Source organism: Leptodactylus fuscus, chromosome 5 (genome assembly GCF_031893055.1).
Source record: "Leptodactylus fuscus isolate aLepFus1 chromosome 5, aLepFus1.hap2, whole genome shotgun sequence".
NCBI lineage: Eukaryota > Metazoa > Chordata > Amphibia > Anura > Leptodactylidae > Leptodactylus > Leptodactylus fuscus.
In genome coordinates this window covers 146,345,623-146,417,711 of record NC_134269.1, presented here as the reverse complement: position 1 = coordinate 146,417,711, position 72,089 = coordinate 146,345,623, and the positions used below count along the sequence as shown (strand labels likewise).

Genomic DNA, 72,089 nt, shown 5'->3' with positions numbered 1-72,089 from the left:
CCCAGTCCCCAGACCTGAATATCATTGAACATCTGTGGGATGATTTGAAGCTGGCTGTCCATGCTCGGCGACCATCAAACTGAACTGAACTTGAATTGTTTTGTAAAGAGGAATGGTCCAAAATACCTTCATCCAGGATCCAGGAACTGATTAAAAGCTACAGGAAGCGACTAGAGGCAAAAGGAGGATCTACTAAATATTAATGTCACTTTTCTGTTGAGGTGCCCATACTTTTGCACCGGTCAAATTTTGGTTTAATGCATATTGCACATTTTCTGTTAGTACAATAAACCTCATTTCAATCCGGAAATATTACTATGTCCATCAGTTATTAGATATATCAAACTGAAATGGCTGTTGCAAACACCAAAATATTTAGAACTAAAAATGATTAAGATTAATAGGGGTGCCCAAACTTTTTCATAGGACTGTATATAGTGGCCCCACAGAATATAATGTCCATTGGGTGGCCCTACACACAGTCTAATGTCCCGTAAGTGGCTTCACTCAGTTTAATGTTCTGTAAGTAGCCCCACTCAGTATAATGTCCCCTCGGTGGAACCCACATAATAAAATGTCTTCTCAGTGTCACATGCATATGATAATGTACGCTCTGTGGACCCTTAATAAAAAGAAAATATGATACTATATAGACATCGAGTGGTATATGTCATCAATTGGCTTGACATTTGAGGGTTTTTTTACTTACTATAAAAAGTAGGGTACATTTGATAGGCTTTTACTCTTCAAGATGATTGGTTATTGGGGCCCCTGCAGTGTGATTGAGAAGATGGGGCTCGGCAAGAAAGAATACTGGTTAGTCTGACTGCACTTTCATATCATCGAAGTCGTTCAATGTGTCTACAGTATAGAAAAATAAACCGGGGAGTCTCTCAAATAATCTACCGAAATTGCGTACTAGATTAAACAGATGCTGGTTCAGATGCTGCATGATGAGGATCTGTATGAAGTACAATGAGTGTAATTTGCCATGCCAGGGTGTGCTGGGGGCCCAACTGGCTCAGGGGATCCACCTGTTCACTTCTGTCCGAACCGGCTCATTTGTAATGTGTTGAGACAACAAACAGATATTACTCTGTGTTTGAGGCCAGTAATGGTATAGCTCTGTAGTGCAGTATATAAAGGTAGTTTGATAGTATAGCATAAATTTATACACATACACTATGATATAACTATAGTATCAATCTCAATATTTAGAATATAATTTCATATTTATTCCTAGTAGAGTACATTTATATTTTGTATAGTAAATTAATTGTTTGCAAGTTCCCACCATTTTATACTTGGTCTTGTTTACACCAGAAATCAACGCCATAATGGACTTTTTAAGTTCAGAAATATGTTGAGTAGTTAGACAGTCCTAAGCCAAACCCAATGGTGCACAAATCTGAAAAGTGTCTAGCCAGTCTTACATTTCTGTTCTTTATGATGCACCTTATTCATAAATATGCTGCATTTGACATGTGGCATAAATTTTGGTGCCAAAAAACACCACAGAAAAGTATTGTCCTATATTTGATAAATATGCCCCATAGACTCCAGCAAAAATGAGTTTAATAATTCTCTTCCTGATAAATGTCCCCCACTTAGTATAATAAATACCACTTGCCTATATGTCCTTACGCTGTCTGATTATTACAGATAATAGTTTTAAAATAGTCAATTCCAATTGACCTACAATTATTCTATCTATAACAAAAGCTTTTCAGTAAAAAAGTTGCATTATTAATTTATGGTATGCTTATTTTCTCAGTTGTTAACCTTCCGTATGAAAATATCAGATTATTTGTTTGCAGGGCGCTCATGTCTTATAGTACTGGTGCTGATATGATCATGGTGGTTAAATATATTTGATGCTGGTTTTCAACTTAACTTGATCTGTTCTGTTTACAGACCCGGGGAAAGCTATTTTTGGCTGCAGATTAATAAACAACAGTTGACATTTCTACTGAAGAATTCTGGTCAGAGATTTGACAGTCTGCCACGCTCGTGTGTCAGCTTGCCTGAATGTTACTGAATATGTAACTCCATTTCATACCTGGAAGCACTTTATCAAGTGGAGATAAGTCCAACTTCTTGAAAAAAAAAAAAAAAGACTAAAGTCAAAGTACATTTCACAAAGCATAAAAGCAAATACAAGAACATATTAGCTGTAGCCGTAATATCATGCTGCCATCATGTCAATATTGTGTTAAATACAATAACCTGAGCTTATTAATTTACCTTTAATAAAGGGGGTTGACCTGTTGTGACCTCTTTTAAACTGTTTTCCCCCTACGCCCAAACAGCAGCACAAGATGGGGTATTCCTGCCCCTGTGTACTGTTAGGACAGGTGGAACTTTTAATAAACTAACTAGTTACCCTCCCATAAAAGGTCCAGGAGACCTCCCCCTCCCTGTGTTTTTTTCTGTCCTGTTACCAGGACAGGTGGAGGGAGAGGTCTCCTCCTCTCCCACACATTCCTTTCTTTTTTGTGGAGGAAATCTCCCTTTTCTGGCCCCCCCCCTCCCCCCATCTTGTGCTGCTGCTGTCGGGTCTTACCTGGGGTTTGGGGCTTTCTTTGTTTTCCAGACGGCGCCTCCTCCCTTCCCTGGTCTAGCGCGGCCCCCGGGGGGAAGGGGGGGGAGGTGGTGAGAGGCAGCATCTCTGTTCTCGGCGCTGCGGCGCCACACGCTCCCGGCTTCCCCGCTGCCTGAGGAGGTTTTTTCCGGCGGCCGGGGGAGGAACTGTATGTGCAGTTCCTTGTTTCGCCGCGGGCACTACTAGCGGTGCTCCGCGGACTTCCGCTCTTCCCGCGCATGCGCGGGAATCCGGTTCGCGCATGCGCGGACCGTCCTCCCCGCTCGGCCGGACTTTGGGAGCGCTTGAGCAGCGTTCCCACCCCGCTTTTGGGCTAAATTTAAGGGGATAGTGTTCCCCCTTCTCTCCTTCCTCCTAGCCAGCTTAGGCTAGGAGTAGAATGGTGCCCCCTATCCTGGCTCTGGCCGAGGGGATGGAAGGGGCGGAGCTAAGGTCCGCCCCGCCCCCGTTTTTTCCCTATTTAATCCTGGTCTGCCCAGAGTGGGTTGCCTGTCTGCTTAGCTTGCAGGTTCCTACTCTCCCTGGGCAACCAGAAGGTAGAAGAAATTTTCCTGACACTACAGGTGCTCTGAATTCCTTCAAAGATGTCATCCTCCTCTTCAGTGGCGGATAACCCTAAAAGGAAGGCTTCCAGTAAGCGTCGCCACCTTGCCTGCGCCAAATGCGAAGTCCCCTTACCTGATGGCTACGCTTATCAATGTTGTCGCGGGTGTCGGGGTCCCCCCTCAGAAGACACTTCGGTCCGTGACGTGGTCGGTTGGGTAAGGGAATTCGTCGAGGAGTCGATGAAAGAGATGAAACTCTCAATCTCTCAATTGTCCAAGAGACCACGCCTGGATTCGCCTCCTTCTCTCCCACCGATGGGTCAACCTGGACCCATCTAAGCCGGTATTCTCGGTGGATAGGATGCCCAAACTGCTAAGAGTGGTTCGGGCTAAGGAGTTGGAGGAGGCGGCTGAGGAGGCTCCATCTACCTCTCTCAGAGCCTTCAGGGCGGACCCAGACTTGGTAAGAAGGCTGGAGGCTGAATGGCGGTTCCCTGAACGCCCATTCATTGCGTCTAGACGCTTTAGGTCTCTTTTTCCCCTATCCGAGGCACAATCCAGCTCCTGGGGCCCTCCGCCCAAGGTTGACATAGCCGTCTCCAAACTGTCAAAGCGCACGGTAGTACCAGCGGAGGATGGCTCTAACCTCCAAGATGTGATGGATCGCAGGGCGGAGGGGTCCCTGAGGCGTATATACGCCTCTTCCTCGGCACAGGCCTCAGTGGGCATTGCGGCTAGCGAGGTAGTCGCTAAACTGCGGTCAGACATCTCTAAGCTGGAGAGAGATATTGACTCCGGGGTCCATCGGGACGACTTGCTGTCGGCCATGACAAATATTTCCCTCATGTCTGACTATCTCTCGGAGGCGGCCTTCTACCAGGTCAAGCTGGCCGCAAGATCCATGGCATTGTCCACCACAGCAAGGCGCCCCCTTTGGCTTAAGCCCTGGAGGGCAGATAATGCCTCCAAGTTTAATCTATGCGCCTTACCATTCGAGCCCGGCAGGCTATTTGGCAGCGAACTCGACCGGATAATGGAGGGTCTGGCCGATTCAAAGGGTAAGAACCTGCCCCAGTCCACAGGATCCAGGCAACGATCCTTTCGGGGCTACGCCCCCTCCAGAGGCATGTCTAGAGGCCAGTTCCGTAGGCGCCCCTCGGGCCCAAGAGGCGGTCGAGGTTCCTCCCGTGGTGGTGAGAAGAGATCCACCTTCTGACTGTCACGATCCCCTTGCCTGCAGGGCCAAGGTGGGGGGTCGTCTCTCCTTACATTTAACCGCCTGGCACCATCATATCCAGGATTCTTGGGTTCTCCAACTTATACGGGAAGGCTACAAGATAAGCTTCCTTTCTCTTCCTCCAGACAGATGCAGGAGGACCCGCCCTCTTCAGGGCACCAGACAACTTCATCTGCAAAGATCTGTGTTGGAGTATATCGACAAGGCTGCATTGGAACCCGTCCCTCTAAACGAACAAGGGCAAGGCGTTTACTCACCCGTGTTTCTAGTGCCAAAATCGACCGGAGGGTGGCGCATGATTATCGACCTAAGGTATGTAAATCAATTTATCCGCAAGGTCCGGTTCCGGATGGAGACCATAAGGTCGGTTCTCCCTTTCCTGCAGCCAGGAGATCTATTCGTCACCTTGGATTTGAGGGATGCATACCTCCATATTCCTATCTATCCTCCACACAGAAAATATTTACGGATTGCCACATATCTAAATGGAAGATTACATCACTTCCAGTTTACAGCTCTCCCGTTCGGTATAACTTCAGCCCCCCACACCTTTACAAAGGTAGTGGCCCCGGTCATAGCCGCCCTGCGCCTCCAGGGGATATTTATTGTCCCATATCTAGACGATTGGCTAATAAAAGCTCAGTCAAGGGAGCTCCTTGCCACGCAGTTGAGCATCACAGTGGCATTTATAAGCGAACTGGGCTGGCTAGTAAACTGGCAAAAGTCAGTAGTGGTTCCATCTACCCGGATTCAATTCCTAGGGTTCAACCTGGATTCTCTCAGTATGATGATCTCCCTGCCCTCTCCTCGAAAGGAGAAGATTGGTCGAGCGGTTCACTACCTATCCCGAACCAGGAAGGTTACAATCAGGACAGCGATGAAGGTCCTAGGTCTCATGTCCGCGACCATCGAGGCAGTTCCCTGGGCTCTATGGCATATGCGCCCGTTACAACTCGAGATCCTGAGAGTATGGAACCACAGTCCCATGGGACTTCAGAAGCCTATCCAGCTTTCCATCAGTGCCCGTCGATCACTACAATGGTGGTCCCAACTCAAAGACGGGAGGTCCACGGTCCAGACCTCCTGGACCCTGTTGACCACAGATGCCTCCCTAACAGGCTGGGGAGCGCATCTGGGGGAGACCCTAATACGGGGAACATGGAACCCGCAGGAGAGAACTCGCTCCTCCAATTGGCGAGAACTTATGGCAGTTTTTCTGGCACTACGGACTCTAACTCCCCATCTCCAAAGGAAGGCTGTCAGAGTAAGAACAGACAATTCTACAGCCGTCCAATATATCAACAAACAAGGGGGCACCAGGTCCCCCTCCTTGATGCGGGTGACCGACCTGATATTTTCATGGGCGGAGAAGAATTTGTCCCGGCTGTCAGCGGTACATATCAAAGGCCACCTCAACGTCCTGGCAGATCAACTAAGCAGGGGACTAGTGACAACAGCCGAATGGTCCCTGTCCCCGGAAATTTTCCAACAGCTTACCAGGATATGGGGTCTCCCCGAGGTGGATCTGATGGCCACCCAACACAACGCCAAGGTGGGACGGTTTTGCTCCCTGTACCGGGACGGCAATCCCTTGGCGATCGATGCCCTGTCAATACCCTGGAGCTTCAAACTAGTATACGTTTTTCCTCCCATTCCAATGATTCCCAGGGTGTTGGCAAAACTCAGGCAGGACCAGACATCGGCCATTGTCATCATGCCGTTCTGGCCGAAAAGGGCATGGTTTACCCACCTCATGTTAATGAGTCGAGGGACCTACTGGAGGCTTCCGTGTGTCCAAAACCTGGTAACTCTAAACAGTCAACTCTGCCAGGATCTGGACAGGTTCAACCTCACTGCCTGGAGGTTGACCGCACCGTACGTGGAGACAGAGGATTGTCCCAGGCCGTTTTAAGAACACTGGCCCACTCTAGAGCGGACTCAACCAATCGTAGTTACCAGAGGATCGCCCAAGTATTTAACGATTGGGGAGCCAGGAGGCAGTGCGATACAACATCCATCGAATCAGTCCTGGAGTTTTTACAAGAAGGGTTGGACAAGGGATTGTCCCCAGCCACCTTGAGAGTACATGTCTCGGCGTTATCCGCTCTATTGGGGACTAGACTGTCTCAGAATCCTCTTATAAGGCAATTCCAGAAAGGGGCCTTCAGGCTCCGACCCCCGGTTCGGCCCCCGGCTCCCCAATGGGACTTAGCTGCGGTCCTGCAAGGGCTATGTGGCCCTCCATTTGAACCTTTAGCTGAAGTGGACTTCAAGTACCTCTCTTGGAAGGTGACCTTTTTGCTGGCAATCACATCTGCCAAGCGAGTGGGTGAGCTCCAGGCCTTGGCGGCATCAGAGCCATACACAGTCTTTTTTCCAGACAGAGTCCAGCTTAGGGTTGTTCAAGGTTTTCTGCCCAAGGTTCCGTCAGTGGAAAATATAAACCAGACTATAACCTTGCCCACCTTTTTCCCCTCTCCTTCCTCGGAGTGGGAGGAGAAGATGCACAGTCTGGATCTTGTGCGAACATTGCAAATATACCTGGACCGAACAGGCCCATTCCGTAAGTCAGAAAACCTGCTCATCAATTTTTTTGGTCACAACAGAGGGGTTAAGGCGTCCAAACCTACTCTGTCAAGGTGGATCAGAGAAGCCATCTCAGTGGCCTTGCAGACACAAGGGCTGCAGGTTCCGGAATTTTTGCGAGCCCACGCTACCAGGTCGGTGGCTGCATCATGGGCAGAGAGGCAGTCCCTCTCAGTAGACCAAATCTGTGCGGCTGCATCTTGGTCTTCCCACTTGACGTTCGCCAGACACTATAGGTTAGACTGGCATGTTTCCAAGGCAAAATCTTTTGGTTATTCTATCCTGACCTCTGCTTGTCAGGATCGCCCTCCCTAGAAGGGGTATTACTTGTTAAATCCCCATCTTGTGCTGCTGTTTGGGCGTAGGGGGAATGGAAGATTATGTAGATAATCTGTTTTCCCTTAGCCCAAACAGCAGCACAAAGCTCCCTCCCTTTCTTGTTAAAGGATAAATTATTATAGTCGGTATGGTACTTGGAGACTAACACAGGGAGGGGGAGGTCTCCTGGACCTTTTATGGGAGGGTAACTAGTTAGTTTATTAAAAGTTCCACCTGTCCTAACAGTACACAGGGGCAGGAATACCCCATCTTGTGCTGCTGTTTGGGCTAAGGGAAAACAGATTATCTACATAATCTTCCATTCATTCTGTGCCCCTTCACATTTATTGCTCTTGGCGCGTGCTATAAACAAACACATAGTTTCCTGTTATACTGAAGGAGGCCAAAATTACGCTCTTTTGGCCTCCATCAGTTGGTCAGAGAAAAACATTTGAGATCTGTGTTGGGAAAACATCCTGACGGAAATCTTGGTTGTGAAAAGAAGAATAAAAAAAGCCTAAAAATGAAAAATAAAGAAAAGCTGTAATTTTGCCACAATTTGTGAGCAATGTGGGTCACATTTCTAATAACTGTTTCACAGACCTTTATTATTTTAATTGCCAGTAATGCCTTTAAGAAAACCCTCTTAGGCTAAGGCCCCACACAGCGACTTACTGCCAAAAAGACGCTCCAGAAAAGAGCATGACGGGAACGCATTGCGTTTTTTCTGCAAAGTTTTCCTCTGCGGACCTTCTGCCTATTTATATTAAACAGGAGGTAGAAGTATAAGGACTTCCTATATATTTCCCATTCCTTTTATAGCCATTCTTGACTTTGGTCAAGCAGTCTCCTCCTTTTTCCTTCACCCCTTGGGGGACCTGTGCAATTCACATCATGTTCCCTAGAGGCTGAAGGGGAAGTGGAAAAGACTGCTGTGAGCAGGAAAGGGGATTGGTAAGTTAATAGTGTCCATTACCAGCTGGAGTAATCAAGCAGTGGGGACCGGTAGGGCACTGTTGGTACGGAGCCCAGCTAGGGATTCACTGGTACCCTAGGGGGCAAGTCTGAGCCTGCTGATGCCCTACCTATCTATTGTCTTTAGTATCTAATAGGTGGGGGTCTCAGCGGTGGACCTTGCACCAATCAGCCATCCTGGCTACCTCTGGGCCCTGGAAGCTACTGATGTGAATGAGGTCAGAAGCAGCGCTACTACTATTTATGTATTAGGCACAAAGCTGCAATATCTCAACACAACTGCTATAGAATGGACAAGGTTGTAGCTCTGTGCCTATTACTTTAATAGAAACAGAGCTGCTTCTGGCCCCATCTACAATATGCAGCCAGAGGCAGCGGAACAACTGATCTGTGTGGGTCTAGGTATTGGCCTCCTGCCAATCAGATAATGATAACCTATTGGGCCCACTGATGAACATCAGTGGGGTCCAGGAAGCCTCTTTAAATGTACAGTTCTGTCTTAGCTGTAATATTAAGTAATGTCTGATTCCATTTCATCACACGTTAGTTGATCTATTCTTGGCTGTGAGTTTGTATATTCGAGGTCTGAAGCGATAGACCTGAGGAACTAAGTGACAAATGAACCTAACACTCAGCCATCTCAAATCAAGGCAATTACATGCATTGTGATGGAGGGTTCTCATATACGGAAGGTAGAGCAATGGAAGCATAATTACTTTATAACATATTTGCAGTAAAATCAAAGCAGTCTTTTCCCCGATTCTGAACAGTGTTCACACAGCAATATTCTAGATTAGTTGGCAACTTTCTCTAGGAGTGAAAAGTATAGTGATTGCTCTACATTTTTATGTACAGCTAAGAATAACATTTCATACCGACAGACAACTAGAGAGAAGAAATCCTGCTAATTTATATGTATTACTCTTTTTTCTTACATCTGATATCCTCTTTAAATTGGTATTATATCTTTGCCAACAGCTAGAAGAAAAGATTAATTACTGGAGCCGGACACTTAATCATTTTATCAGCTCCAGTTATGGCCATCATGAACTGGAGATAACAGAAATGTAAATTATTGGCCATGAAACTCCAAGATTCCCATTGTAATGATTTCTTTTCACATGCACATTTTTAGATGAGTTTAAGGCACTGAAGTTTAATTAAAACTGGGGGATGACTATTAACTATTATAATTTTAATAACCATCACAAACACAATTACATAGAATAGTGTTTTATGTTATGGAAATTTTGTGTTTCTTTTGGACTTGACTGACTATAAATTTAGGTAAAATTGCAAATATGAATGTATTGTAGCCTATCAGAAGTTTATCAGCAATTCACCTATGAGAACATTTTTATTTAAGGAGATATATTTGTCAAATATAAGATCAATGAAACTGTATATGGTAAAAAAAAAAACAACAACATGTGGACAGTTGACCATCACACCATTATCAGCTTGTATCCCCTTTTGTGTTTATAACATTTTGGTGTATCTGTGCGAATATTTGCCCATTTGTGACATCAGACACAGATGTCAAAGTTCATCCCAAAGTCTTTGATGGGGTTAAGGTCATGGCTCTGGCAAGTTCTTCCACACCACACTCACTGAACCATGCCTTTACGGACCTTGCTTTGTTTACTGGTGCACAATCATACTGGAAGAGAAACGCATCTTCCCCAAATTGTTGTCTTACGGTTGGAAGCATACAGTTGTCTTAAATGTTTTTGTATGCTGTAGCCTAAACATTAGGACATAAAGGTCAAAGCTTGAAATATAGCATCACGTCTCTTCTCCAGTAAAATTTACAGTAGACACTATGGATTCAGGTAGGTAGCGTTCTCTCAGCATGTGTCAAACCTCGATTCATCCATCAGACTGACACATAGTGAAACGTGATTTATCACTCCAGAGAACACGTTTACATTGCTCCAGTGGAGTCTAGAGGTAAGGTGCTTTACATGATTCTAGCCAACGCTTGACATTGCACATTGTGATCTTAGGCTGCTAGCTCATGAAATACAATTTCTATGAAGTGTCCGGCGTACAGTTCTTGTGTTCCTGTGTGGTCCACTTCTCTGGACCACTGTAAAAGCCAGACTGGAGAGCTGCCGGAAATGAGTTTTGTATTATTTAATTGCCCATTCATTTGAATATGTTCTGTGTAATTATTTTGCCCTAAATTGCTTTAAGGCTAGGGCCCTACATAGCAGGCCGCAGCAAAAAACCCTGTGGGAAAACCTGAAGCAGCAACCCATTGTCATTTTTCCCGCAGCACTTTTCACAGAAAGTCCACAGAGTCTTCCTTTGCAGACTTTCTGCTTCCATTATACCTATAGGGAAACAATCAGTGTTTCCGTACATATAATTGACATGCTAGAAATTCCAAAACCGCATCAGTTTTGGAAATCGCAGCATATCTGCTGCATGTATTTTTCCGCAATATGTGGATGGGATTTGCTGTGGATGGCATCTACTTTGCAAAGACTGTAAAACACCACAGTGTTTACGCTACATGGGGCCCTAGCCTAACTTGCAGAAATCATTTCACTCCTGGATGCAGTTATGAAACCAAAGTCAGTATGTATCTGTATCCAACGTGTATAATAGCTGTCTTGTCGTACATGGGGAGCTTGTTCAGCAAATATGAAAATCAATGCAAGTGACCAGCATCTAAAATCAGACATATAAGATGTGTTATCATTTGCTTCAGTGTGCCTTCACCTTACAAGATTGACATAATATGTAAGTTGTTACTTTACATTATAGAATAACAGGGTTTACGGTATTTGCATATAGAAATTGACAATTTATCAAATTAGGTTAGCATAGATTTATACCATGTTTTATACAGACATAATATGACTGTGTAGGAGCCATATTCTGCACCAAAAATGAGATGCATCAAAACAAAGCAGAGAAACTTCTCATGAACAACCCACTGGGAAAAACCTTTTGGACAAACTCCAATTTTAATGGGGCAGATTTATTAAAACTGGAATTTTGTACAGACTTAATAAAGGACCAACAAACACAAGAGGTGCTGGCCTTTTAAAAAAAACAGGTGTGGTTAGGGTAATCTGTGGGTCTCCTTGGCTTATGGGCCAGATGGAAGCTGCAATCTCAATAATGATACCAGAGTTTGTGGGCCCCCTAATACTCCTGAGCCCCGATGTTTTTTGGTTTTGTGTGCAAAAAAACACGCGTTTTTTTACCGCACGGTTTTCGCTTCCCATTCACTTCTATGCATTTCTTCAGGCGTTTTCCGCCTGAAGAAAGGTCATGTCGCTTCTTTTTTCCACTAGCGGTGATAAACCGCTAGGAGGAAAAAAAAAGCTAGCGGTCTACATAGACCACCATGTTAAAGGGGCGGTTTTTGAAGCGAATTCCGCTGTCAAAATCTGCCCCTTTGCCCACGTGTGAACTAGCCCTAAAGTCCTGTGTATACCTACCAATCCATTCACAGCAGCTGCGTTACAATGGAGACCATTTTAAAGGGGCTCTATCAGCAAAATCATGCTGATAGAGCCCCACATATGCGTGAATAGCCTTTAAAAAGGCTATTCAGGCACCGTAAATGTTATATTAAACTACCCCCCCCCCCCCGTTTTAAAATAATAATCTAAAAAAGAATGTGCTCTACTTACGGAACGTGCACCCTGGGCGGGCATTCTGGGTGTGTCTTCATCTTCTTCCCCGCCTCTTCTTCCTCCGATGTCTTCGGGTCCCGTCCTCCTCCGGCGCTCGCTTGCGGACACTGATAAAAAAAAATAGCCTGGGCGCATTGCAATAGCTGTAGTAGAAGCCACGTGCTACTGCGCATGCGCCCAAGCTATTTTTTTTTATCAGTGTCCGCGAGCAAGCGCCGGAGGAGGACGGGACCCGAGGACATCGGAGGAAGAAGAGGCGGGGAAGAAGATGAAGACACACCCTGAATGCCCGCCCAGGGTGCACGATCCGTAAGTAGAGCACATTCTTTTTTAGGTTATTATTTTAAAACGGGGGGGGTAGTGTAATATAACATTTACGGTGCCTGAATAGCCTTTTTAAAGGCTATTCACGCATATGTGGGGCTCTATCAGCATGATTTTGCTGATAGAGCCCCTTTAAAGTTTAGTCCCAGTGGTTAGACATGCATATGTCATGCTTTTATGGAATATGCTGTAGATATGCCATAAATGTCTAAGAGGGGAACAAACCTTCAATTTACTAAAACACACAAAAGACATGTTTTAAAATTGGAAAAAAAATTGTCATGCCGTAAAGACTTATTATAACCCTGAGTAAAGAAATGTATATCTGGATGTGAAAAAATACTATAATTAACCTATTGTGAGATTCCATTAAAATCTAAAGAAAGAAATATCCTTTTATGTTTCTAAATGAATCATCTGATGGCTGAGAGTTTACTGGACATGCTGCTAGCCTGAGTACCAATATTAAAATTTCTGTGTAGTTATATAAATGTGGTTTCAATTATTTTCCCCATTGTCCACCTCTGATTTCTATAAAGCATGCTTTTAACTACTGCATTTTTCTGCATCCTATATAAAACAATAAGAATATACCATACATTTATACAATTCTGTCAGATTAAATAAAGCCATCTACAATCTAAAAATAAAACAAGGCAAAACTGTCATGTTGATGAATTCTAAGCACTGAAAAGTAGAGTACTGAAGATGGCAATGACAGGAACTGAGTACAATTATTTCAGGCAACTGTAGTAGAAACTAAAAAGGGGTCAGTAAACTTTCATATAAGCACTTTTGTCAATTCATGGTATCACTAGAATCCCAGGCTAGCAATACAATTTGGCATCAGTGCCCAGAATTCATTTTTTTTTTGTTGTTGTTGTATTTTGAAACCTTGTAAATATATATTTTGTACCTACACCAAATTACAGTCTGTGTTAGGTTTTCTTTACACATTTCCGTAACACATCCTATATTATATTGTTTTTTTGTCACATTTTTGACATGTTTATTTCTTATAAAGAATTCCATGGTGAGAAACCTGAAAAAATGCCATACTAGAGCATAGAGCAAAAATCACCATGGACCCGCAAAATGCACCAAAGGAGAGAAAAATTTCACATAAAAATGCACACTAAGGCTAAGGCCGCACGTTGCGGGTAGTATTTTTGCTGTGCTTTTTTTTTGCCACGTTTAATAGCTGCATTTCACTATGTGTGGCTTAATGCTAAGACCATACATTGCAGAAACATGCACCACACATTTTGAAAAAATGTCAATTTTAGCTGCAGAAATATATCGATATAATAAAGGGTATAAAGAGAAAAGAGAGAAAAGCACAGTAAGGCTGAGGCCCAATGTTGCGGAAACGCAGCTTCTTTTGTTGCAGATTTTGCTGCGTTTTTTTCAGCCAAACCTAGGAGTGGTTACAAAATGAATGGGAAATATATAGGAAGCTGTTATACCTCTACCTTCTGCTCAACCCACTCCTGATTTTGGCTCAAAAAACCGCAACAAAATCTACAACAAAAAAAGCAATGTGGGGCTTCAGCCTAAGGCCGGGGCCCTACGGGACATAAACGCAGCGATTTACTCGCGGCGGAAACGCTGCAGGAAAAATCGTGGTGTTTTACAGTGCAAGCGAAGGGGATGGGATTCATGCGAATCCCATGCCCACTTTGCGGAAAAAAACGCAGCCCAGACATGCTGCAATTTTCAAAACCGTTGCGGTTTTGAAAATCGCAGCATGTCAATTATATCTACAGAAATGCCGACTGCTTTCCCATAGATATAATTGTAACAGAAAGTCCACGGAGGGAAACTCAGCGAATAGAGATGAGCGAACATTCTTCGGATCAGCCGTTCCAAACAGCACGCACCCATAGAAATGAATGGAAACACCTGTGACGCCGGCCGGCCGCCGGCAAAGTCAGTGCCACAGGTGCTTCCATTCATTTCTATGGGTGCGTGCTGTGTTCGCTCATCTCTATCAGCGAACTTTCTGTTGAAAGTGCTGCGGAAAGAACCACAGTGCGTTCACGCAGCGATTTAGTGCCGCGGATACGGCCCGTGGGGCCTTAGCCTAAAAAGGTTTTTTTTCTGCAGCATTTTTTATGTAAACATGTAAACTAAATGGACTATATTCATCAATCTGGGAGATAAATACAGTCATGTAACACAGACATGGGTTCATGTACATATCAAGATGTAATAAAGCAAGTGATCATTTAAAGAGGACTATAGATGAGCGAATAGTTTTCGAAACTCTAGTTTCGAATACCTCACTCCTCAGGAATGAATGGAAGCAGCCGGCGCTTAACCCCTTGGTGTTCGGCCGCTTCCATTCATTCCTATGGGAGCAAGGTATTCGAAACTAGAGTTTTGAATACTATTCGCTCATCTCTAAAGAGGACCTTTCATGACCTCAGGCACATGCGGTTTTATGTACCAGTAGAAAGCCGACAGTGCACTGAATTCAGCGCACTGCTGGCTTTCCCGTTATGTGCCCCAGGGATGGAGGTATCAGTACTGTTACTGATCTCTGGCCACTGTCATAAGGGCGTCCCTGATAGTCTAGCTGGTCTGTGAGGAGTGCCTCCCCTGACAGATGGTTACAGGGGGGGGGGTTTCCTCACAGCATAGCATCATTGTTGGTTGATAAGCAACGCCCCCTATGACAGTACAGGGCTATGGACGAGTATTGTTAGGGGGGGGCGTTCCTCACAGCCTAGCTAGACTGTCAGAAACGCCCTTCTGACAGTAGGCAGACATCAGTGCTGGCACTGATATCTCCAGCCCCGGGGCACATAACGGGAAAGGAAACAGTGCACTGACGGCCTTCTAGCGGTATATAAAACCGCATGTGCCTGAGGAAATGAAAGGTCATCTTTAAATGATCACTTGCTGCTGGTTTACATAGAGCAGAAGGAAGCTGGAATAACAAGAACTGAATAGTCCATTTAGTTTACATGTTCCTATTTCTGAGAACGTGTTACCAAGGCTGAATAAAATCCCAGTAGAAAGAAACTGGCATAATACTCAATAGGGCTAGGAACTGCAGGTCTCTATGGATTACAGCTGCAAATGCTCCTGTGCTCTATACTGTACGAGGATAAAGAAATTTTAGATTTCTCTAAAGCACAAAAGGTCTTATATTAAACAGGACACATACAAGAGTACTTAAATATCCCACATATACAAAGCTGATGTTTTTTTTCTAGATTCTGTGTCTTTGGAAAACACATTATATAATTGTATTATAAATCTATTATAATCTATTTGATCAGGGCCTTTATTGCAGCTGTAGCCTTTACACTCACTCCTACACAAGCTGACCCTTATAGGGTGGCTATACACAAAAGTATATTGACATCAATCAAAATGATCATTCATCAGATGGTATTTACCAACAAGAAGTCCGGAAATAAGTCATTTCCTTCAAATAGTCACAAGCAGGGCCGCCATCAGGAATTTTGGGGCCCCATACAGCCTAAGTGTCTGGGCCCCCCCCCCCCCCACATGTCAGGTTTTTCTGTCTGCTTGAAAAGTCGGACATCTTTGAGAATGGACATTTAAGCACGGGCACGGAGTGTAAAACAATGCACCCGTGCGCCATTGAAATGAATGCAGAATGTCACGGACACAGCTAGTGTCCGCTGCTAGTGTCTGTGCATGATTTTTCATGGACACTAGCATTGGACACTACATGTCGGACATTGACGGTAGTGTGAACGCCCCCTTAATCAGATTCTATTTGCACGTAAAATCTGCTACGTGTGAAAGCACCTATAGAGAACCAACACCATTTAAAAGAGCCCTCTTAATAAATCCTCAGGGCTTTTTTCACATTGCGTTTTTGGCCTCAATTGCCGGGATATTATCCCTGCATGAAGAACTGGCCATTAAAAAAAAAGGGGGGGCCTGCAGTTCTCCGTGCAGGGATAAGTGGGTAGCTGATTGGGTTAAAGTCCCTTCTCTAAATATGTCTTACACAGAACAGGACAAGCCAAAACAACACAGAAGAGGAGTCAGCAAACCAAGGTCAAACCAGAGAGGCAAAACAGTACCAAATCACAATCCAAAAGAGTAGTCAAAAAGCCAAGAAGCAGAGGTCAGTAAATACAAAACAAGAGCAAGGACAAAGCAAGGTCAGATACAATATCCAGCAAACATTTGTGGCCTGATGGCTACTTAATGAAGCCCAGAACCCGTCTCAGGCTTGATTGGCAGATAAGCTTTCAAACACAACACAAACACCCCTAAGGGTGCATTCACATGGAGGAAAATGGCGCTGAATTTGGTGTGGAATCCATGACAGATTCAGCGCTGAAAAAAAAGCCTCCCATTGACTTCAATGGGTTCCTTTTTCTGCAAAGCAACCCAGCGAAGTCAATGGGAGGCTTTTTTTTTCAGCGCTGAATCTAATGCAGATTCCACACCAAATTCACCGGTATTTTCCTCTGTGTGAATGCACCCTAACAATAACAACACAATAACAAGAGACCGGGAGCAGGTAATCATAAGCAGACAGGCCTCCTGCACTGTACAATGCAGCAAGAGAATGGTGCAGGAGTTCGAACGGGTGAGGACGTAACATGAGTATATTTTTTTTTTATTATGCTATTTTTTCTCTTTCAGGTTATGATGATCCATTGGATTATGTTGGATTCCATCGATGATCATCATTTTTGTTTTATTTTTTTAAAATTCTTTAATAAAATGGTCAACGATATGTCTATTTCAATAAAAACAAATTTCTTTCATGTCTCGAGTTTTTATAAATACTTTCTTACCCCTTAGTAATGGCGACTGGTAGACAGCATCCATTACTAAGGTGTGGCTTAGTATTAGTGGTGAATATTCTAGCGTTAACCCTCCAATTATTACCCCGATACCTAATGCTGAGAATTGGTTATCATCCAATACCCGGCTGTTTAATAGAGACTGCTGAGGATTGGGGCAGTCGCAGGCTGGAATTAATAGGGTCAGTGCACACTGAATTTTTTGGTGCTGATTTTGGCGCTAAATCCGCCTCAAAATCAGCCTCCAAAAAAAACCTCCGAATAGAACTCAAAATGAGCACCAAAAAACTCAGTGTGCACTGACCCTTAGGCTGGAAAAGGCCGAAAACAACAGGCTGGTATTATGAGGCTGGGAAGGGCCAAAAACCATGCCATTTCCACCCTTGTAATGTCAGGATACTGTTTGTCATATCTGTCTGGCTCAGAAATATTGGGGGGACCCTATGTTGCATCATAATTAGAAAAGAAAAAATGACATAGGGTCCCCCCAATTTTTCATAACCAGCCAGATATAACAAGCAGCAGCAGCCTGACATTTCAAGGGTGGCAAGAGCCATGGTTTTTGGCCCTTCCCAGCCTTATAATACCAGCCTGCGACCACCCCAATCCCCAGCAGTCTCTTTAGACAGCTGGGTATTGGACGATACCCAGCTCTTTCCGGCACCCCTGATGGTGTTGGGTACCGGGGTAATAATTGGAGGGTTAGTGCTAGACTATTCACCAGCTAACACTAAGCCACACCTTAGTAATGGATGCTGTCTATCAGACAGTCGCCATTACTAAGGGGGTAAGAAAGTATTTAAAAAAAAAAATCAAGAGACATGAGAGAAATTTTTTTTACTGAAATAAAAACTCCATCAGAAAACCCTCGTTGACCATTTTATTAAAAAAAACCAAAAAAAAAAACGATGATCATCGATGGAGTCCAACGAATCCGATGTAATCCAAGCGATCCATCATAACCTGAAAGATAAAAAAAAAAACCTGTATGACGGAGAGATTGCCGCTGTTGTGAACATAGCATAAGGCTATGGCTACACTACTACTTCCGTCATGCAACCAGTGTCGCTTTGGGACTCTTTCACATTAGTAAATGGAGTCGCATTGGGTCCGTTAGGTTGCAATGTGACTCCATTCACTAACATGAGTGAAAGAATCACAGGGCGACACATCTTTGGTTGCATGACGGGAGTTATAGTGTAGCCATAGCCTTATGCTAGGTTCACAAAAGCAGCAAGCTCTCCGTCATACAGGTCCGCCATGGGACCAGAATGACGGAGAGGTGGGCTGCCAAAATGGCGGTTACATCCAGACAGTGGCAGACCTCATCTGGAGCTGCTGGGAGTTGAAGTAATTGAAAGATTTGGGGGCAATAAAATCAGTTTTTTGGGGTTTGCTGTTTGTAAAATTGTCACTTACCTTTGCAGGTCTGTTCTCTGGTCCAAAATGCAGCCGCCGCGCTCAGCGTCTGGGCATCAGGAAAAGAGCTGCGGCTGGATTGGCTACAACGTTGCTATGCAACTGTTGCTACAGGGGGCGGGCCCAAGGTCCGGGACATTATCCCGCCGCTGCGCTACAGCCATTTTTATGTAGCGTAGCGGTGGGCGGCGGCTAAAACGACCTCCTCTGACTTGGGGCCTGGGCAGTGGGCACTGCAGGGGGCCCGATCGAAATGTCAGGGCCCCGATCGGTCTCTGTCCCTCAATCCAGCCCTTGGACTGCTGCTGCTGGCGCCAGGGGCCGGGCCCCCCCCAATTTTTCAATGTGGCCGGGCCCCTGACGCCAGTACCGGTAGTACTGCCCTATCGGCGGCCCTGGTCACAAGTCCAAATAACTAATTTTGTAAACAAATGTTCTCTAAAACAAATATTAGCCCTTCCCTTCATCCAGTGTCACTGAACTTGCTTTTAGAGCACCACTAAAGGGGTTACCCAGGAAATATAGATTGAACCTTGGGTTTCTGGGTGCCAGGTACTGGTTGTGATCATGGGACCTGAGGTTACAAACTACATAGAATCCAGCCATGAAGTAAGTACATGCAGAAAGTAAGTACATATAAAAAAACAACTACAGTAAACATGAGCTAAAGGATCATTCACATGCAGGACTTTGTGTCTGTGCAAAAAAAACGGATACCAGTGGAGAGGCTGCCGGTAAGCCGTCCCTGGTCCAGTTTCCCTGGGGTTTAGGACGGGAACCCCTGGGTGCACAGCGGTGGTAGTGTGAACACCCCCTAACTTAGCAACCAACTGGTACATCCATGAGGGCTTGCAATCTACAAGGAAAATCATCAACCCCTCTGCTGGTGTCCTGCAATGTTCATGTCACGTTAAGGGCCCATGCATACGATGTAACACGGCACTCATTCTGACAAGTAAACTCGTGTCAGAGTCAGCGCTTCAAAACAGAATCCCATTGACTTCAATGGGTTCCGTTTAACGTGCGTAACACATTGAAATCAATGGGTTAAAAAGCCTCCCATTGATTTCAATGTGTAGCGCGTGTAAGACGGAACCCATTGAAGTCAATGGGATTCTGTTTTGAAGAGCTGATTCTGACATGAGTTTACGTGTTACGTGTCAGAATGAGCACCGCGTTACATTGTGCAAAGTGGATGAGATTCTAATAAATCCTATCTACACATTGCAGAAAATACCCGCAGTGGGAATGCTGCAATTTCCAAACCCGATGCATTTTAGGAAATCGCAGCATATCAGTTATACCTACGGAAACGCTGGCAGTTTCCCTATAGGTATAATTGAAGTGGAAAAAAAGCGCTGTGGCAAAAAGTGAGATGCATTTCTGCTGTGTTTTTTTTCCGCAGTGCTTTTTGGCTGCGGCCCGTTATGCAGGGCCTTAGCTTTAATAAAAGGGGATGCAAGCATATGCTACATTATGACTAAGCGTTCCAATATATTTCATTTTGACTTTCAGTGTAAAAAGCATATACCTTAAGAAATTGCTTTACAGTTCTGAAAAGCATAGTGAAAACTTGCACTTAGTAAACTCATCCATGAAACGGGTGTATTTAAAGTATTTAAACTCATTTTCATTTGGATTAAAAGTTGATTTTCTCTAAAGCAAGATTACATTTTAACACAATAAAAGGTTTGTTCACTGTGTCACTAACTACAACTGCATATAAGTGGTTTAGAAGGGATTTTTGGTGTTGGTAATACATTTTGGCCCAAATCCTAGCTGCTTAACAACTTGGCTGGGGTCCTTATGGCTTAGCATTTAGGATGAGGTTTGGGGTCTCAGTTGCTTAGCATTTCAATTGGGTTTGATGGCTACTTAGTGTTTTGCTAGATGATCCTGTCTGCTAAGTAGTTTTGGATATGGACTGGCCCAAAGTCTATATTCTGGGCATGAAAGCACATTCAACATTTTCTATTGAAACATGACTGAAGCAATTCTGAATACAAGGGAAGGCAAATGCTTAGTATAGCGCTGTGATCATTTGATTGTTTATTCTGGATGAATTATACTGTGTTCCATAAACGTCCTCGGTGAGATGTGCACTCGCTTTCTATTTTCACACTCCTACTAGTAGAAAAAATCCTTGGTGGATCAGAGGCATTGAAGTAAATGAGAAAAGATTATTTTTATAACCGACAATCTTCAAGCTTTCGTTTCTGCTCATGAGCTTTTTCCAAACGATAGCGGCTCTAAAATTATCCAGTAAATGATTATAGAAAAACAAAGATGCCAGAAGCAGAATATAAGCTGTAAGTTTTTGGAATTAACACTTTATGCTCGTTAGAGATAAAAAAAAAAAAAGATTTTGGAGACAGTAAATACCCCTCTTCTGTTATGAAGATTTTAAGCTTGATTCTTCAGCTTTTTTCTAATGCGTAAAGGTCCATAAAGTCATGGTAAGTTTTGTGGGGAAGAACTTACTGCACTAAAGAGAGTAGCGGAAAGAGGAACCCATTGAAGTCAATGGGAGGCTTTTTTTCCACGTGAATTTTGATGCGGATTTAGTGCCAAAATCAGCGCCAAAAAACTCTGTGTGAATGGACCCTTTGGGCACACGGCAGAGCATGGAAGTAAAGTAGCGACACTGGACATCTGAAAAGCAGATTTTGCTGGAATAGTTTTCAGGCGCCACGTCTCATTTACAGAGCCCCTAGTGTACCAGTACAATGGAAACCCACCAGAAGTGAACCCATTTTGGAAACTACACCTCTCAGAATTTATCAAGGGGTATAGTGGACATTTTGACCTCACAGCTTTTTCCCAGATTTTATTAGAATTGAGACATACATTTTTTCCTCAGTAAACTGTCCAAACTTTTATTTTTACAAAGAGTTAAAGAAAAAAAAACACATCATAGTTTGATTCACAGTTTCTCCTGAACATGGTAATACTCCATATGTGGTTATAAACTGCTGTATGGGTACATGGCAGGACTCAGAATGGAAAGAGCACTATTTGGCTTTCAGAGGGCAGATTTTATTGGAATAGTTTTCAGGTGCCATGTCGCATTTGCAGATCCTCTAAAGTACCAATATAATGGAAAGCCCCTAAAATGACCCCATTTTAGAAACTACACCGCTCAAGGAATTTCTCAAGGCATATTATCATTTTGAGCCTAAGAGTGCTTCCCAAAAGTTAATGAACAAAGTGAAATTTTCAGCGCTTAATACATTGTGCCCACTTTGTGTCATCACAGACATGTACTCTTAAAACTATTAAGTGGGCCATCCCAGGTACAAAAAAAGTTGTGTAATTAAACATAAATTTTTGTTTGAGAACACAGCAGGGCACTGCACTGCACTTTTAGCTTCTAGGTTAAGGACCCACATTGCGGAAACACAGCTTTTTTTGTTGCAGATTTTTCTGCAGTATTTTGAGCCAAAGCCAGCAGTAGATTGAGCAGAAGGAAGAAGTACTCTATAAGAAGTTTCCTATATATTTCCCATTCCTTTTGAAACCATTTTTGGTTTTGGCTCAGAAAACCGCAACCAAATCTTCAAATTTTTTAGAGCCAATTTTATGGTCTCTGCAAACATGACATGGCCTTTAAAAAAAAAATCGAAATCTGCACTCCAAAAGTACATTGTGCTCCTTCACATTTGCGCCCTGCTGTGTACCCAAATAGCAGTTTATACCCACATGTATGACACTGGTGTACCCAGGATAACATGCTTAGCAATGTCATATGTGGGTATAAACTGTTGTTTGGGCACAGAAGGGAAAGAGCACTATTTTGGATTTTGAAGCATCGTTTGGTTATTGGACATCATGCCACTTTTGCAGAGCCCTGTATTGCCAGTAAAGTAAAATCCACAGACATATGACTCCACTTTGGAAACTACACCCTTCAATGGATTTATTAAGTGGCGTAGTGACCAGTTTTTACCTTTTAGATTTCCAGAAATGAATGTGCAGCCGATAATGAAAAGGGAACATTGCATTTTTTCTAGAGATACATAATTTCAATGCCTAATATGTTGTGTCCAGCTTATGTCAGCAGAGACACACCGTCCAAAAACTGCTAAGCAGGTATCAGAGGCACAACAGCTTTTGGAGCATTTATCACTGATACCAACAGGGCACAACATATTGCGCACAGAAATGACGTATTTCTGGAAAAATTGCATTTTCTCCTTTCACCATCATCTGAGTATTCATCTACAGAAACTAAACTAATGCAACACTTGGAGATTAAAAATTCTCACTGTACCCCTGGATAAGTTTCTTAAGGGGTGTACTTTCCAAAATAGGTTCACATTTCTGGGGATTTCATTTTACAGACATTTCAGGGCTCTTCAAAAGTGTCATGACATCCAAAAACCAAACCGTCTAAATCTGTGTTCTAAAAATCACATGGCGCTCTGATTTCTCTGATTTCTCCTTTACCAAGATATTAATTTATTTCGCAGTATGCAAATGAGCAATCTGGGGCTTTTTTGCTCCAAACTGCTTTGCCCACACTGCTCTAATATGACAATGCAAATGCAAGAGCACAGGGCAGGCTAGATATCAGCATCAATCCCTTGCCCTGTCATTCAACTAAGGGAGGAGGGCGTATTAATAATTGCATATTGTGAAATAAATGAATACCTCAGCAATAGAAGCCCAAATTTTCATGGGGTAAAAGGTGTTACATTCAGGTGAACCTGACCTTCCTAACTGTGTTGCTAATTTAATATGCTTAGAGATAGATTCACTTTAAAGGGGTTGTCCAGGAAAAACAGTTTTTGCTCTGGAGGCTGGGGAAGGTGAAAAATAAAAAACAAAAACTTATGCACCAGGGACAGGTGAGTATATATTTTTTATATGACAGAAAGATAAGGACAGCTGTGTATGCATTGGAGGCTTGAAAAAGTGCTCAGGTGAGCGCGAAACGGCTGTTGCCTTTTTCCACGCCACGTATGCTGTCTTTTCCCACCCTATGGTTGTTTTTTATTGATGCTTTTCCCTAATAAAGGAAGAATATTCGTCTATGGGTGAGTGCCCTTCCTGCTTTTTCTTCTACTCCGTTTTTTTTTTTTTTTTTTTTCACCTTCCCAGCCCTCCAGTGAAGAAACTGTTTTATTGGACAACTCCTTTAAGCAAGAGTTGTCCCACATCAATATTTTTTTTTCATGAAAAAAAATCTGAAAATTGATTCAATGTGAATCGGTCCTTAGCTTGACAGGGACACTATGTAACTCTGTTTGTTATTTCCAACTATTTTATCTTAACACGCCCTGATATGAAATCTCATTTACAACAGTTCAAAAGTATAAATTTGTAATAAGGTCAAGCTCAAAAATGTGATTTGATCTTGCAAAAAAGATTATATGTAAGAGAAGGTGAGTTGAAAAGAGAACAGAGGGGAATGGATTACTTGCATTACAGAATAGAGCAGAGTCTTTCTATTGCTGCTAGAAAAACTTCATGTTCTCCCCATGTTCATAGGAGATTAAGCCTTGTGTTCATTTTTGAAGGTATTCATTTTAAAGCAGCTAGTTCTGCTTAGATATTGCAGTTCTAGATGTCTTTTGACTGTTAATACAGTAAGAATGAGATTACCTAGCATGGATGGGAGTAGAATAGTATCTGTTTTGTAGAATTTATGGTTTGCAAAATATAATACTTTCTAGCCTCCAATTTCAGCAATCAAGAAAAGGCACCACCTTTACACCAACAACGTACGGTATGTACGCTGCTGTATATTTCCCACTTAAATAGTGACAGCAACAGCGTCCCCCTTGAGACACAGCTAGTGCCCCAATGGCTATGCTGAAGTATTGGTACATGCTCTTACACTGTTCATCTACGGCCCACATAAAATCCAGCCATTGCTCGCTCCAGTGTATGAAAACTGTCATCTAAACCAATTGATTTGAGAGGTACAGAGGAGTTAAATAGTTGTATTTCCTTACAAATAGATACATTTGGGAGGGGGCTCTGAGTAGATGTCACTGACTAGAGTGACAGATTCAGTGATCAGGTCATGGTATAAGTTATGGCTACTTTCTGCAATTTCGTAAAGGTTGTGCTAAAATGTTTGGCAGTATCGCCAAAGAAATCAAGTGTTATACTCTGAAATTTAGTACATTTGAAGATCAAATAAATCTTCTGGATGTTTAGTAGAGGTGGAAGTTTGTATAACCAAAAGGTTACAGGAAAATGTTTGTTTTGGTACTGTGTTAGCCAGTGGTTATGAAATATGAAAAAAAACAAAAAAACTTTTCAAGTCTTCAGTAGGTGATACCTTTTTTAATGGCTAACTCATAATGATGACAGAATATGACGTTTCGAAGCTTCCTCTGAGCTCCTTCTTCAGATATATCTAAAAAACATTATATGAACTAATTGGTTGCATGTACTATAACCATGTATTAATTTGTAAAAAGATCACGTTTTCTCAGGTAGCTTGTTTTTTTCACACTATTGAATTGATTCTTCCTAAGGGTAAGTTCACACAGGGTTTTTTGGTCCGGAACCTGACATCTCGCTGTAAGCAGGGAAGATACTTGCAAAACTGTTCTGAATTCAACACAGTTTTGCTGCAGTATATAACATGCCCTATCTTACAGGACATGAAAGTTGCTCTTTAAGACCTCTCAAACCATTACCATAATCCCCACAAAACAAAAAACATAAGAAACTAATGGATGTGTCTGGGCTAACAATATTGATGACTTACCCTAAAACTGGGTCACTAATATCAGATCGGTGTGGGTCTGAGCCCCACCACTGCATCAGGAGTCTTAGCAATGGGTACATAGAGAATGTAGAAAAGCAGATAGTAGTGGCAGAACTCTGTGAGGCCTGGTTCACATCTACGTTTGGTATTCTGTTCGAGGAGTCTGCTTGGGAACCGCCCGAATGGAAACCTATATGCATTAAAGAGCGGTTAGCTAAGAAACCAGCACTTTTCTCTCCACATGATTTGTGCATGCACCAAGTGGAAAAAACACGGACCCCATTATAATCTATGGGTCCGTGTGGTTTCTTAGCTAACTGCTTTTTAATGCGTAAAGGTTTCCATTCGGGTGGGGTCCCGAGCGGATACCCTGAACAGAATACTGAACACAGATGTAATCTGAGCCTCTCAGCATCTTAGCACTAGAGATGAGCGAGTACTATTCGAAATGGCCGTTTCGAATAGCACGCACCCATAGGAATGAATGGAAGCAGCTGGCACGCCGACTTTGCTGGCGGTGGCCACTTAACCCCCTGCGTGCCGGCTACGTCCATTCATTCCTATGGGTGTGTGCTATTCGAAACGGCCATTTGGAATAGTACTTGTTCATCTCTACTTAGCACCCAGTCAAATGAATAGGACCTGCTCAGTAGTACCAGGTCTCACCACTACACAGAGAACAGACCTGTCTACTTCCAGTTTCATTCTCTGTATATCAACTACTGAAAACAGCTAACCAATGAGGCGGGGAATATTTGTCCTCGTCTGATCTGCTATTAATGACCTATCTTTAGGATACATCATCAATAGTTTTAGCCCAGAAAACCCCTTTAATGGGGTATTTGTAAAAAGTATGTAAAAATGACACTTCCCCTAGCCTATTTCTTAGCATCATAATTTGTAAACTTCTGCTGTAATTTATCTAAATAAAACTTGAATCTTCAATATTTTCTTAAAAGGTCTAATTATGCATCTTAACAATATAATAAAATGAGCCATTTGTCTCGGCAAACACTGCATCATCAAATGCTGAGAAAAAAAAAAAAAAATAGAGCTGCCGAATGCCAAGAAGAACTGCTGTCTCATTTTATCGGAGATTGTGATTTATAAATGAGAGCGTGTTTTTGGCTGCAAATCAGCACTTGGAATAGGCCGATAGTATTGCATTTAATTTGGTTCATTCAGGATCTCCTGTTGTTGCCACGCATAATTAGATTCTGTTTAGTTACAAGCCTCAGCATGAATGCTGAGGAAATGGGGACACACAGCCCAGATTGGTTTAGAATTCATGAAAGAGACATAGCCTTCCCTGGACCCTTTAGACAAGTAGGACATTTTAATTGAATATACACATACAGCTTTCAATCCTGACTTTCACAAGCTGCAGCACATTTTTGGTGAGTGCTGGCACAAAGTTCAAGCGCCATTCACTACAGATGCAGAATGCAAAATCCGTACCGAGAAAATGTCAAATCTTGGACTCATCTAACTATATCCAACATGTGCCATATATTACCACTAGAAGTTTATTTGCCCACTTTCATAAACAAGAATTATTTGAGGGCACCGTGAATATGTAAATAAAATTTGTTAAAAGTTCCAGTTTGAAAACAATAGTTTGTGGGCAGCATATGGTACTGGGCTTAAACAAAAAAAACAGTTGTTTTGGCCTTAAAAGGTACAGGAGGGACTGCGCTGGGAAGCATAGGAGCACCAGGGAAAGGGGAGTATAATTTTTTAAATATTTTTCCCTGCCCCTAGCCTATTTAAAATATACCATTTTTGCCTAGACACCCGCTTTAAACCATTATGATAAATTTCATAAAGTAATAGTCCAGGTCATAACCTTTTAAATACATTTAATTAAAAACATTCTTTCTCCTCCTTACCCTGCACTAAACAGTGTTCCCAAATACTTTGTTCAAACCCATATTCTTGAGTCCATACACAACTTACAACTTGGTCCCTTAAAGTCTATGAAGTGGGGAGGGGGAAGAAGAAGACAGATAGAAACCAGAAAGATAAAGGGCCATGGCTGTAGCTTCAAATTACAGTTTTACCTCACCAAAGGACTAGGTTATCAGTTGAAATATTATCCAGCTTGCGCATGGTGCAGCCAAGGCTTGTTATCTGTCTGCTGTCATCCTGCTCATCCTCTTCTTTTGCCTTTCCCTCACCTAAGCCTTCAATGGGCCAATGTATGAACTACAGAATATGAATTTCAACAGTACATTCAGAAGCAGTGATCAGTGCAGGGGAAAGGGGATATGATGAGAAAGAAGCATTTTTCCTCAATAAAATTTTAGTCTACGGGGTACACAGGATTTCACGAGTAACCCTTTTTTTTTTTTTCTTAAATATAGATTGTGAGCCCCACATAGAGCTCACAATGTACTTTTTTTCCCCCTATCAGTATGTCTTTGGAATATGGGATGGAAATCCATGCAAGCACAGGGAGAACATACAAACTCCTTGCAGATGTTTATTTTTCCCTTGGCAGGATTCGAACCGAGGACTCCAGCAGTGCAAGGCTACAGTGCGGCCCCATGACTAACCATTTTTGAAGTGGATAGTGTCACGGAGCAAAGGTATACGTCTTCCTCCGGATGGTCTTTTGAATCAACACGGACGCAAGAGGTCGTGAGACAACAGCAATTTATTGTAATCCACAAAGTTAGTAGCCGGCGGCGGACAATAAGTCCACAGAAGTCACAATCCAATGATAGCTTTGGCTCCTTGGTCCTGTAACTAAATCCTGGCTCTCTGCAGAGCTGTGTACAGGCCGGCTAACACATACTAACTGCTAGCTACAACTATATACTAAGACTGTTACACCTATATCTGTGGGTGGGAAGGGCTGAGTCACAGATCCTTCCCCCCTCACCTATACCAAGGAGAGCAGACTCCCTGTCTACTATGGACAATGCACCATCCAACATCTTCTTGGAGACACTGATTAGATTATCTCCACCCATTGTCCTCACTGGTCCTCACTAGTTAGAGGTATTTGCATACAATGTGCTAACACACTAGACCCTAATCAGCCAACTACACATTGATGTATATAACAGGTTAGAGAATACATTCCACATGAAATATATATTACGCATTGCCTATAGTATAGACTCTAACCATCCCGTGACAGATAGGGTTTCCGTTTTACGGACCTGAAGAATGGAAATCCAAATGCTAGTGTGAACCTAACGTTAGCAATGTACTACTGTATTAATTTTATTGAGTTACACTTGAGAAGGAATTTATGATATTTATGATATTTTGTCTCGATCTTCCAGCATGTTAAACAAGTACACTTGATGAAAAAGCTGAAAATATTATCCATGCTTACTGCTTCTTCCTAACTTTCCTATACATTAAACTACTTTCCCAACTTTTATAGGTGCCAGACCAAATCTTCCAATCATGTTTGTTTGCTTGTATAGTTCATTCACCAAATGTTACATGTATTGTCAATAATATGAAAGTAAAATAGAGGTAAAAAGGGACACATGGAAAAGGCTGTGTCACTGGGAAATAAAAGCATACTTAATACTTTATTAATAAATTCAATTTGACACATACAACACAAAAGAATAGATTACAACTACTTAAAGCAGTACAAAATGTGTACAAGAAAGGGGAATAGTAAAGTTGGAAAAATAAAGACCTCCTGTGTGTAGCCAAATTGCTATACATAAATAATATTGTTGCACTTCCACTCCTCACCAATGGAGGCTCCTGTGTTCATCCTAGGAATTGTCTTAACAAAGATGACCAATCTGTACCAATGTGAAGCCATCTTGTTTCTGTTTGGGCCCATTTACACCCATGAGGCAGTACAGCCTTTGCTTGAGTATTGTGACGTGTTCTAGTCTCCTGCTCCTCAGACTGTTTCTATTCCTTGCGACTATTATTGCTGTATTACCCTTGTGATCTACACTTCAAGCCACACCTCAGACTACTACTCTTCAGTATATATCTGCTCCTGGCTTATTCCATCTGGCCACCGGATTACAGTCCTGTATACCAGTATCATAACAAGACCTGTAGATACACATTCTCCCACTCTTGATATAAGCAGGGAGTTAGTAGACACATCAGAGTTCATACAGTTCTCTTGACTCTAATGCTGGTCGTACACATCAGACCAATTGACCATCAAATGTATACGGAGCCTTCTGATTCTTTCAACGGCAAATATCAAAGGAGATAAATTTTGGGTAATTGCATTTCAACTGCAAGTCCTTTCTTTCCTGGGAAGACGAGCCTGACATACCTCACCCATGGGTACCCATTTTATAACACATATTTTTCTATATGTTGTAGTCTGTAGCTGTAGTTTGCTGCACTTTCCTATACTGTATAATTGCCAAAATTGCATATATGATAGGCAGTGTGCATTGAGCTCAACAAATACGATTACTCACTCAGACTAAAGGATTAATAAATGGTAAAATGACAAGCTGCAGGAATTATTCTTGTACTTTGGATTTAATAGCAGACAGTGTCATACATCTTGTCATACTCTTTCTATCTGCACCTTGTGTGTAGTTATCAGCCCCGGGTCACTTTTCAGCCCTTATATGTATGATCTTCTCTGAGTTCTCCATCACATAGGCTTATTGTGCAGATACTAGCATTCTCAGCATCTCTGAAAATAGACGTGACAGTTTCATGTTAATCGGTCGATTATGGCTCCTTGACACACTGGTAATTCTTTTGGAATAAATATCTGACTAAACTCTGGCTGAATATTGTTCTCCATTTTGATATGTATCCCAGGTGACAAGCATTTGACATTTAGGGACTTATCAGTGAAATGGAAAACACGTCCAAATCGGCTTATCCAGAGCAAATGAATGCGCGGCAGCCTCTGATGAAAACTGCTTTACAATAGACTAACTTTTCAGACAATGACCGGTTAAAGTAAGAGCCACAATTTCCCATAGTAATTATTTATACTTTTTCTGACATACTAATGAATAATTTCAGCAAACATTGGCTTTCTGTGCAGTGCTTGCATGGCAGAACATGGCCCTAGTGAGAGACAATGCTCAGATATGTAAGGCCTCGTTCACACGGGGCACGGAATGGCATATTTTGGTTCTGATTCTGATGCGGGAAGTTGCATCAGAATTGGACCAAAATGCGCCTGCCGCGGCTTCCGACAGTCGTGGCTTCCCGCTCCGGAGTAGGCTCAAATGAATGGGCCTAGTCCAGAGGGTGCTGTTGCGAGGTGGACGCTGGGGCTGACTCAGCCGTTTAATCCGCCTGAAGAAAGGGGGACCTCATTTCTTTTTTCCGTGAGCCAGAACATACCGCTCACGTAAAAAAGAAAGCTAGCGGTCTACATAGACCTTTATTGTGATTGAGCGGATTCGGTGTCAGAATCCACCCCCTCTTGCCCTGTGTGAACGAGCCCTAAGAGTTTACAATTCTGATGCTGCATCAGAAAGGAAAAACCTGCAGAAGAGAGAGAAGGACTAGGCACAGACAGATGTTTACATAGGACTGCCATGACAAATATCTGGGCCAGGAGCATAAGGGCTCATTCACATCTGCGTTGTTCGGTCCTTATTGCAGGTTTCCGTTTCCTGCATAAAACAGATGCAGGAGACGGAAGCCTGCAGGAGACTTTCTCACCCATTCATTTGAATGGGTGAGAAAGCTGTCCGGCCGTGCGCGGCAGTGAGCGTTTTGCGCTCTCCGCCGCGAAACCGGGTTTTATAATCCGGACACAGAGTCGGACATGCACTACTCTGTGTCCGGATAAAAAAATCCGGTTTCGCGGCGGAGAGCCTAAAACGCTCACCGCCGCGCACGGCCGGACCCGGTCTATGGTTTCCGTCTTCTGCCATGCAGAAGACAGAAACCATAGTACGGAGACCCTGAACGCAGGTGTGAACCCAGCGTAACTTGAGGGAGTGCAGAAGGTGCAGGCCTAGGAGCCTCTTACATGAGGATGCCAGTACTATAAACAATATGTTATAGTTAAAGGGGTTGGCCACTTCCAAACCAATATTGAGAAACAAATGTTATTGTTTGTACAATAAAAGGATATACAATTTTGCAATATATTTTCTGTATCAATTCCTCACAGTTTTCTAGATCTCTGCTTGCTGTCATTCATTCTGTTACTTCTAGTGGATAAAGCTCTGACCATGGTCATGTGATTTACGGTCCATGGTCATGTGATACACACAGGTGTACAGCTGATTACCAGGCAGATGTCTGATTATTGTGCTGTGACTATAACGAGCGGCACTTGTGTACTAATCACATGACCATGGACCGTATATCACATGACCATGATCAGAGTTTTATCCACTAGAAGTAACAGAATGAATGACAGCAAGCAGAGATCTAGAAAACTGTGAGGAATTGATACAGAAAGTATATTGGAAAATTGTACAACTTCTTATTATACAAACTATAACATTTGTCTCTCAATATTGGTCTGAAAGTGGAAAACCCCTTTAAGGTGCATGGTCAGATTTTGTAGTGTGGCCCAAGAGCTTCATGTTACTCCTCTAGTATGGGCCCCGTATACATGAAGGGCCATGCCTCTGCAGCCCTTATTATGTCCATTAACCTAAATCTTCTACCCTATTGCATTGGTGGTCATGTGAGCAGTTTCGTCAATTTTGACGTGTGGGAACATAAGACCCCTTTTTTTTTAAATGTAGATTGTGAGCCCCTTATAGAAATCACAGTGTACATTTTTTTTCCTATCAGTATGTCTTTGTAGAATGGGAGGAAATCCACACAAGCATGGGGAGAACATACAAGCTCCTTGCAGATGTTGTTCCTGACAGGATTCAAACCCAGGGCTCCAGCGCTGCAAACCACTGAGCCACTATGTTGCCCCAACATAAGACCATTTTATAACAGATGGTCCCCTGACACTCCATACAGGCATCTGCTACTTTTTATTTATTTTTTTTATCACACAACTAGATCATCTTAACTTGATCCTCAGGAACTGTCAGTATATGTTTGCAGTTGGATCTAGCCCAGTTCTTGTGGTTCTGTTGAAAAAAGAAGCTATAATGTTACTGTGGACCAAGACTAATTCCATCTGTCACCATCAAGTCATCAAACATTGCTGTTTTCTAGCATAAAAAATGTTGCACAAACTCCAGGTTGAAATATTTTTTTTTCTTTAAGATAGCATGTACATCAAAATCAAAAACGTTAAAAGTTTTTTTTCCATCTCAGACATATATGGCACATCCACAGGATATATCGTTAATGGATTTTAGATGTGGATCCCAGTTCCCAGTTTTGTGAAATGACAGGTGTCAGTTTATCTGTGGCTCTCTACATTCATGCCTATGTGGATTAGAGTAAGGGTTGATTCACACTAGTGCTTGTATTCCGTCCGCAAGGAGTCCGCATGAAGACCCCCCCCCGGACGGAATACAATCGCAAGCGATGTGCTTGCAAAGCACATGGAACCCATGGACTATAATGGGCTCCGTGTGCTTGCCACGCATTGCCCGCATGAATGAATTGTGCGGGCAATGCGCGGCAAGCACACGGAGCCCATTATAGTCTATGAGCTCCGTGTGCTTAAAGAGGACCTTTCATCAGATTGGGCATAGGCAGTTCTATATACTGCTGGAAAGCTGACAGTGCGCTGAATTCAGTCAGAAGGGCGTTTCTGACACTTAGCCTATCGCGCTGTACTGTGTGAGCGGGGAGGAACGCCCCCTCCCCTCCTGATAATATTCGTCTATGGACGAACACTGTGAGCAGAGGGAGGGGGCGTTCCTCCCCGCTCACACAGTACAGCGCGATAGGCGCTGCTGTGCAGAAGGACGTTCCAGGCTAAGTGTCAGAAACGCCCTTCTGACTGTAAAGCACTATGGTACCGGGACTGATAGCGCTTTAACCGGGGCACAGATCGGGAAAGTCGATAGTGCGCTGAATTCAGCGCACTGTCAGCTTCCCAGCAGTATATAGAACTGCCTGTGCCCAAATTCATGAAAGGTCCTCTTTAACTGCACAGCGCTTGCATTAGCGTTGGTATTCTGTCCGGGGGGATCTCCATGCGGACTCCTTGCGGACGGAATACAAGCGCTAGTGTGAACCAACCCTAAGCATGTTTGACTGAGTTCCCGCAGGAGTGAATTAAGGGAACCAAGCACATGTAACGCTAGGTTCACACCTACGTTCTACTCTCCGTTCTGTGGTTTCCGTCTTCTGCATGCCAGAAGACGGAAACCACAGACCGGGTCCGGCCGTGAGTGGCGGTGAGTGTTTTATGCTCTCCGCCGCGAAACCGGATTTTTTAATCCGGATACAGAGTACTGCATGTCCGACTCTGTGTCTGGATTAAAAACCCGGTTTCGCGGCGGAGAGCGCAAAACGCTCACCGCCGCACATCTTTCTCACCCATTCAAATGAATGGGTGAGAAAGACTCCTGCAGGTTTCCGGCTCCTGCTCTGTTTTATGCAGGAAACGGAAACCTGCAGTACGGAGAGGGCAACGCAGATGTGAACAAGCCCTTACTAGCTTTTCAATCTCAGTGGTCACTACACCATGATCTGAGATAGGAAAACCCCTTTAACACATTCCCATTGTGGTAAAATAATGATTTTTCACTTCTGGTTTTCCGCCTCTTCCTCCAAAAACCATGTTTGTTTGTTTTTTTTAAATTTATTCCTTCACATATTCATATGAGTGCTTGTTTTCATCAAGAAAAAAAAAGTAATTCCTAATGGCATTCTTTGATTTTCCATATAATGTCCTGGGAAACTACTTCTGAATGGGGTGGAATTGAGAAAAAAACCAGTAGCACCATTTTCTTACCGTTTTGTTTTTACAACATTCACTGCCTAGTAAAAATTAAAGAATACCTTCATTCTGCAGGTCAGTACCAAGTTAATATTGTAATTATTATTATTGTAAATATTAACTATAGTACTTAGATGAAATTTTTGGGAAATTTACAGGAACTTAATCACCAAATTTTTGTGTGAATTACTACTTCTGTCTGACCATAACCGTAAGCCATTTATGAAGGAGTCAGAGTTGGACCAGAGTCAGGCTGTGGAAAAAGAGAGAACAAAAAAAAAAAAAAGTAAATCAAATCAGTATTGGGTGTGACCGCGCCTGCTTACACATCCTGTAATAGAAGTGCTAGAATTTTGCAATTCATTAGCATTGTATTAGTGATCAGACCCCCCTGGGGTCCAACACCCCAGTTCCCTATGTAATATTTCCCTTATATATATTAAGTCCCCTTTTATCCTTCCATCCTAATGTACGTGAAGTCTCATATTAGTATTTCCCCAATGTCCCCTGATGCCCCCCTTATAATAATAAACCAGGAAGTGGAGAAGAGACAGAAGAGCAAGTGAAATCCTGAGATGGAAAAACTTATGCTGAAATAAAATAATTGAATCTTTCAAACAGAGAGTGGTAGAAAGTGTAAGCCGAAAATGGAAAGTTATTATATTTTCTTTGTGATTTGTAAAATGGAATTTTAAAGAGGACCTTTCACCTCCTGGGGCACATGGGGTGCTATACACCATTAGAAAGCCGACAGTGTGCTGAATTTCCTGTTCTGTGCCCCCGGTGAAGAACTATCGGTGCCGGTACCGTAGCTCTTCACTGTCAGAACGGCGTTTCTGACAGTCAGTCAGGAACACTCTTCTTCACAGTAGTGTCTATTGTGCTGTACTGTGAGAGGGGTTGTTGCTTAGCGCCCAGCGATGACGCTTACTGCTCCGTGTCATGGCTGGGCAGTAAGGAACGCCCGCTCTCACAGTACAGCACAATAGACGCAACTGTGAGGAAGGACATTACTGACTGACTGTCAGAAACGCCCTTCTGACAGTGAAGAGCTATGGTACCGGCACCTTTAGCTCTTAACCGGGGGAACAGAACAGGAAAGTCGATAGTGCTTTCTAGCAGTGTATTACGCCACATGTGCCCCAGGAGGTGAAAGGTCCTCTTTAAGGTAGACAATCTTATAATGGAAAATTGATTGGTGACATGAATGGTATGGTTCATTAGTGCCAGTTTTGTTTTCATTTTGACAAGACTGCTATGAATCTAGATTCTAAATGCATAATTGCAATTTTCATATTTTCCACTAGATGTCAGTATAACCAGAATTTACATATAAGTATCCAGCAGGCAAAAGGCAGGGACACACATGCCCTAATAATACTGTCATTTTCAATCCTTATAACATTGATAAAATATACCTACATATTATGCAGCTGTGGAATATGAAAATATGGTTTATTCCAATGACAATACTTCATAAGTGGTCATTGTCACCAATGCCTCTTATCTTGTGCCCAATGCCCCAAGTCAGTCACTTTCAACTGTTTTCTGCCTCATATTTCTCTCCATTGTCTGTCCCTTTCATTTGATGATTAGAAACAGATGTATTGGAATAACCCGCCGAGTGTCTTGTGCTGCAGGTTCTGCTGCTGATCAGACGGCTTCATGTGAGGGGAATGTAAGCTAGCCGTCATGGCTCACACCATGTAGTGTGCGGAGTAGAACAATAACACTTTTTATCCTTCCTCTTGATACACTGCACCTCTTGCACTTAGTATATGTTTATTCACAGATACCGCATTGTGATGGGCTCATACAGCTTCAGTTACATTATCTTTTCTATTAAAAGATGGCTGGACCATTGTATCAAACAAACCCTCTGCCATCTTGTTCCCCCCTATCTCCCCATTGAATGTAAGCTCTTGTGAGCAGGGCCCTCACTCTTATTGTTTGATATGTTTATTTCTTTGCCACATTGTAATGTCTCATATTGTCTATGTGTCCTCTGATTTGTAGAGTGCTACAGAATATGTTGGCGCTATATAAAGCTTATTATTATTATAGCTATGATCCAGTTAGTAAGCCTCAGACCAGGTATTAAAAGCGTTATCCGGTTTCTAATATTGATGGCCTATCCTATTAGATTTGACGGCCAGACCCGCGCAGATCACCTGTACTGAGACAATGTGGCTCTTGGTAATGTTTACATACTGCAAGCCACACTGCTCACTCACCATACAAGCTGTATTGGTGATCAGTGAGGGTCCTGGGTGTCGGACCCCCACAGATCTAATATCTAATTAGGGAACCTAATATCTAATATCCTAAGGATAGGCCATCAATATTAGATATCAGATATCCTCTTTTTTTAATAGCTAGGCAGTGTAAACCTAGACAGGCAGCTTGAAAGCACACAAGATTTACCATAGCGACTGATGCTGGATGAGATCTATGCTGTATGGATGGATAGATGCAAGATGGCGCCACATGAGTGGCAGCCTCGATACAGAGCTCCAAGCTGAGAGCAACCTTTATCTTTCCTTTTCACTCTTTTTGTTTGTATCTTCAAGAATCCTCTACTCAAGCAACCTAGCACTATGAATTAGCAACTATAAATCAAATGGAAGACCCTGTGGAGAATTTTTTTCCTTTTGTTTCTATTGTTAAAGCATGGACAAGACTCAAGACCTGAACAGTTGGAATTTCCTGTGTGGACATGTGCCTGTTACCATCCCCCCAGGAGCTAAGGACCGCATGGTCACCATAGGGCAAAGCATGGAGGAGAAACCTGCATGGAAGTGTGGACTTCTTCTTTCAAGGAGATGATTTTCAGTGTCTATTGCTGATGTGTGAAAATGCTACAGCTGACTGTTATTTCTTTCTATTACTGTGGACACGTGGGACTCTGTTACAGCCTGGAAACCTACAATCACCCACCTACCCCATGAGTTTATGGAAGCTTGGCAAGAGAGCAGCATCCTGTCTACCTGGATGACTTCAGACTTCTTTGGGCAGTAGAACACAGTGGTAAGAAGAAAGGAGGAGGGCTTGTGATGAAGGACATTTGGGGAATTTTTTGTGGTTAATGGACAATAGTGCTGATGCAAGATACCGAACTATCAGCTGTGAGCATGAGATCTCACCACCTACCAAAGGAACTGCTACATGTTATCGTGATAGCTGCATATGTCCCCCCCACCTCTGCAAAAAGAAAGTTATATCTACATGCTGTGACCCCCCTCCTCATGTCCTCCAACCACATTCGACTGTATTATTAAGATCACTTCACACAGAGAACTAAATGATCCTGCAGTGTGTCTATGTTTCTTTCTTTTTAGTTGCTAGGATTCCTAGGATTTCTCTATCTGCCATGAGCTTGTATGTGTTTCTCTCTTGTTATATACTACTGTACCATCCATGAAACTGTATCACTGAAATTTCCCCATTGTGGGACTATTAAAGGATTATCTTATCTTATATACACTGGTATATACATTGTCTAGTCTACATTTATACAAACTTTTACTTAGCTTACTTTGAGCTAGAATTGGACACTATTTTGGTGCATTGTGACACATTTATGCCCTGCCCCTTTTCTCCAAATGGACCCGAAGAACCAAAACCTGTGCACCGGTGTGACCCTAGTAGTGTGAATGTAGTTTGTTCACAGATTCACTGCATGTATATAAGAAGGATACAGGGAGTAAAATATTTTTTAAAAGCTGGAGAACCCCTTAACCACTGTAACCAGAGATCCCCGACCACTCTTAGGCTCAGGCAGTTTTACTACAAGGAATGATCCTACTACCTACATGCTAATGGTTGCTTATGGGACAGCTCCTTTAAGAGTCCCATCAGTCAGTATTGTCGGCCAGTGTGATCCTATCAGCTCCTTTAGGCCGCAGAGACCACACACATCTTCGGGGTCCGCTCCCGAGCAGCAGCCATCAGCCCGACCACTTCCATGAAGTCACTTCAGGACGGGCTGTCAATCATATACACAGGCAGGACTCTCAGCCAACCCGCTGCCGGCGCCGGAGGCCGTAAACTCGCTGACACGTTTGTGACACGTTGAGCCCGCCCCATGTGGAGAGCTCCGCCCCAGCTGCGGGGCTGAGTGAGCCGGAAGGTTGGCCGTGTCTTCTTTCCTCCCTCCCCGGAGGCCTCGCTGTTATCAGCCGGCTAGGTCTAGGCTTTGTGGGAGCGGATCTGGGCGGGGACAGACGGGGACGCTCACGTACACGGGGCAGGCGGCCTGCGAATACAGCATCGTGGACGCGCCCGTCCCTCTTCTCGACTGCTGCCGCTGCAACGAGCCTTGTCTGCGGCTGGACCGGGGGTATTCCAGATACGGGGCCCCGGTAGGGGAGTATTTACCAGCGTCGTCACCGGAGGTAGCGGCAACATGGCGAGCGCCTCGTACCACATCTCCAACCTGCTGGAGAAAATGACGTCCAGCGACAAGGACTTCAGGTGAGGGCCGCGCCGTGCGGACTCCTGTCACCTGCAGGCCGGGGGCGGCGGGAGAAGCAGCACCCGGGGCTCAGGACGGGGGTGCGGCCTGTCACTGCCAGGCGCTCATACTAGGCCGCGGCTCGGGGCAGCGTGTACTGAGCGCCGTGTCACTGGGCCCAGTGTCATAGGCCTGGCCGCTGCTACTGCTGGTGAATGGGCAGGCGGCTGCCAGACCCGTGCTTAGCGCTCAGCTCTCCCCCTGGATGTCTATGTGACCTCGCAGGCTTGTGTACTGGGCCCCTGCATAGGTAGCAGCTAGCACATATCAGACTGCAGGGTTTGTGCTCAGGAGCCTGTTAGCTTATACAATCCCCCTACACTCAGCTGTCACATCCTCTGTGGTGCCCACTGCTCATAGTGCTGCAGTGATGGCGGCCCTACTGTCTGCTGCAGCCAAGCACTGCCTGAGGGGCCAAGTGGAATCATCTCAGCATGATCCTAACCTGCCCTGGTGACAATCCTGTGCCATATAAGGTGACAAGGGTGCCTTAGGAAATGACACAGGTGAGGTGCATGAAGCATACAGCAGCACCAATGAGGGGTGGCAGGATGCTTAGTGCCCAGTCTTTGGATGCCAAGAGGTGACATTTCAGGTGTAGACTGGATGCTGTAGAAATCAGATTGTTAGAAATTCTCATGTCTATTGCCATACTCATGTTCAGCTGACAGAACTGTCAATGCCTCTGTTAAAGGGATTCTATCACTAGAATCCCTTTAACTAAGTACACGTTGGAAAAGCCCTGAGAGGTTATTCTTCTCCTACCTATCTTTTTCTGATCCGCGCCACCGTTCCTGAGGAATTTCTTCCTCCTTCCATATATAAATGAATTGTGACAGCACAGGGGGCGTTCCCATTTGCTCATACAGCACAGCGGGCACCCCCTGTGCTGTCCAAAAACTCTCCAGTGACGCTGTATTCTGTTTTCCCTATGCAAATGAGCAGAAAATTACCCATGTCCCTGGGGTAGTTTTTTTTTTTTGCACGGATGCAAAATTCTGTATGTCCGACTTTTTGTCCGTGCCAAAAACAGTTTCCAGGCGGAGAGGCTGCATACAGATATCGGTGGTTTACTTTAAAAACCCATTCAAAAGAAACTTAGTCAGCAAGCTGTCCGCTATAAGGTTTCTCCAGGAAATAGGGTCCTGAGTGGACAGCAGGCGCAAGTGTGAACACCCCCTAAGTATGATGTGATGGGGTGAGCTTAGTTACATGAGAAGAGCTAACAGTGGGCAGGGTAGCTTAGACAGGGTGGGGGTGTAACCCAGTGAGAAAGGAGGAGTTTTATTTTTTTTTACTCGGAAAACCCCCTTTAGTGTCCATTCACACAAAGGAAAATGGTGAGGAATTTGGTGCTGAATTAAAGCGCTGAGAAACAAACAAAACAGTAATTAATTATATATAATGTATAGGAAGCTCTTCTACCGTCTGCTCAATCCAGTCCTGGCTTTGGCCCAATAAAAACCACAACAGAATAAACTGCGTTAACTCAACGTGGGGCCTCAGCCTAAGGGCTCGTTCACATGGGGGGCGGATTTTGGCACCGAGAGTGAAGCGGGGAGCCGTGTAATATAATTATATTTTTTATATGTAGATTGGGAGCTCCATATAGGGCTTACAATGTACATTTTTCCCTATCAGTATGTCTTTGGATTATGGGAGGAAATCCATGCAAACACGGGGAGAACATACAAACTCATTGCAGATGTTGTCTCTGGCAGGATTTGAACCCAGGACTCCAGTGCTGCAAGGCTGTAGTGCTAATCACTGAGCCACCGTGTTGCCCCATTAACATTCCTTTTGTAGCCATTGGCTTTGGCTCCAAAAAAACACAACAAAAACTGCAACAAAAAAACCCCCCCTGCAATGTGGGGCCTTAGCCTAAATGTAGAGTCCTATAAATACAAGGGGCCCCCACCCAGTGTGACAACAAATTCATAAAGTGCTTCTGTATTTAGTGTAACTTGTACATTGTGCTGCCAAGAGTATACGGCCCTTAAAAATGGCTAGATAATGCCACATGCCCAGCCGCATATATATTTAGCTATGTATGGCCATGAGAACGGACTGCTATAACTCTTTTTGTAGCTATGACCAACATCCCACTCTCAGCTGGTACAATCTCTCAGGAAATATTCTTGCTATATTGCAACTTCAGTATATCATTGAGTTGCTATTATATATCAGGGCTTACAGTAGATATATAGAAGCACTGAATAGCCATACACTTAAAACGTATAGTGCCTCCTAGTGATAGCCCCGCTGACAACAGTAGTATCACCTGGAGGCACTATACTATACTTGCATGGCTATTCAGTGCTTATCTAATCATTTTTAACAGCATAAAGGGAGTCTGTCAGCAGGTATCAAACTAATGACAGTACCTGATATGCCGGCTTCTACATTTTCCAAAGATGCCTTTCTTATTCCGCATTGCAGCACCATTTTCATGAAAATCAGAGTATAATCTTTGTAAAAACTAGCTGGAAAGGGCTTTGGGGGTGTTTTTTTGGACAGCAAAGACCTGGCTGCAGCCAATCTAGATAACCACCCCTTACTGCTACCCACCCCTCTCCCCATAGCTTAGTGACATGTCACACTTTTTCTGTAGCTATGGTCGGTTATCTAGAGCAAAGAGCAATGCTCTGGCAGGAGGGGACATTCCCCTAGTTATTTTCACTTAATTTGAATAAGAATGAGACATGAGAAAATGAAGCTGCAATGCAGAATAAGAAAGGCATCTTTGGAAAGTGTAGAAGCAGCTCTACAAGGCACTGTCATTAGTTTGATACTGATCTTCATACTACAGATACAGATTCCCTTTAACTTCCCAGTTTTTCAGATTTACCCACTAAGGTTACCCTTATGTTGTGTGACTGGCTGCGGCCATACACCTGGTTTTTCCTTGCCAAGTTCAGATGCAGACAGCAGTTAAGTGACAGTCGCATGTGCCCGCTATTTATTGGGCTGCACTTGGGCTGTTGCTGTTACTTTAATGGTACAGCTGTATCCTGGCAATTGAAGCATAGTGGATACAGCACAGATGCACTATGTATAGGGTCTTTACTAGAGATGAGCGAACAGTGTTCTATCGAACACATGTTCGATCGGATATCAGGGTGTTCGCCATGTTCGAATCGAATCGAACACCGCGTGGTAAAGTGCGCCAAAATTCGATTCCCCTCCCACCTTCCCTGGCGCCTTTTTTGCACCAATAACAGCGCAGGGGAGGTGGGACAGGAACTACGACACCAGGGGCATTGAAAAAAATTGGAAAAAGTCATTGGCTGCCGAAATCAGGTGACCTCCATTTTAGACGAATAGTGGATTTCAAATCCGGGTCATATGAGAATGTGAACTTTGTGACTATGAGACAGGGATAGCTGTACAGGCAGGGATAGCTAGGGATAACCTTTATTTAGGTAGGAATGTTATTAAAAATAACTGTTTGAGGCTCTATCGGGTGTGTAATTGTGATTTTTGTGAGAGAAACTTTTTCCCATAGGGATGCATTGGCCAGCGCTGATTGGCCAGAGTACGGAACTCGACCAATCAGCGCTGGCTCTGCTGGAGGAGGCGGAGTCTAAGATCGCTCCACACCAGTCTCCATTCAGGTCCGACCTTAGACTCCGCCTCCTCCAGCAGAGCCAGCGCTGATTGGCCGAATTCCGTACTCTGGCCAATCAGCACTGGCTAATGCATTGTATTGGCGTGATGAAGCAGTGCTGAATGTGTGTGCTTAGCACACACATTCAGCTCTACTTCATCGGGCTAATAGAATGCATTGGCCAATCAGCGCTGGCCAATGCATTCTATTAGCTTGATGAAGCAGAGTGTGCACAAGGGTTCAAGCGCACCCTCGGCTCTGATGTAGCAGAGCCGAGGGTGCACTTGAACCCTTGTGCACCCTCGGCTCTGCTACATCAGAGCCGAGGGTGCGCTTGAACCCTTGTGCAGCCTCGGCTCTGCTACATCAGAGCCGAGGGTGCGCTTGAACCCTTGTGCACCCTCGGCTCTGCTACATCAGAGCCGAGGGTGCGCTTGAACCCTTGTGCACACTCTGCTTCATCAAGCTAATAGAATGCATTGGCCAGCGCTGATTGGCCAATGCATTCTATTAGCCCGATGAAGTAGAGCTGAATGTGTGTGCTAAGCACACACATTCAGCACTGCTTCATCACGCCAATACAATGCATTAGCCAGTGCTGATTGGCCAGAGTACGGAATTCGGCCAATCAGCGCTGGCTCTGCTGGAGGAGGCGGAGTCTAAGGTCGGACCTGAATGGAGACTGGTGTGGAGCGATCTTAGACTCCGCCTCCTCCAGCAGAACCAGCGCTAATTGGTCGAGTTCCGTACTCTGGCCAATCAGCGCTGGCCAATGCATTCTATTAGCCCGATGAAGTAGAGCTGAATGTGTGTGCTTAGCACACACATTCAGCTCTACTTCATCGGGCTAATAGAATGCATTGGCCAATCAGCGCTGGCCAATGCATTCTATTAGCGTGAACTGAGTTTGCACAGGGGTTCTAGTGCACCCTCGGCTCTGCTACATCAGATTGCTACATCTGATGTAGCAGTGCCGAGTGTGCATCAGATGTGTAGTTGAGCAAAACTGACTCAGCACTGCTAAGTCTCTGCATTCGCATAGGAATGCATTGGCCAGCCTTCGGCCAATCAGCGCTGGCTCTGCCGGAGGAGGCGGAGTCTAAGGTCGGACCTGAATGGAGACTGGTGTGGAGCGATCTTAGACTCCGCCTCCTCCAGCAGAGCCAGCGCTGATTGGTCGAGTTCCGTACTCTGGCCAATCAGCACTGGCCAATGCATTTCTATGGGGAAAAGTTAGCTTGCGAAAATCGCAAACTGACAGGGATTTCCATGAAATAAAGTGACTTTTATGCCCCCAGACATGCTTTCCCTGCTGTCCCAGTGTCATTCCAGGGTGTTGGTATCATTTCCTGGGGTGTCATAGTGGACTTGGTGACCCTCCAGACACGAATTTGGGTTTCCCCCTTAACGAGTTTATGTTCCCCATAGACTATAATGGGGTTCGAAACCCATTCGAACACTCGAACAGTGAGCGGCTGTTCGAATCGAATTTCGAACCTCGAACATTTTAGTGTTCGCTCATCTCTAGTCTTTACATGTTCATGTTCTTGCAGGCAATTTTTAAAATGGATTGAAAACTAAAGGAGGTGTAACACCTGTCACTTAAACTTCCTCTCTCCTTATTATCCAAAAACTAGATGCAAAGCCTTGAACATGTAAATGTAACCTAAGGGCACCCTAAACTGTGTGGCTGTCACAAGAAATAGGTCTTTTGAATAGATTTCTATTAGAAAACTACAGCAGCTTGCAAAGCCATATGTGTTTTTGTTTTTTTCACCACATTGTGGCCATGTCCCAGGTGCCTGACATGTCTTTCCTTGCCTTTAGTGCAGGGGTCAGCAACCTTCGGCACTCCAGCTGTTGTGAAACTACAACTCCTAGCATACACGTTGTAGTAGTAGCTTCACAGCAGCTGGAGTGCCGAAGGTTGCTGACCCCTGCCCTATTGGATCGAGAGGATAAATAAGGATTGACAGGTCAAAAGGAAGCCTGTTCAGCCTTACTCTGTGCTGCTTGGATAGCAATGTCTTTCCTTTTCAAGATAATGGGGGGGCATATTGTGCTTGTCTTAATATAGTGAGTATAGGGAGTCCTGGTGGCAGATGTGCTCGAATTAATCTCTCCAGTATCTCAACAATTCTGGTGCCGCGTGGCATAGATTTTAGGTATATTTCATGCTAGTTTTCTGGCATGAGCTGTATAAATCTGTTGGGCTGAAAGATCCTTGCCCTACTATGTCCATTTTCCAACCTGCTCAGTCTTTGATCAAAATGGCCAAAGTGATGCATCACTTTCCACAGAAAACTCTTATGTGCCAAAAATGTACAAAGGTTGGCACTTGCTGTCACTGGTGTGCAAGTTGAGATTTGCATATTGATATGCATCCGATCCCAATTCCAACTGATTTAATTTCTGGGAATAATACAGAAAAAAAAAATCTTTTTGTTATATTCTGATCTTTCAAATGACACCAAAAGCATTGCACTATGTGAGAGATCCCTGCTTTAGAGGGGGTCTACACCTGCACTTCAGTGAGAAAAAAAGGCAAAGAACACAAAAGGAGCAGAAGTCAATTCCAAGGAGACACAATCTGTTAATAAAGTATATTACAGTATTGATTAATGTCACATGGCGCGACTTTTGTCCTTCATTCTGAACGTAGCGGTGGTCGGTCAGTGCTCTGACCATTTCATCCATTTCAATGGGAGGGCTGGAGGTAGCGGGGTGCTTTACTTTGGCTATCTTCTGCGCTTGCATGGAAATGAATGGAGTGGTGTGTGGTGCCAGGTCCTCCTTTGTATAGTTATCTCTTGCACCTGTACATTGATAGTATATTTAGCTACCTTAGGGAGATCCACTCGAAAGAGATCCTGTAATAGTTCTTTCTAGGATGGAGCAATCTGAGCTAAACTATGTGCAATGTGCTCCTCGGTATGGGGGGCTTCAAACAAGTTTTGAACTCCTTTTGTGTTAGGTGTCTGAGGTTTCATAGGCAACTGGTCCAGACAATATTGCTTGCCACCATTGTGTCTTGTGACCTTCTCGACAGCCACCACCATGTGAAGGGATCAGTGATCCTGTGGGTTCCAGTTTCTGTAGTATCTTCTGTATAACACTCTGAGGGTATGTCACAAAACCATCTGACATTACGTAAACACACTGGTGACCCAGTTGTTTTGCACCATGTAGACTCCCTATTCAATACTGTACACCACCGTCATGATGGGAAGTCACAAATAATGATTGGCCACCACCTACCTCAGCATTCCAACATGGAGGCATTCCAGCTTGTTCAAAGCTCCATATACTGAGGGCCACCTGGTTTTGTTCACATTGCTTCATCCTAGCGAAATGCCTATTCCAACAACACTGTCGTAATTGGATCCTTTGTTGGGAGGGTTATTGAACAAGAGGAAGATCTTGCTGGAATGCTCGGACCATCCCAAAACATGCTCCTGATTCACACTTGGCAAAATCAAGCAGCCATTCTACTACCAAATTATAGCATTGTGCTCACCACTCTTAAGCACTATAAAGTTGTGGTTTAATAATGATTTTGGTGCTGACAGACTCCCTTTAACCTGTTTTCTGGAGAATTATCAGGGGTCACATGACTGGTGCTCAGTTTGTGTATGATATCCATAGGGTATCAGTCTAAAACATAACTTTTAAGCATCACCCTTCAAATGTATGTCCATATTTCAATCCAACAACAAATTGCCATAAAAATTGGACATCCTCAAGCATCCGTCTTTGGACTTCTACAAACCATAACAACACTGGACAGGTTTTACCAAGATCCTCATGGAGCTGCGAGAGACTGCTGGATTCCAATGGCAGATCCAAAAGTTTCCTTTTTTTTTTTTTTTTTTTTTTTTTAATTTATTTTGGGTAGTGGTCACTAAATCTTTGAGGAGCTCTTCACCAGTGTGGATAAAGCAAGGGAGAAAGGCATTAGTATCTGTTAAGCAGACATAGCCCCATAGTTGACTATTGAGCCCTTTGGGATCTGATGTCTTCTTCTTTGCACACGGTGCCCTGTTGAGTCGCGGAATAGGTGACAAAACGCGTAGGTTCGGTGCTATAGTGAGCAGTTAGGGTGAATAAACTCAACTGAAGGAGTACCATCGTAAGGACAGAAGTTTGGCTGTGCAAGGGCCGGTCTGCAGTCTAGGTGTGGCCACATGTAAGAAGGAATCTAGCACTACCAGACTCTTGTAGCTTTGTGACTATCCTGAGAAGACCTGTTCGTTTTGTTATGGCTTGTGGGGGTTCAAAAGCAGATGCTTGAGGTTCATGTATTTTTATCATAATTTGTTCTTATGGATTGAAATATGGATATATACTTTTAATCACCTTTAAAAAGGTTTGCTTTAGACTGAAACCCTATGCTAATGTTGTTCTAAGGGGTATTGGATCCCATGAGTGGCATGTACTGTGGACTGTTGGCTTTTTTGGACTTGATATTTTGTCCTCTACACAACTTAAGTCATGAAAACTGGGATACCTATTTGATAACCTGTCCTATAGAAAATGTTCAGTCTGCATGAAGGCTGATTCATCAGCAGACTGATATATATCAGTATGTGAAAAGATGCCATGTAACCTGTCTATTGAAATATGAGACTGCCAATGGCAGTGTGAGACAGGATGGCATGGATAGAAGGTAATGGGAATGATCAATGTCAGCAAGTTCATACAGATTTATTGCGCTGAGCCCCACTTGATGCTGCGCAGTGTTTCATACACTTGGAGCATGTACAAGTCCTGAGTTACTTTCTGCACTACTCCTTGCTGGATATAGACTGACTAAATCTGACATACAGTACATCAACTTGACACAACCCTGCCCATTTTCTTACCTTCTTTACAATAGTATAGTAAGTGGTAATACATGTTGCATGTTTTTGAGCAGACAAAGGTTGTGAAATCCAATTCCATATGAAATTAGAATTGTCCGAGTGCAGGGCTTTATAAATTTAACACACTTTCAGAAGAGAACCTATGAGATCCAAGGGATGATAGAGTTCTGTCTTTATTTTAGTGATTAGTGGGTGTCTTAGCCCCAGGCCCTTTTAAAGTGCTCCCCTTTGGCTGAGTTCACACTGAGTTTTTTGGTCAGGAATTTGATCAGGAAACTGACTCAAATTTCTCCTCCTGTATGGTGAGGCGTTTATTGGAGGAGGAATTTGAGTCGCTTTCATGACCAAAAAACTCTGTGTGAACTCAGCCTTTAAGAGTTATTTGACCTCTGTTTCAGAAGCAGAGCTGTTGGCTACCACTGAGCACATTGGCTCATATAGTAAAGGTTTGCCCTACTCTATTGCTTCTGCACAAAGTTCTGGCTATCGCATATTGTTAGTCTTTCCAGGTTTTGTGATCTGACAGATGGAGCTCTGATTTTATGTAGGAAAAGCTGCCTTGTGCTGTGTCTACATGCATCTGATATTTCAGGTTTTAGATAAAATGCTAAATGCCCTTTTCTATCATTCCCTATGGTGCATGGCTATGGAAATCTATGTAGATGTATGCAGCACTCTCCATAGCTTAGAGTGTAGAAGCGGGCCTTGCTCAGTGAAGCATGCAATACTCCTGTCATGGGACGGGCCCTGAGCTGTGAACACAGAGGTGAAGGATGATCTCAAGTTTTCAGACCGGCCCAAGAGCCCATAGATGTATTTGCTCCTGGAAGATGGTGTTGCATACACATAGTTAACTATTTTCTGGAATTAACTTGGACAGAGACTGTTCTGTTCAGAGATTCCTCCTGTATATGGTATAAACTGGCCCACATAAATGTGTTTTTAGCATGACTTCTGAGAAATGTGTGTAGAACTACAACCTGCATGTACGACGTCATGGCTGGTTACTTCATTATAAATGGCATCATTGGGATAACGAAGAGACCCTCCCCAGCCACCCAAAAGAGGCTTCCCAATAAATTCCACCCCTGTGCAAACCTTTTGCGCCTCTTTAAATGGTCATTTGCCCCTTTTAGCAGAGTTGGTTGTGCACTGAAATGTGATGTCAGAACTGGCATCCTGGACTAGTAGTAAGTGCTGTGCAGCAGGTTGTCTGTCCCTGTAGTGGGAGCAATAAGGTGGGAGGAACAAGGACAGCGTCTGCAACGTCCGGCACCATGCTACCATCCATGCTTCACACTCCGTACACATGGACAGGTAGTTAGCTGCTTCTAGTGGAAGCAGTACTTGCTTATGATTGGTCACTTTTCGGCTCTGTAGGAGAACTTCTGTGCCATCAATGGAAAGGTGTATTATTGAAAAACTAATATAGTAAATGTAGATAAATGGTATAGAATGTAAATATGTACAAAAGTATAAGATTAGATAAGATAATCCTTTATAGTCTCACTATGGGGAAATTCAGTGTGTTACAGCAGCATGGATAATACAGTAATATATTACAAGAACACAAGCTCATAGCAGATAGAAAAGATACTAGGAGTCATACCTACGAAAAAGAAAAGAGACTCGGGATCATTTAGTTCTCTGTGCGGAGTGATCTTCGCTTAGCCTGATGTTGATTATACAGCCTGACCGCGGTTGGGAGGAAGGATCTCCATTAGCATATGATGGCTGACCTGACGATACTTCTTTCATCTAGTGTTGGGAGATTTACTTTTGAGATCTATTTAAAGCGGATCTACCATTACAATCGGTGGCTTGTTGTGGAGGCAGCTCTGTTAGTCCAAATGGTACAAAGTACCATTGGGTGATAGAGCATAATTGTCTGTTCATATTACATTTGTTTTATTAATATGAAGAGGGTGGATGTGAACAGGGCCTAACTAATAAGACTCTGCTGTACATGCAGGGAGTGCTACCTTCACCTCCTGCAGCCATGTATACATGCAGTTACAGTGGCCATTAGTCACTGGGGAGAGAATTAGGAGAAGGCAGGTGGAGTACCCCCTTAAGAACCTCATCTTGTAGCTTTGCTTTTCTCTGCCTGTAGACGCTTTGTACATTTTCAGAGCCATCTCAGTCTTACTAAATTGTATCTGCAGAGATGCAATACATACTTGACAGGTTGATGTGTTTCTGTGAAACAGCTTAAAGAGGTGAGGTGACTTGTTTGGCACTCTGCCCTTGGCATAGTACTTACGGGCTGTGTAGCCAACGGGAAATGGCTCCTAAGTGACAGAAAACATCAGAAAGAGCCTGCCTGCTCGTAAAGCATCTAAGGAAAAGTGATCTAAAAATATACAGTATTTGGGAGATGTAGTACATCTAAGGGCTCGTTCATATCTGCGCCCGGCACTCCATTCTGCAGGTTTCAGTTTCCTGCACAAAACAGGGAACTTGAATAGGTTTGAAAAGTGTCCGGCCGTGAGCGCCGGTGAGCGTTTTATGCTCTCCACGGCGAAACAGTTTTTTTTTAAACCGGACACAGTCGGACATGCAGTACTGTGACCAGTTTTTTTTTTTTTTTTTTAATATATATACACTGTCTCGCCACGGAAAGCATAAAACGCTCACCGGTGCTCACGGCCGGACTCTGCATGACCGGTTTCCGTGTTCTGCATGCAGAAGACGGAAACCTGATAACGGAGATCGAACGCTGGTGTGAACCCAGCGTAATATCTTTACATCCTCTTCCTAATTTTTTGTTTTTCTTCTCCCTCTTTTCCTTTATAGATTTATGGCAACTAATGACTTAATGACGGAGCTGCAGAAGGACTCCATTAAACTGGACGATGATAGTGAGCGGAAAGTTGTAAAGATGATTTTAAAACTTTTGGAAGATAAGAATGGTGAAGTCCAAAATCTAGCTGTGAAATGGTAAGTTATGTCTATCAATGTGAAACTAGGCCATCAGCCCTATATGCCCTTATAAAGCAACTGAGTTCTAAAGAAGCCTTCATCCATAGCTTATAACTAAGACTACATTCACATTTGTGTCGGCTTGGCATCGCGATGTCTGTCTGTAGAAAAATAAGTCTTGATTTTTCATCTGCCACTCTGTTTATAAATTATAGTTAGTTAATGTGGTCCGTCGGCTTCTGTATGTACCTTATTTTTCGGACTATAAGACGCACTTTTTTTCCCCAAAATTTTTGGGGAAAAGAAGGGTGCGTCTTATAGTCTGAAGGTGGCGCCTGGCATCCGCTGTAATAGAGAGGCGGAAGCCGGCAAGTGATAGACGCCATTACAGGTGCCGGGGCCTGAGACATCGCTGCGCTTCTATTCCCTGCATGATGCCAGCAGCTGCAGGAGTGATGCTATTCCGCTCCTCCGTGCCCCCGCCGCTGGCTTCATGAAGGGCAGAGGATCGTAGCGATGTCTCAGGCCCCGGCGTCTATCCCTCACCGGCATCCGCCTCTCTAGTACAGCGGATGCCGGGTCAGTATCCGTGGCCCCTTCTACCCCGGGGCCGGTCCCCACCGGCCCCGTACCTGTAAAGTTGCAGGCCGGCTCCTGCGCGGCGATATCGCAGGAGCCGACCTGTTCGGGTGACAGCCGGGAGCCTAATGAGGCTCCCAGGCCTGTCACGGCTATATTAGTATTACGGCTGGTCTCTATGACCAGCCGTAATACTAATAGACAGAATGTCCCATAGACGGCAATACAGTTGTATTGCCGTCTATGGGACTTGCGATCAAGTGACCGCAGGTTCAAGCCCCGAGGGGGGGGGGGGGGGGGGAATAAAATAGTGTAAAAAAAAAAAAAAAAAAGCTTTAAAAATATGAAATAAATAAAAGTTCTAAATCGCCTCCTGTTTTTTTTTTTTTTCAATACAAGGTGATCTAAGCGATATCCCCCAAAATGGTATAACTAAAAAGTACAGCTGGCCCCGCAAAAAAAACGCCCTATACATCCCCGTACAGCTGCAGGGTCACCTGTCAATGTGGCCTTGCAGCTGTTGCAAAACTACAACTCCCATATATTAAATATTTTACCATTTTTTGCTTCAAAATTTTTTTTCCCTATTTTCTTCCTCTAAAACCTAGGTGCGTCTTATAGTCCGAAAAATACGGTAACTATTTTAGTGGTGGTCTTGCCAGTTCTTGTAGTCCTCTGGTGGACCAGAACAAAGGACAGCTGACATTAGTGCGAACCTAGTAATAAATAATCCTTTTATTGTGAAGTGGGAGCTGGTAACTTTTTTTTCTTCCTAATTTCACAACCTTGACTAGGACCAGCTTTGGGAGCAGATTCTTCATCATCCTAGCTCTTGGATTTCTTCAATCTGTTTATTTTTTATGTTGTGTGATTTTTACCATTCCTTTTAGAGAGAAGAGCTAATAATGTGCTAAATTTTTGTTCTTGTTATAGCCTTGGTCCTCTAGTAAGTAAAGTAAAAGAATATCAAGTTGAGACCATTGTGGACACTCTCTGCACTAATATGTTGTCTGACAAGGAGCAGCTACGCGATATATCTAGTATTGGACTGAAAACTGTCATTGGAGAGCTTCCCCCAGCTTCTAGTGGTAAGTTAGTGATTTCCTTGGATAATGGTATTGTTTGTATTATATGGTCTGCTAGAATAGGAAAGAGACTACAAGAGTGCCTGAGTTATCAGAAACACACAATTCATCTAATTTTTTTTTTTTTTTTTTGTGCAGCCTCCTGAGAGAGTATGTGACAGACTAAGCACTCTAACTCTAAGCACTCTAACTAAACTGTAGTCACAGATCACGGCTCTTTGCCAAGCTAGAAAGCAGCCAAGGAGAGAGACCTGAGAAAAAAAAAATGGCAGGCAATCTAGTATTTTCTTTATCAGTTCCACAGTTTTCACTATCGTGAACTAATGTATGTACCATAACAAGCCACGGACCTGTTACCATCGCATGACTCTGGCGTCTTTATCAACTTAAGGCCGGGGCCCCATGGGATAAAAACGCCGTGGGAAAATCTGCAGCATTTTACAGTACAGGTAAAGTGGATGGGATTCTAGTGAATCTTATTCGCACCTTGCGGTAAAAAACGCTGTGCAGACATGCCTCGATTTCCACAACTGTTGCAGTTTTTGAAATCGCAGCATGTCAATTATACCTACAGAAATGTAAGCGGTTTCCCTATAGGTATAATTGCAACAGAAAGTCCATGGAGAAAAATTCAGCGAACTTTCTGTTTAAAGCGCTGTGGGAAGAACCGCAATGCATTCCCATTGTTTATTGCTGTGGGATGTCCCGTGGGGCCTTAGCCTAAAAAAGCCACAATTTCCAACTGAGTGATGGCAAACAGATATTGAAAACAGTCAGGAATTGATATTGCAAAGCAATAACATCTATGTGCTTGAACTAGGGCTGGGCATTAATTGATCAATTAATTCAACATCGTAAAAATTTCAGAATGGTAAAAGTGAAGTTAGCCCTGCTCCAGTGTCTGGTATAGTCATGCAGGTTTTTCTAGCTCCTGTTGCAAGCTATAATAAGCAGGTTCTTCACTCTAGTCAAAATTTTGGTGGTAGGACAAGGAAGCTACATCAAATATATTCACCTCCTTGTCCCCGTGCCAGGTTAATGAACGATTTTAAATTTTTAAGTAAAAACAATCAAATTGAGATGAAAACTGAGAATTCCTCAGATAAATTAGAAAAATCGAATTTTATTTCTAGTCAAAATCGCCCCCCAGCTCAAACTAAAGTTACCACATATATGTTGTGTTTGATTTTAAGTTTTATGGACAATTCTCAATTTTAAAGGGGTTGTCTCATGAAATTCATCCTATCTTTACTGCTAGTTTATGTGGATTTAAGGCTTTTCCTAAATACATTGCTTTATCAAAACTGCTTTATTTGGCCGCTATCTTAATTTATTCACTTCATTGTTGACACTGCGTTTCTATGGCCACTGGGCTTATCTGCTCAGTTCCCAAGTGACTTAGCTGCCTGCTCTCAGGGGGGGGGGAGGGAGGGTCTGAGTGCTGGGAGCAGCTCTGAGCTGTGTATGTCTGACAAGCAACGGAGCTCCTCAGATAGGGGAGGTGAGAGCTCCGGGATTACTGTGCTGTTTTCTTCAGCTTTTCCACTTATCAGCTGGTTTAATTGAATTTGGCTGGTAAGGGCTGAGATAGGGAGTCTGTTACCTCTGTATGTAATGCAAGCTGACTTAAATCCAGCTCTGCTACATCAGCTTCATACTGTAGTAATGCATTTACAACCAATCCCTCATTACTGACTGCAAACATAGATAGCAGAGGAAGTGAAACCCCGCCCACCAATGTGCCGAGAAATCCAGGAAGTGAAGAGAGCCTGCAGGTTGCAGAACAAGAGTTATAGGAATACCCCTTTAATCCTTATTTTCATGTTTTTGCTTAAGAGGACTTGCCACAAAGTACAAAATACTGAATTATACATAATTTGATTCTCGCTGTGCCCCGATCAGCTTGGCGTTTCTATTTTTCACATCTTTCTACCCATTCAAAAGATATAGTTCCCTGGAGGATTATATGTAAAATAGCTCTTAATCACCAAGTGGGTGGTAACCTTTTATTTTTCTCTTAGAAAATGGGTGGTTAAGAGCTATTTTACTTTTAATCTTCCAAGGTGCCATATCTTTTGAATGCGTAGACAGATTTGAAAAATAAAAATGCCGAGCTGATCAGGGGCACAGCGAGAATTAAATGATGCATGGCATGAAGTATTCTGTACTTGGTGACAAATCCTTTTCAAAGGAACTAAAGTTCAGTGATTTGGCTTTGGGAGAAGGAGTTAAATATATTTGATGCCGGCTTTCTTATCCTACCACGCAACTACTGACTACAGTGAAGACTCTTGTCTTTTATAGTTTGCAGCAGGATAGACAAAGCCTACATAGAATATAATAGACTCAAGGGCAGATCTAACAGCGAATTCACAATTCTTTGAAATAGAAAATTTAATTGAATTAATATTGATTTCACAGCCCTACTCTTAGATATCGCCTAAAATCGTACAACTTAAACATTTATTCAGTGGCACCTAAATAAGACCTACAATCAGTCTTAAAGTATGATACATAATACAGACATATTTCTGCAGGTCTAACAATCACAATCCAGCTATAAAAACTGATGGTTTAACGTTCACTGTTATGCCAGTAACCAAGTACATGTTATAATCTGATTGAGTAATGCCTGGTTTCACATGTATCTGTCCTGCAAAAATTCTGTTTAATCCATTTTTGCTAAATTTGTATTTAATTTTATTTATTCTATGACAATATATCAGACAAAGTTCAAGTGTCTGTGTTTTTTTTTTTTTTTCCAATAGGATCTGCTCTGGCTGCAAATGTTTGCAAAAAAATTACTGGACGTCTCACAAGTGCTATTGCAAAGCAGGAGGATGTATCTGTCCAGCTGGAGGCCTTGGACATCATGGCTGATATGCTTAGCAGGTAACCTTTTGCATTAGACTGTGGTTTGGTTGGATTAAATCAGTGGACACCTGTTTAAAGGGATTATCCCAAAAATATTATTTAGCCATAAAATAGAAGATAAATTGCTGATTGAGTTACTTTTACCACTGACACTCCCACTGATCCTGAAGATGGAGGGTGTTTTTCTCATTGTGAATATAGCGGTGGTGGTTAAAGGCAAATAATTCCCCCCCTCCCAATTGGGCTCATCTCACCGCTGCTCTATTCTCTTCTATGGGAGTGCCGAAGATGGCTGTAGTACAGCACTTGTCTATCTGTGGCATTCTCACTGAAGTGAATGGAATGGGGGTATGCCTGCGTAACCCACTCCTGCCCATTATTCCCCTACCTCAGAGGTCAGACCCCATGAATCACAAATGTATTCTCTATACTATGAGTAAGAAAAGAAATATATTTTTTGACATAACTCCTTTAATTTTATTTGGTAAGCAGTTGGCATCCTGTATTTCAACATTGACATACATTGGTTATGAAGGCAGTTTCTGCATAAATTGGTTGATATTTTTGTTGCTTTCTTCAGACAGGGTGGGCTGCTTGTTAATTTCCATCCTTCAATTTTGAGCTGTTTGCTTCCACAATTAACAAGCCCAAGACTGGCTGTAAGGAAAAGAACTATCATTGCACTTGGACACCTGGTTATGAGTTGCGGGAACATTGTATTCATTGATCTCATTGAGCACCTTTTGACTGAGCTTTCTAAAAATGATTCAATGTCTACCACTAGGACCTATATCCAGTGCATTGCTGCTATCAGTAGGCAAGCAGGTCATAGGATTGGTAAGTCAAAGCACGTAACATTGGCACAATCTGCAGTTCTTTTACTATATCAATATCTAAACATAATTTTCCCATTGTAGGTGAATATTTGGAGAAAATAATTCCTCTTGTGGTTAAATTCTGTAATGTTGATGATGATGAGCTGAGAGAATACTGCATTCAGGCTTTCGAATCATTTGTTAGACGGTAAGTTTTAATGTATTTTCTGGTTGCTCTTTTGACCACGTATCAGTGTTTTGTATTCTTTTTGTGGAGGAGCCAGAACCTGCTAAAATCTCCCTCAGATGCCTCCTATTTTATTTATTTATTTATTTTTCTTTTAAAACTACATGACTCATGCTTGACCAGTACAGTACATTACAGTTTCTGCTGTATCCTCGATGAAAGAAGCAGAGATATGATTTAGGTTGCACATTTTTCATTCTGTTTCTCACAGAGCTTGTCCTGCGTAGACAGCAGTATTACATTACTATAACTGGGTAAACCTTGTGAAATAGACTCCAGGCAATGAGGGAGAAGCAATTGGAGAAACACTAGAAAAGAAATCCTGTGTCCAACCTAAATGTTATGCTTAGTTGCGTATTGCATTTACATTGATGGCACGATCCCTTTAATGGAGGTGTTCTTAGAATACCAGATACTGTTATGCCTTGTGCAGGGCCTGCAGTGACTGGGATACTCTGCATTAGGAGTAGTTTATCAGTTTTGTCTGGAGTTTCTTTGTAAATAAATTGGCACATCTGTTCAGATTCTCGGTCCTCAGTGCCTTGCATTGTATATGTTATGGCTCATATCAGGCATATAAAATGTCCTTCTTTTTCATTATTTTCTAATGGGGTATTTACAAAAGAGCCTGCACTACTGAAAGCACAATGACATACAGCCTTAATCTTTCTTACAGATGCCCCAAGGAAGTATATCCACATGTATCCACTATTATAAATATCTGTCTTAAATACTTGACTTATGATCCCAATTACAACTATGATGATGAAGACGAAGATGAAAATGCGATGGATGCTGATGGTGCAGACGATGATGATCAAGGTATTGTGCTCTGTCTTAAACAATTGTTGAAAAGGCAGTACTGTATGTAAATGGGATTGAATTCTGGTAATAGTTTGTTCAAGGGGCTAAATACAACCCTAGTCAATATGGGGCTCTACATTCTGCTTGTTCTAACCTACCAAAGCTATCCTTTTATTACAAGCTGCTGTTGGGGGAACCTAGGGGAGGAGCTGATGGCTCTTGTGATCTGCAATATAAAGGGCTTAATGATCAGACAACCCCTTTTAAAATGGATATTTACTGGAAATAATTTTTGCTATATAAGCCGTGTTTATATTTAAAAAAAAAAAAAAGGGACTGGATTGAATAAAGTTTGTGTTGGACCATCACTGTAGTCAGGACACTGCTGACTATTCTTGTTTCTATTGATTATCTAATCATTAAAATAGTATTATTAAATATTAATGCAGTTACAAAGTATCAATGAAGTCACGCCACATTTCATGCATTTTTTTTATGAGTAAATTTGGTTTTGTATTTGACATTAGAACAATTATTGTAAATCTTATTCAGAAAAAGTGTAAAGTGATAATGTTGCTCTGTGACTGTAGGTAGCGATGATGAGTACAGTGATGATGATGATATGAGCTGGAAGGTGCGACGTGCAGCTGCTAAGTGCTTGGATGCCGTGGTCAGCACACGCCATGAGATGCTGCCAGAATTCTACAAGACAGTCTCTCCGGCATTGATAGCCAGGTTCAAAGAACGTGAAGAGAATGTTAAGGCTGATGTGTTTCATGCATATCTATCACTCCTGAAACAGACCAGGCCTGTACAAAGCTGGCTTTGTGACCCAGATGCAATGGAGCAGGGAGAGACTCCATTGACAATGCTGCAGAGCCAGGTTGGTGTCTTTATCTGCTACTTATTTTCTGTAATACAGGGCTTTTGTATATAACTGAAATTAAATTAAATAGTTCTATAAAGAAGTTGTCTCTCCAGAAAACACTTGTATCTTACCGTTCTCAAAAGCTGTGCCGGCTTTCATTAATGAAAATACGTTAGTCTTATTACATCCAGAGATGGATGGTTTTAAAGGGGCGCATTTCTGTTGTGTTAATTCTTATCTTTTCAAACTGTTGCCAAGAAGCCAGAAATCTTGTGCCTCGTTCTCCATTCCTGCTACAGATTCTTACTCACTTGACTTCGCTGTAACTCCAAAGACAAGCTGGAGGACTTACTCACGAGTTGGTGCATCAAAGGCCATAGGCAGTAGTTTAAAACTATGAATGTTGGTGCAACAGGAATTCGGTCACTTGTCACTTGAAAAATTATGCATAACTTAAATTTTTTTTTCTTCCTTCTATATGTTTGTTCATTTGGACTTAAAAATCCAATGGGCAGACCTACTCAATGATTGATGGCAATATGTCTAGTGCAGGGGTACTCAACTTTTATTAAAGGTCCGTTGACCGGGGTTCACCATTAAGTAAAGGTCTGAGTATTTACTGTATTTTTCAGACAAAAAGATGTCTGAATATCAGATGCACAAGAAAACATATTTCCTAATGTGCCATTATACCGTGCGGGGGGCACTAAGGAGCATTGCATGGTGTTGTGTGGTTTTTAATTTATTTTTTTTTTGGGGGGGAGGGGGGGAGTTTAAACTTTTCTTTTGCAATCTTACAAAGTATAACTTATAGGTAGCATTTTTATTTCTGTAAGTACCAGTCTCTCCATCATTTGGGCCCACCAGGGGACTCAAACAATGGAGAGCTATACTGCAGTTTTAGCGGTTACACACGGACAGCGGCCGATCCTATTGACTATAATTGGATCCACTGAGTGTCCATCAGATGTCTGCAGCTTCAGAACTGAAACTGTCGGAGGGAACACTGTCACAGATGTGAACCCATCTTAGTTGTGATCAAGCTGATATTTAAGCCTGTAAGTGCAGATATGAAACTAGCCTTACAATTATGTCAATGTCATTTGTCCTACTGAGCTTAAATGAAAATTAATTTAGGCAGTATTTCACCATTACTGGCTGTATGAGCTTTTGGTCTTATATAAATTGGCTATAATTCCTTTGTGTCTGTAGGTACCCAATATTGTAAAAGCACTGCATAAACAGATGAAGGAGAAGAGTGTGAAGACAAGGCAGTGTTGTTTTAATATGCTGACAGAATTGGTCAATGTGCTGCCTGGGGCTTTGACACAACATATTCCTGTTCTTGTACCAGGTAAGTGACAATTTCCGATATGTACTAGCGCGGCCTAGTAACCTTAAGGGTACTTCCATATGGACTAATAGTTTGCATCAGATTTTGCTGCAAATATGTAGCAGAATCCACAATGAATCTGCAACACAAGCTATGTGTGTGTCCTGCAGATTTTTTTTAATAATTGTGGAGGGTTTGCTGCAAAGTTTACCCTAGACATGGTTGAAAATGTCTCCTAGTCAATTTTCACTGAATGTTTTTGCAGTGTGTGGATGAGATTTACTGATCACCTCAATAGTGGTGTTATAGTAATATTCTATGTATTGTCTGCTTGCAAATCCAGATATAAAAAACCTTCAGTCGATCTCTGTGGAATGAGTGTTTTTCTAAGGATCATAATTTTTTTTTTTTTTTCTTTTTGTTGCAGGAATTATCTTTTCATTAAATGACAAGTCAAGTTCTTCTAACCTGAAGATAGATGCTCTGTCATGTTTATATGTAATCCTTTGCAATCATTCTCCTCAAGTCTTCCACCCACATGTTCAGGCTTTGGTGGCACCTGTAGTGATCTGTGTTGGAGATCCGTTTTACAAAATCACATCTGAAGCCCTCTTAGTTACTCAGCAGCTTGTGAAAGTCATTAGACCACTGGATCAGCCTTCTTCCTTCGATGCAACCCCATACATAAAAGATCTGTTTACATGTACAATCAAGAGGTTGAAGGCAGCAGATATTGATCAAGAAGTAAAGGAACGTGCAATCTCCTGCATGGGTCAAATCATATGTAGTCTCGGTGATAATTTAGGAAGTGATCTCCCTAGTACACTTCAAATTTTCCTTGAGAGACTGAAGAATGAGATCACCCGTTTGACTACTGTGAAAGCTCTAACATTAATAGCCGGATCGCCATTGAAGATAGATCTGAGACCAATCTTGGGAGAAGGAGTGCCCATCCTTGCCTCATTTCTTCGGAAGAACCAGAGAGCACTTAAACTTGGCACTCTTTCTGCCCTAGATATCTTGATAAAAAATTATAGTGACAGCCTGACTGCAGCAATGATTGACGCAGTGCTGGATGAGCTTCCACCTCTTATTAGTGAAAGTGACATGCATGTATCTCAGATGGCAATAAGCTTTCTGACAACATTAGCTAAAGTTTACCCATCCTCTCTGTCAAAGATTAGTGGATCTATCCTTAATGAACTCATTGGGCTTGTGAGGTCCCCTTTACTTCAAGGAGGTGCTCTTAGTGCAATGTTAGAGTTTTTCCAAGCCTTAGTCGTGACATCAACTGTGAGTTTGGGCTATATGGATTTGCTGCGGATGCTAACAGGCCCAGTATATGCCCAGAGTACCGCTCTCACCCACAAGCAGTCCTACTATTCTATTGCCAAATGCGTAGCGGCACTTACCCGGGCATGTCCAAAGGAAGGACCAGCTGTCGTTGGTCAGTTCATTCAAGACGTAAAGAACTCTAGGTCTACAGATTCAATTCGTCTGTTGGCTTTGCTTTCTTTAGGTGAAGTTGGACATCACATTGATCTCAGTGGACAGCTAGAGTTAAAATCTGTTATACTAGAAGCATTTTCCTCACCTAGCGAAGAAGTAAAATCTGCAGCATCTTATGCACTTGGAAGTATCAGTGTAGGCAACCTACCAGAGTATCTGCCATTTGTCTTACAAGAGATAACTAGTCAGCCCAAAAGGCAATACCTTCTACTTCATTCCTTAAAGGAAATAATAAGCTCTGCATCAGTAGTGGGCCTTAAGCCATATGTAGAAAACATCTGGGCTTTACTACTTAAACACTCTGAATGTGCTGAGGAAGGAACCAGGAATGTTGTTGCCGAGTGCTTGGGCAAGCTGACATTGATCGATCCAGAGACTCTCTTACCACGACTCAAAGGATACTTGGCTGCAGGTATGTGTATAACTTATCACTATATAAGGGATATTGATTCAGAATCAATCATGTTAATATATTTATTGGTTTGTTGTGAGTGGTCAAATATGGGTTTAGCTGCATTATTTACCTGCATAGCCAGTGGATAGGAGTTCTTGTGTGAAGGTGACGCAGTGTAAAATCGCTACTGCCATGTCTATATTCTCTGGATCACTGGGGGATGGCATAACCTAGAAAGATATGGGAATACCCCTTTAAAACTCCCTATAGTAAGTTATTACATTGTGATTATCAGAATTGGTAATCCCTTATCCTCAGTTGTACTTTTCAGTAAGGCTCAAATGATTTGCACTGGATATGGCCATACGCACAATCTGTCCTTTGTATTTTTAAAGCATAAGGATATAAAAAAGTAACCAGAATTTGTTTTTCATGTAAGCCTACGGCCACACACTGACTTTGCCTGAGTCTCTAGTCGCATGACCAAAGATCACTGTCGCCCTGCAACTCTTACAGTCATGTTAGTGAATGGAGTCATATTGCGACCCTTAAGGGTCTCAATATAATGCTGTTCGCTGACATGAGTGAGGGATACATGACAATGTTTTGGTCGCGTGACGTGTAGCACCCAAACCTATGTAATTATGCCTTAATGCATGTTGTGTTTTATTGAGCTTAAAGAGGACCTTTCACCATATCTGGGCACATGCAGTTTTATATACTGCCAGAAAGCTGACAGTGCGCTGAATTCAGCGCACTGTCGGCTTTCCCGATCCGTGCCCGGTGTAAAGCGCTATCGGTCCCGGTACCGTAGCGCTTTACAGTCAGAAGGGCGTTTCTGACCATTAGCCAGAGACGTCCTTCTGCCTCGCGGCGCCAATCGCGCTGTGCTGTGGAGCGGGGAGGAACGCCCCCTCCCCTCCTGATAATGCTAGTCTACGGACAAGCTGTGTGAGCAGAGGGAGGGGGCGTTCCTCCCCGCTCCACAGCACAGCGCGATTGGCGCCGCGAGGCAGAAGGACGTCTCTGGCTAATGGTCAGAAACGCCCTTCTGACCATAGAAGAGCTACGGTACCGGGCCGTAAGCTCTTCACACCGGGCACAGATCGGGAAAGCCGACAGTGCGCTGAATTCAGCGCACTGTCAGCTTTCTGGCAGTATATAGAACTGCATGTGCCCGGATATGGTGAAAGGTCCTCTTTAAGTTTGTCATTAGCAGATTTCTAATTTATATATTTATTTTTTCTGACACTTTTTAGGTTCTTCATATGCACGAAGCTCTGTAGTAACAGCTGTTAAGTTCACAATTTCTGATCATCCTCAGCCCATTGATCCACTACTGAAAAATTGTATTGGTAAGCTTAACCTACTGATAACCGTAATATCTGTATAGTTCAGAGTGTTCATGTGATTAGGTATTTCCATTTACTGCAATTGTAATATGTATCTGTTTTGCCCGCAGTTTCATGAAATTGCAGTTATAGTATTTTCCACGTCAGTTCTGGTATTTAAGCGTAGTCTTGCCCTTCATACACTCCTTCCTATATTGATCACAATAACATACACGTTTAAAGGTTGTTGTTTTTTTTAGGACTATGACATTGATGGCCTAACGTTAGGATAGACCTCAATTTTAGATAAGTAAAATCCAACATCTGCTGATCAGCTCTTTGGAGAGCTCACAGTGTTTTAGTGAGCTCCACTTGCTCTTCCCATACCAGTGACTTCAAAAGACAAATTCTTCAGTGAAAAACTGCAAGAAAAGGACAAGCTCCATTTTTTTATTTATTTTTTTTAATAAAGTTGCTGTGCTCTTTCCCATAGCCTTGAACAGGCAAGTGTTTTATTTTGAGGAAAATTGATCCTGTTAAATTTTTTTTTCTTTCTCCATAACAGGTGACTTCTTGAAGACGTTGGAGGATCCGGACTTAAACGTGAGACGAGTAGCCCTAGTGACCTTTAATTCGGCTGCACACAACAAGCCATCATTAATTCGAGATTTACTTGATTCTGTGCTTCCTCATCTTTATAATGAAACAAAAGTCAGAAAAGAACTGATAAGAGAGGTTGGTAAAGGATGTCTTGAGTTTTCTGCAATTGGTTTCCAGTCTGTGTTTTCAGTGCATTTCACATATATTTATTTCAGGTGGAAATGGGTCCTTTCAAACACACTGTCGATGATGGGCTAGACATCCGGAAAGCAGCCTTTGAGTGTATGTACACTCTTCTTGACAGCTGTCTGGATAGACTAGACATCTTTGAATTCTTAAACCACGTGGAAGATGGCTTAAAGGATCATTATGACATTAAGGTAACGTTACTACAGCTAGTATCTCCCCTGTACATTAATTATTCTAAAAAGCACTATTAAAATATTCTAATGGTTTTTTTTTGTTTTTTTTTCTCTTGTATAGATGCTGACATTTTTAATGTTGGTGCGATTGTCTACCTTATGTCCAAGTGCTGTATTGCAGAGGTTGGATAGATTGGTAGAGCCATTGCGTGCCACCTGTACCACTAAGGTATGTTAATGTCCCTGTACATTCACTTATACTGTATTATAGGACAGGTTTTGTTTTCCTTACTAGTTCTGCTGTTTGAAATGGTATTATTAAAACCTGTGGTACTTTCCTTGGTAATAAATTCCATACACCTAAAAATTGTTCCTTTGACAGAGCGGGACCTAAGCTGTAGAATTTTTTTGGCTGTATCTTATCTCTCATGAGAGAAGAAAGGATTGGGAATATTTTAATATAGCACCCCTTCCCTTTGTGTATGGGCAATTAAATTGAGTTCTTTGCTGTTCCGTTTACATTTAAAAAATATATATATACACATGCCTGCCTGCAATTTTATATGCTGCATAGATAGATAGATAGTATACCTCTTGCTGCAGGCTTCTATGCATAGAAAGAACATGACAAAATTTGATGTCTTTACATAATCTGATATGGTTGGGATGTGTGTTTATATGGATCCCCTATAGAGAGCATTTCTAGGTTGTTATGTTATATACTGTTGTGAACTGTAAGTAAAGCAGTAACCACTTAAAGGGGTATTCTCATCTCCACCTTTATGGATGTGTAACCTACATCTAGCAAGTGTGTATGGCATGTTCTGTGGATATAGCCCTAAATTCTGCGATGGGAGTACCCTTTTAAAGCTGACAGAGGGGTAACAGCAAACGTGGACCGGCCCCCTCGAAGGAACAGGCAAAAAAACCAGCGCTCGCCCAGGTTTCGAGCCATTCCGGCTCTTAAGTGCATAAAAGTAACCTCCACAATGGGTGATGTGTACCTGTGATGTGTAGTAAGAGGGGTACACACTCTTCTTTGGAAGCTTACATTACTGTCCTTTTTATATGGGCCATAAAGGTGTGGCTTGTAACTTATTCCATCACTACACAGGGACATTATCTTATGTTAAACAACTTCCCTAAATCTTGAATTTTGTTAATCTGCAGGTAAAGGCAAACTCTGTTAAACAAGAATTTGAGAAGCAAGATGAACTAAAGCGCTCAGCAATGAGAGCTGTGGCAGCACTTTTAACCATTCCCGAAGCAGAAAAGAGTCCTTTAATGAGTGAATTCCAATCTCAGATCAGTTCCAATCCCGAACTTGCTGCAATATTTGAAAGTATTCAGAAAGATACTTCATCCGCCAACCTGGAATCAATGGACACAACTTAAATATTCCTACTCGAGTGGGACCATAACATTGAACCATATAATGCACTGAAATTGACAGGTTCTAGAAAAGGCTAAAGATTGAAATCTTGCGTATCAAGCTTCACAATGTCCACATTCTTTAAGGAGGGGGTTTGGCTTAATTCCATTCTTGCTTTTTGTAGCCTTTATTCCAATAATGTTTCCGTAATAAAAGGTTATTGGTTCAGCCATTTTAAAGATGGTTATAAGTTAGAATATATTATGTATGGAAATGCCTTCCAGCATCCATTTTCCCCTGTGTTCTTTAGGATTAAAACTGATAAAATGGACCATGAACATTTTTATTCCATATTTTTCGTCTCTGGTTGCAGAGCTGAACACATTAGCTTTTTGTATTACTTTTGTTCCTTTCTTCTGCTACATAAAAGGCTTCTCCTGGCTTGCAGATCAAAGTCTTTGTAATGTTTATTACATCAGACCTGACCGAGAAGTAAAGATTCCCTTTTAAATTTGTGGTGGTAGAACTCTATCCCTAATCTGCACTTAGTTTGCATGACTGGGTTCACACATACAGTATATAATGTCTGTAAGATAGCATGCATTTCTACAGAAACTGCATTTTGTTCCACATGCGGTTTCAATGTTACGGAATTGAGAAGCATTTAAGTGTACAATAATTAATATATTGTCCTGGCGTCTTTGCAGAACACTTCAGCAGTCCAATGTAGGCTCCTGCCTGCTCTAGATAACCGATTTCATCAAGGTTTTTATAAGTTGTGTAAAAATATAGCTGTTGTTCGAGTCAGCCAATTCCTACAAATGAAAACCTAATGAAAATATAATAGACGTGAAGATAATTGCCATTTTGGAAATAAAACCAATTGTGTTCATACTACATCCATGGGAACATCAATAAATAACTGGCTTATGTGCTCTTTTCACTTTGCATTACTGTTCATCAAAATACTTCTGATGGCACTACATTTATGGGCATTTGACAATGTGACATACAAGAAGTATCTATAGATAGATCAAGAGATAGACAGACTGCTTAGAGTAAATATATGTAAAGTACCTGACGGTCCCCAGCACTTTTAGCACATAGCTTCTTGGGACTATTTGACTGGAGAATCCTTTTAAATAATACTGAGGATCAATCTAAAATAGTTTTGTTACTTAGGATAATTGTTTTATCATAACTACTACTAAAAGTTTATTCTGTAAGATGAAATAATCTCAGAATTGTAATAGTTCTCCCACTATTAAACATGTATCTATATTCTGCTTCACTGTTTCCTTAGGGAAAACTAAATCAACGTACTATAAATAATGAAACGCCTGTTACTACTAAATAGGGGTCCCTTATGTTGGATGGTAATGGATCTCCCACTTATGATGTAAGATGACATTATGAGCTGTTTACACATGTAGAACCATAGTAGTAGCACCTGGAGGGAAAGCCTCCGGTCATAAGATACCAGTATTATAAATGGTAAGTGGGCAGCCCAGGGGCCTCACGTTATAGAGCAAGTGGCAATTTTACTTTTATATAATTATTTAGTACCAACATATTCTGCAGCACTTTACAAATCAAAGGAGACATGAAAAGACAGTGTTTAACAATACGTGACAATGTTTCAAACAAAAGGAGTGAGGGCCCAGCTCACAGGAGCTTACAATCTATGGCAGTGGTCAGCAACCTCTGGCACTCATGCGGAGATTGGCACTTTGGACATATTTATTCAGCACAGGGCTAGTCCCTCTCTTCTATGGACCTTGGAAACCCAGTTAGTGCCTCCTCCCCTCCAAGGGGGAAAGCAGCAATTGCTTGTTTTTATATTTTGAAGCAAGTAAAGTATGATATGCAGCTATGCTGTGCTAAAGTTGGCAGCAGTTAATTTCAACAAGGTTGGAAAGGTTTGTATGATTTATCCCAAACAAAAAACAAAGTTGCATCCAACCGAGAGAAATCTTCTTTACATAAAGTTATGGACAAGAATTCTATTGAAATGGAAGTTCAATCAATCAGTTATTTGGTTACTGTTATGGTGTGTTGTATATCTATGTAGGGGGTCAACAACCTTACAACTCTTACACGACATACTGATTACATCATCTTTTGATGCCGCAAAAAACAACAACTTCCTGACCCCCAGATGTGGTGATCAGAGAACTCCCTGGATCACTCCTATGCTGCTCTATATTGTCCTATGTATGAAATTATACACCCAGCAGCACTGACTTTGTAAGTAAGGTAAGAGATGTATACATCCTGCTCTTAAGCGTTTACAATCTAATATACAATAGACACTCAGCTCTTCAGATGTAATACAATATAATATATGGCCTAAGGATCTGGCCTAGCGTTTGGGTCTCCGTTCTCAGCTTTCCGTCTTCTGCAGGCAGACCGGGTATGGCCGTGTGCACCGGTGAGCGTTTTATGCTCTCCGCCGCGAAACCAGTTTTTTTTTTTTAAAACCGCACACAGAGTACTGCATGTCAGATTTAAAAAAAAAAAAAAAAAAAAAAACAGTTTCACTGCGGAGAGCATAAAACGCTCACCGGCGCTCACGGCCGGACATCTTTCATACCCATTCATTCCTGCAGGTTTCCGTCTCCTGCCTCTGTTTTGTGCAGGAAACGGAAACCTGCAGAATGGAGACTGGGTGCAGATGTGAACAAGCCCTAAGTCAGCTGTTTCTACTTTTATACTGAAGTACAATGATAAGCATTGCATTCCTACTTAAGGTTTTATTGAGAAATGCATCAAGTTTCTGCAAAGGCTCAATATGTACAGTTTTAACCCTTATTTTTCAAGTTGGTAACAGATATCAGGCAGATCAGTATGAGCTGACCGATGTGGAGTCGGGACAAGTCAAAGTCAGTAACAGGAATAGGCAGATTAAGGCAAGCAGAGTCAGGAATGAAGCCAAAGGTAAAAAAAAACAACTGGAAAGCTAAACATGCAGGACAAAGTGGATCTCCTCACATGATATAGCAAAGCTATGGACCTATGTTTCTCAGGTGCTGAGCACATTTAAATAGATCACAGAAAGCTGCCTGGCATTGGCTGGCGAAGAGTCACAGATGTGTACATTATCCGTTCAAGTTGCAGTAAGGAATGGTGCATCTGCTCTATGGGTAACCTCAGCTACACCCGCAGCAGGGAGTTAGGCAGTGGTACCCTGGCCCCTGCATTTGCTGGGGGAGAGAGCAAACATTACAGTCTGTATGGACCGCCAGGAGTGCTTGCACCATGTATGTGCCCCCACATAACCACTGCTCTTAACAGCTAGGTCAGAACAGCCTAGATCAAGGGTCTCAAACAGGCGTTCCCTGAGACTCTGAGCTTTGGCCCATGGCTTTCCTCCCTGGCTTGGTTCTAAAGCTTCCCTATCTTCAAGGCAACTCGAGTTTCCATAACTACTTCTCCATTCCCTGGGACCTCCTGCTCTGGACGCACTGCTGTGATCTCTGTGCAAAATATCAATATCATAACACTAAATTACCTTTACAGCATTATGTTTGGAATAAAAAAAAAATACCATTATACAACATATATGGACAAGACAGGCAATAGAAAATGGGTGTCAAACCCTTACAGAGGAATGAAATACAAACACTTTGACTTTACCTATGGGTATACAGTAAGTCCTAATGCGAGTAAACATGTGTCCCACAAAAATAAATAGTTTTGTGTAATACAACCATATGTTCAAATATTATCTAACACCGTATGACATAGAAAAGATGGTATCACCGCATACTACAAACAAAGTCATATGGTGAAAATACTGCTATGGTCAAAACTCCCCCATCAATATGTATCATCCAAAAAGTAACACAATATTCCCTAAGGAGCCATCATGAGTTGGATATAAGTAGAGATGAGCAAGTACTGTCCGGATCAGCCGATCCGAACAGCACACTCGCATAGAAATGAATGGACGTAGCCGGCACGCGGGGGGTTAAGCGGCCGGCCGCCGTCAAAGTGGAAGTACCAGGTGCATCCATTCATTTCTATGGAGCGTGCTGTTCGGATCGGCTGATCCGAACAGTACTTGCTCATCTCTAGATATAAGTAAAACCATGAATTAGGTCCAGATAATGGTAACAGACATACCCTTAAGGTGGAGGAGGTTACTCTAGACACCACTCCCGACGTGCATTTCGGCTGCCCCTGTCCATTGTGATAAAACCTGAATTTAATATTATGTGGTTACTTTTGTCAGATAGCAAAGTGTTAGCAATTCTTTCTTTTTGCCATGCTCACTGTGCTTTATGCTGGAGGAATATCTGTATTTCTAAGCAGATTCATGCATTAGTTATTTCTACCTGTGCTTAGTTTTTCCTAGGAAAGAACATTATCCGGCAGTCAATAATCTTTAATCTGCTACATATCCTGAGTGACTGGCCCTTGCTACTATCGATCGCACAGAAGCATAGGAAATCCTTGCCTAAAACAATTTACAGTCCAAAAAGAATTAATTGCCATCGACTAAAGTAATTACACAGTTCAGGCATTTCCTTAAATGAAGCGACTATACTACAGCGTGTTCAATGCTAGACTTCGCTTACTAGATCAAGCAGAAATTCTTTAGCCAAAGCTCATTATAGCGAGTAAAAAAACATCCTTTAGGCTGAGGCCCAACGTTGTGGAGACGCAGCTTTTGCAAATTTTGCAACGTGTTTTTGATCCAAAGCCAGGAGTGGATTAAGCAGAAGGGAGAAGTATAAGGACTTACTATATATTTCCCATTTCTTTGGGTTTTGGAAGAAAAGATTTGTGTTGGAAGAATCCTTGGTGAGTGCGGTTCTTGCATTTCCACTATTGGATCTGAAATTGGTCCTAGAATTGCAATATATATATTTTAAGGGCAGGGGACCTTCATAAAATAAAAAGGTTACATAAAATCTGACATGATTCTGTTCTTGTAAAACTCGATTTTAGTGCTGGTAACAAATGTGCTGGATCAAAAGAATTTCACTGTAATATTCAGTTCAGGGGCAGGGAGGGAGCTAAAAGTCACAGGAGCAGCATTACAGGCAGAAGCATAGACCCTGGGCCCTATCTAGCTTTAGCCATTGAGAATAATGACATATCTATAAATTAGAGGGACCTTTAGGCAGGGGTGAACCTGCCTCTTTCGCCGCCCGAGGCAAAGTGCAGAAAGCCGCCCCCCCCTTTGCTGGGGGAGGGGGCGGAGCGGGGGCGGGGCTTAACAGAGGGGAGGGGCTTAGCGGAGGGGCGGGGCTTAGCGACGTTCGCCGGCAGAGAGCAGGGCCAGAGACTGCCTGCGCTCTGCCTGAGCGTGCGGGGAGGCTGCTGGAGCAGCGCTGCTCCAGTGGCCTCCCCAAACCACCGCTCCGTGCTAAGCCAGTCCAGGACAGCTTGTCCTGGACTGGCTTATTTTAGCAAAAATGCCGCCCTCTCTGAGGCCCTGGCATAGCGCCGCCTGAAGCGCTCGCTTCAGGTCACCTCATGGGAGGTGCGGCGCTGCCTTTAGGGCCCATTCACACTACGGATACGCTGACTGATTCTGAACATTAAAACACGTTCAGAATCAGCGCGTATAAAGCATATCCCATTCATTTCAATGGGAGCCGGCATACAAGCGCTCACTATTGAAATGAATGGGCTGCTTTTTTTCTCTACGAGCGCTCCCATTGAAGTGAATGGGAAGCGCTCACGTGTACGGCTACCTCGGCTCATTCCGAGGCTCCCATTGAAATGAATGGGATCTGCTTTATATGCGCTGATTCTGAACGTGTTTTAATGTTCAGAATCAGTCAGCGTATCCGTAGTGTGAATGGGCCCTTAGGGTGCAGGACTTGGTAGCGACATCTATCACTGTACCCCTTATATCTGCACCCCTGATTGCAGAAACCTTCATCCAAGCAAAAGTGTCTCTGCAAATGAGCAAGTTAGTGTTAAGTTATAACTACAGGTAAATACATAGACTGAGGTATCGCAATAGAATATATACTGAGAAGAGATATAACAGTATATCAGTTGTGGGTTCTAATATATTCAGAAGAAAAGTAAGTTTATGACAAATGCATATATTGCCTCCTAGTGTCTGCTGAGTAGATGACAGCCTGCAACTTTGGCTTACTTTTATGACACCGCTATTGCCGTTTCTAAATACCATGATATAACAGATTTGTACTGGTTAAATGAAATAAAAAGCTGCACCACTTTTATTTACATAATTTAGTGATCATATTTATATTACTGTCATTTAATAAAAACATGATATATATATATATATATATATGTTAAAAATTTGCAAAAGATTTCCAAAATAATGACAGTAAATGCTTAAATTAACCCCCTTCCAGGCATCCACCGTATGACTGTAATTGTATTGCTGTCAAGGACATGTTTCAGCCCTTCTACCTCTGATCGGTGTCTTCCAAATTAAGAGTGTGCGCTGGTACCACGGACACAGAATAATTCACAATATAGTCAATTATCAGTTTCCTTGCGCACAGAGCTACTCGCGGCAGGTGTAACAGAGTAGACTGTCTCACAAGCATTTATTGTTATCTTATAGAGAATATGTTTGACCAATCATCATTGTACTCGTAGCATTATGCGGCAGACATGGTCCAATCATCTTTTTTGGTGTAACAACTGAAGAATGTCTTTGTGATATTCCTCGGACTCTCTGCGCAGGCTCAAGTCTTACTCCTTATCATATACTGTTTCTTGATACTTTGCGCAAACTTGCTTTGGCATGGCGCCCAGTGTCTTCTCATTCTTCTCATATCAGAAAATAGTTTACCTCGGCGCAAACAAAAGGACATTATTAAGCAGTTCAAACATTGCATGGCATTACCTTTGGATGGAGATGCCTTCATCATAAGCATAGAGTATATAAAAGTATAAAAAGTATATACACATGACATTCACATTGCTGTAATTGTAATGACCTGCCAGACAAAGTTGCCATGTCATTTTAATAATACCTATTTAGCTACAAGAACAGAGACGATCAATTTAAAATATAAGCTCAATATATAATCAGTAAGACTGTCAGATTGGGTGATACACCCATTAACATAGAATCCCTTAATAAAAGACACCCATCCTAAAGAAATATATATTAACCTTTTAAACCCTTCCGGCTCTGCGCCGTACTATTACGTTAACCAGCCGCCAAAGTTGGAAGATACTCCGATTCTGGCGGATTAAACCCCTGGATGCCAGGATCAATAGCAATCGTGGCATCCAGGGGATCCGGGGGAAGATGACTCTGCTACTGTCCCCCGTTGGATCCCCTGTGACAAAATTGCAGGTTCCAAAGGTTTGCCATGGCAGCCAGGCGGCCAGGCCACAGCCTCCTGACTACCTATACACAGTTTGCATAGGAACTAATATAATGTATTGCAGGTCATTGCACGGGAAATCTGACATCCCAGCTTCAAGTCCAATTGTGGGACATGTAAAAAGTAAAAACACACACACATAAAAAGTATTTAAAAAAAACAAAACCCTTTGTATTTATAAAATATATAATGTAAACAAAATAAATAATCCAAAAATAGCGTTATTTATCGTGTACAATGAACACTGTAAAAAAATTTTGGACCTTTAGTTCATGAAGTGTCAAGTGTACGTAAATCTTAACACAGACACATTCTATAGTACACTACAGCTTAGGGTCACAAGAGATGTGTTTAATACACAAAAGTAACCTCTGAGATGAGTGTTGACTGTTGAGCAACTACTTTGGTCATTGCTAATGCAGAGTGAATACCATAAAAATAAAATGCAAATATTAATGATAGAATTTTAGGTTTTTTCACATGGACCCCCAAAATGTTAATAAAAGCTAATCAAACATTATATGTATCGCCAAATTAAAGTACAGCTTGTGATGAAAAGAATAAGCCCTCACATAGCTATGTCAACAGAAAAAAAAAAGTTATGAATTTTGGAAGATGAAAAATAAGAAAAAACTCACGAATATTAATATCCAAACTACCCTGCGCCCTTAAGGTGCAGTATGCATTATTATTTCA

The 72,089-nt window shown here is 42.6% G+C and overlaps 1 protein-coding gene across 1 annotated transcript; it reads left to right on the top strand.

Moving 5' to 3' along the window:
* The first annotated feature begins 38,122 nt into the window (after positions 1–38,122).
* CAND1 (cullin associated and neddylation dissociated 1) lies at positions 38,123–64,513 on the top strand. The gene is made up of 15 exons (XM_075274403.1): positions 38,123–38,455; positions 49,761–49,904; positions 51,399–51,553; positions 54,319–54,442; positions 55,005–55,261; positions 55,342–55,447; positions 56,163–56,308; positions 56,881–57,173; positions 58,371–58,512; positions 58,919–60,412; positions 61,654–61,749; positions 62,291–62,460; positions 62,541–62,705; positions 62,809–62,916; positions 63,858–64,513. The coding sequence occupies exons 1-15, from the start codon at positions 38,388–38,390 to the stop codon at positions 64,080–64,082; spliced, it is 3,693 nt and encodes a 1,230-aa protein (XP_075130504.1). The 5' UTR covers positions 38,123–38,387; the 3' UTR covers positions 64,083–64,513.
* Positions 64,514–72,089: the final 7,576 nt, after the last annotated feature.

Coding starts and splice junctions, on each gene's coding strand:
- CAND1 (XM_075274403.1), top strand. CDS start 38,388: ATGGCGAGCGCCTCGTACCACATCTCCAACCTGCTGGAGAAAATGACG. Junction 54,443..55,004: donor ATGGCTGATATGCTTAGCAG/GTAACCTTTTGC, acceptor TGCTTTCTTCAG/ACAGGGTGGGCTGCTTGTTA. Junction 55,448..56,162: donor TTCGAATCATTTGTTAGACG/GTAAGTTTTAAT, acceptor TCTTTCTTACAG/ATGCCCCAAGGAAGTATATC.